Consider the following 72,089-nt stretch of genomic DNA (forward strand, 5'->3'; position numbering starts at 1 on the left):
TCAGCCTCCAAAGAGCTTTCAATCTAGTAGTATAGAAGTCTTGCATGAGATTTTGTATTTATGAATTATGTGAATTAGAATCAAATACATTAGAACAGGTTTTCTTAATCTGGAACCTTCAAATTTACTTTATAAAAATATTTTCATATATTTCAGTATAATTGGTTCCCTTGGTAATTTTATATATTTTATTTTATGCATTTAAAAACATTATTCCGAGAAGGGGGTTCATAGGCTTCACCAGACTGCTGAAGGGGTCTATAAAACAAAAATGACGAAGAGTCCCTGCATTAGAAGACTATGAAGATTCATAGAGGAAATGGCATTTCACACCTAACCAAAAAATTTTTTCCCCATCCTTCCTTCAAGAAACATTTAAGAATCAGGTGTTAATTCAATTTTAATTTCACTTGTGTTTTTGTATTCCCAGGATCTACCACAGTGCTGGACACATAGTAGGAGGTTAATAAATGCTCATTGATTCCATGAGTATCCATATCATAGTGAAATTGTTTCTTCCCTCTGCTTCTATAAGACTTACAGGTAGAAAAAGTGTTTATTAAATGTGCTAAATACTGGGGATACAAAAATGATAAAGCAAGATAGTCCCTGCACTTAAGGAGCTTAAGTTTAATGGAAGAAGACCCTGTAAAATTTGGAAGGATAGGGATAAAAAGGATATTATGGAGGCAATATGATATGGAGATGGTGGGAAAATGGTGTAGAGGCCTGGTTTAGGACAAGATGAAATGAAAGCTCACGTATTAGAACACAGATTTCCAGGGAGCAGAGTCCAAGATTCCAGTAGGATATAGAAAGGAATAGATTTGGAAGTCTGTAGGTGGGGAAGATGATGCAAAAGCTCATCTATCCAAATCCAGCTTCCCAGGACTAGTCTGAGGCTTCATTGGAAAGAAGATGAAGATGGCAGGTGGAGGGCAGGCAATATAACATAGAGATAAGAAGTGATATGGAGCTCTAGATGTGAAATGAGACTAGAATACAGAGGGTGATATTGAAAATTCTGTTCTGATTGTTGTCCTTCTTCGACTTCGAAGAGGACCGAAATGACATCACCATTGTAAAGTGAAATTTCAGTCTGATCAGACCAGAATGCTCTACCACAGGTTGGGTGCAGATAGTCTGTGTGAATATTTGAGATAGATATCCCAAATTTGTGCATCCTGCGTTTACTTTGTGCTGTCTCAATTCTGCTTTGCTCAAAGAGCACAGCACCTTTTCTTATGTGGGCACGCCATGCTGAGTGGTCCTGTGCCAGTGTCTTCCATGTTGCACAGTCAAATCCAAAGTTCTTGAGAGAGACTTGAGAGTGTCTTTATATCATTTTTTCTGGTTACCATGTGATCGCCTGTCCCATGCAAGTTCTCCATAAAATAGTCTTTTTGGCAAGCGTACCTTTTGCATTTGAACAACATGGCCAGCCCATTGGAGTTACGCTCTTTGAAGCATAGTTTGAATACTTGGCAGTTCAGCTCAAGCAAGGACTTCAGTGTCTGGTACCTTATCCTGCCAGGTGATCCTCAGAATCTTCCTAAGACAGTTCAAATGGAAGCAATTCAGTTTCCTGGCATGGCGCTGGTAGACTCTGTGTTTCACAAGCATGTAAGAATGAGGTCAGCACAACGGCTCTGTAGACCTTCAATTTGGTAGTCAGTCTAATACCTCTTCTCTCCCAAACCTTTCTTCAGAGCCTCCCAAACACTGAACTAGCTCTGGCAATCCATGCATCAACCTCATTGTGTATATCCCTGGGAAGTTGTTTTGTTAATATGCTCTGGAATTCTTTTATGTTTAGCATTCCTTTTTGTGGAAGAAAAATGACCTGTCCCTATACACTGATTTATAATGTATATTCAGTATTTTTGTTACTTTATCCCTTTGAGGGAACTTGTGAGCTAATATCTAATTTGCTAAAATGAAATTACCCCAGAGAACTGGGGAATGTAAAGAATCAGTGGGTACGAGACAAGTGAACCTCCTACCACCAGAGGGCCACTTTCCTCTGAACTGAACCCAGTTCAAATGACATGTCTGGGTACTGGAAAGTGTGGAGTAAATGCCACAGGCCAAGGGCATCCAGCTAAGTGTGGTATGAAAGTTAGACCTGTATCATCATCCTCCATGTTGTTTCACTGGAGTCAATATCACTTCACCACCTTCCCAAGCAAGAAAACTTGAGAGTAATTTAAAATGTATTGTTCTACTTTATTCTGTAAAACTGGCTTTCCTGTCAATTTTCCTCTCAATTATCTCCTTAAATAATTGCAGCCTCTTCCTGTCTTATTTCTGTCTTCCAGTATTTCTCAGTTCTGGGCAGTCCTTGATGTTCCTATCAAAATTTTTTTTCTCTTCATATTGATTTTTCTATACTCCCAACTTTCTTAATATCTTGTAGTAGTTTATCATTTATATTTATCATTTAAGACCAAGATGTACACCCTGTTTGAGAGTATTTCACTAGGATGCTCTAAGACATTTCCCTTACCTTTTTTCCTATTGCAGTACAAAATCTTTTCTTTTTCCCAAATATACATAATCATTCCATCCCATTGTCACACCTCTTCCCAAGCTCCATATTTTTTCCTGTTACAACTTGATAAGCTTTTCTTCTTACCATTATAATCTTGAAGTTCTGGAAAAGGTATTTTAATTATCAAATTAATTAAATAATTTACATTATTATTATTATAGTAAAGTAAATAATTCTTAAATTAATGTGAAAATCTGAAATAGTTTGAGAAAGAAATTTATTAGGTCATTTGGTAGAGGAGAGTAAGCCAGTAAGCTCCCTCTCATCCAGGATCTGGAAAGTTGACATCATATAAGATTTAGACAAGGGTACTTACACCAACCACACATATACAGTTAATCAAAATTGCCTAGAGGACAACATGAAAGCAAGGTAGATTGAAAGAGATATGAATAACTGTAAACATCCAATAAAAATTGGGTGAGGCCAAAGCATCAGGGAATCCAAAACAAAAACTTAGGTGAACCCAAAATAAGAATGCTTTGGGTGGATCTAGGATCTAGAAGACCCCAAAATACCCTGTGGCCATCTCCAGCATTCCTAGACAGTTACTATGGCCTGAATACAGACAACTGTTAATCACATAGGGTTGGATTTACATAGTATAATAATTTTTCTGAACAATATAATATTTTTTCCTATAATTCTTTGGGACATCCAGCTTTCTAAACCTTCTGTTTTACAAATTATTTGATGCTAAGTACTGAACTTGCAGTTAGGAAGGTCTCCGAATCCCATTTCTGGCACTTGCTGGATGTATGACAAGGCAAAGTCATTTAACTTCTCTGAGCCTCAGTTTCCTCATGAACTGATAGCATTACCAGAAGTACCCACTTCATAGGGTTTATGCAAGGCTCCAACAGATAATCTAGGTATTGCAGTTTATAAACCTTGAAGTATTATGTAAATCTCAGCAAATATTATTTGTGCAAAATTCAAATACCCTTTATTTCTGTATTTAATATTTATCTATTCAACTCCATTAGCTTTTTTTAATTGAACATATAATGTAATTAGTAAAGGAAATTGTTTTTCTGGTTTTTTTTTTCTCATTTGTCTTGATACTGAAAAGGAAGGTGGGAAGAGAAAGCAGAAAATTCCTAAGTATGAGAAAACATGTGGAATAGTACTTGAAATGTAGAGAGAACCTTGAGTCACTGATAATAGGAGTGCTAAACAAAGACCTATGACTTTGTTGTCAGGTATATTTAAGAACCAAGGACAGAAAGTGAAGGTCAATAATTTGACTTAGCAATTTCATTTCTGACCCCAGATTGGTATGCATGCCAACTAGGAGCATGACAAGAAGTTTCCTACATGACATAAGATGTTTGCATTGTATAAGATGTGAGGGGAAATTTGTAATGCTAGCCCGCAAAGTTCCTTGATGGTTTTGTCAGGGGAATTCACTGAAATAGATTGAAGGGATCCAGAGTATGTGGACTAAAAGCGTTTGAACTTAACATTTCAAGTATGGAAGCACATCTGATAAGGTCTCCTTTTCTTTTAGGAACCATTAAGAATGAGAATATCATAATCTGAAGCCTTTCACCTCACTTGAATGACAGACCTCATCAGTTCTTGATCATATTGCAAGGAAACAATGTTACTTTCTGAAGTTCTTGGTTTCGTTCCTATATGATTGCTTTGTAGGTTTCTATTTTAAAGAAGTGTGCAGGCTAGCCAGGCTAACTCCTTCACTAGAAACTCTGTTCCTGACTTCACCATGTCCATCCCATCAGCCTTATCCTGCAAGGTCCCTTGTACCCTGCAGCCTACTCCTCTTTGATTGGTATAAATTTCCGTGAATGCCCCTAAATCCACTCTAGGGAGAAACACCATAAACCTAATGAATGTGGGAAAAGTTTTAGCAGTAGCTCAAATTTCATGAAGCATAACATTTTGCAGGAAAGAAATCTTGTAAGTGTGGTAAATAGGATAGCCTTGTATTATACTCAAACATTTTTCAGAATCAAGGAGAGATGCCATAAATATGAGTATGGAAAACACTTTATTATGACCTCTGTTCTTGCTAATAATTAGAGAATTCAAGCTATATAGAAACCTTGGGAATATGTAAAATGTAGGAAAGTTTCCTTAAAGAGGAAACTCTGTACCAAGAAATCCCTATTAAAGAGAAAAGCGGAATGTGGAAAGAGCTTCAAATGCAACCCAATAACATCCGAAAATCATGAACAAGAAAGTCCTTTTGAAGACAATGTATGGAAAAATTCTATTTGGACTTCGGATCTTAACAGACATCAAAGAATCCATTTGAGAGATATATTTATTAGTAAATATGATTTTATTAAATGAGAGAATGTCAACCGCTGTAGATAGAGTCCATAGGCTTTTGATTTTTCTAATTTCTTGCCCTTGAACCCTCTCAAAGAGGAAAAGGTGTCCCTAAAGCCATCTGCAAAGCCACCTTGCAGCAGAACATCGGAGTCTAAGGGAGCCTGAGGGGTGGCCAGCCAAGAAAGAAAGCCTGGGAAAGAGACGGGTGGTTTACAGTGTCGGATGTTGTAGAGATCAGGGATAAAGACTGAAAAAATATATATATTTATCAGATCCCTGATAACTTTGGAAACAACAGTTTCAGTTAAGCGAGGACATTACAAGTCGGGGGAGAAGCAGGTCAAGGACAAGAAATCGAATCCCTCTTCCATCTCTTACATCTTTGAAGGGCTAATGTATGTAAATAATTCTGCGAGCTATCCAACCGCTACACAGAGGTGAACTTTTATTATAATTACTGGCCAAAAATATTGAGGCCAAGTAACGGGTTCCCCGGGAGTCGATCCTTTATTCTACTTCTTCGGCGAATGGTAAAAGCAAACTAACATGACCCGACAATGGACGAGCCATCCCTGGGGTACGCCAGGCGTGCCGTCGCGCTCACCCTAAGGGAGAAGGAGCTAATGAATTCAGAACTTCCCCAGCTCAGGGAGAGCCGGGGCCGGCCGCCCGCCCGCCCAGCGCAGGACGGGGCCGGGCTGAGCAAGGACCAGACAGCCGCCCAGGCTGCTCCCCCAGCCCCCCCCCCGTTGTGTTTCCAGGCTCGCGCACACGTGGCCCTAGCAGGCAGGCAAGCTCCCGCGTTCCTTTTCCCACTTCCAAGATGGCGGCGGCGGCAGCGACCTGGGGGAGGCGGGGGCGGGATCTGGGCGGGGCCGCAGGCGCGTCACGTGCCAGCTTAGCAGCCTATGGGCTTTGTCCGCTGCGCCGACGGGCGCGGGAGGCGGAAGTGTTAATTGCTCGCCGGCTTCGTCGGCCGGAGCTCCTGCCGGTTACATAACAACGCCCGCACCGGCTGTAGCTGCTTTCCCTGCGACCGTACGTCGCCCCCAGGATGCTCTAGGAGCTCCCCCTTCCCGGCTCCCGGCTCCCCAACAAGGTGAGATCCGCGGAGATGGTGGGGATGGTGGGGGAGGGGGCCCAGCATGGAAAGGGGGGAGGGACGGAAGCGACTGGGGTGGGGGTTGGGATTGGGGATGGAGGGCTGCCTGGGGGAGGCGGCTGGAGGGAGGAAGGAGAAGAGGGGGCTTGGGGAATTTGCGGGGAAGTGGCAGCGGGCTCCGGAGAGGGGCTGGAGGATGGGGGGGTACATCTCGGGGCGGGGGGCCCAGGAAGTCCGGGTTGTAAAATAGGCATGGAGGCTGAGGGTCCTGACTTAAGGGGAGTTCCACTGTCCCCTGAGAGAGGTGGGGGGGCCTCTTCCTCCAGGTCGGTGACAGCCTTTCACACCTCACAAAGCACTGTGCTTGACCCCCTGCTGCGCTTGTCCTTTGGGATTTGTATTGTAGTTACGTATTAGACATAAACTCATTTAGAGACAGAAATTGCCCCCATCCAAACTTAGATGATTAGCTCAGCGTTCTGCACACTGTAGGAACTTAATAAACGTTCGTTGAATTGAACTGATTAAATGGTAGATGATTGGGGGGTTGGGGGCGGGGAGAGGCTAAGGCGAGAAGCGATGGGAAGGTGGCTAGAGGTAATTCTTAGCTCCGGAGCCCTGGAATCCGGTCCCGAGTTGGATCCCTTGGGCTGAAAGGGCTGAAATGCAAGCCAAGGGTGCTAGTAAGCTAGGGTGGGTGTTCATGTTTCTTCGGAATCCTGAAAGTTGGGGTCTGCTTTGGAGAAAGTAAACTAATGGTGTGTTAGAGTGAATTTAGGGGCCAGTTAAAAGTTCACGTTGGTAGCCACCCCAAGAATTTAATCTTGTTTTACTGTCTTTCTATTGAATAGAGAATGCACTTCTGTAATTGGGATGATACAGGAGAGGTGGCATATTGTACAACTAAATTAAAACTTTTTAGTAAAATACATGAATAGAATTAAAGACCTGATTACTAGAACAGATCTGACCCTTTTTTGCACAGGTAAGATTACATCATGTTTTGGAAAAGAAAGATCCCTTATTAAAACTACAGCCTGAGATCCTGTTATTGAAGCAGTTTGTGAAACTTAAAACTAGGTGGAATTCAAACCTTGTAGACCGTAGTGCTGCTTTTAGTCTTCTACCTGCCATGGATCTGTTTCACCAGGTATTCTGTAAACATTGCAGAATGAAGTGTTTTCTGGTAATGCACAGACCATAATGACAGTTTGTGAAAAGAACAAGGAAACACTCTCTTATCTAGCTCAGTATATATTTCTGCTTTTGGAAATAGAAAACCTTAGTCTTCACATCTAATTAAAAAATATTTATTGATGCCTTTTGTTTTTACATAGTAATTTCTCAAAATACTCACCTTTTTCCCACCCCTTTCCAATTGAACTTTTCCATGTAACAAGAAAAGCCAATTATGCAAAAACACCCTATACTGTAGTAAGCAAGATTTGTTAACCTTTTGCCTTATTAACTTGGTTTACTCCTTTCCCCTTTCTTAATGTTTCTTTATTCTCTCAGACTTTTTTTAGTTACTCAGTTTGTCTTCTTTTTAGTGATCTTTTAAATTAACATTGTTACAGTTACTGTATATGTTGTTCTTTTCCTCCTTGATTTTGAGATTTGCTGGAAGGGGTTGCTTGATTCCTAGAATTCAAGGTACTTAGTAGTGAAAGTTGTTAACTTTATTTTTAACTGTATTTCTAAGGGAATAGAGGGAGGCCTGAAATTCATCAGAAGTTTTCTTTGTCAGTGCTTTGTCAGATTCTCAAGGAGGCATGTGGTAGACTGCAAAAGAGCGTTGAAATTTATGTCTCAAATCAGAGTGTCATGGAAAAATATTAGGAGTCATACCACCATTCTAGGTCTGGCCCTAAAGAAATATTTGATGTTGGGATTTTACCTCTGTCAACCTGAGTTTCCTCACCTGAAAAATAAAGGGGTTGAACTAGACCAAGAGTGGGGAACCAGTGGCCTTGAAGCTGAAGGATCCCCACCCCTGAACTAGACTGTTTGGAGGGAGTTATGTTCTCAGGCATAGAATTTCCTTGTCTTTAAGAAAATAAGAACTTTGTTCCATTATAAACATGAAAACAAACCGTCGTATCTATATATTTGTTTCCTCTGCCAAGTTCTTAGGCAGTATTTTTTTATGAATTTCTTGTTCTCTTGGTTTTTACCAGATTTAATAAAGTAAGTTCACTCAGTGTAATGATATTTAATCTAATATTTGCAAAGAGAAAGTGGAATGCCTGATGATATTGCAAATTTAAAATGTATCAATTAAGAAAGGTTCATTTATTCCTAGTGGTATAGACGTAATTAAGCCTCTCTGCTTTGATTGTTAACACACTGGGCAGAGAAACAAATGTGACTCCTAAGACTCAGCCTGTAGAAATAACACAACTAAGGGACATTGTTTCTGATAGAAGGATGTGAGTACTAAAAGTGTTGAGGCTTTTGAAGGGCATTCATTCAAAAGGAAATTGAAAGGAAACTGTACATAAAGGAAAAATAAAAATGTTTTAATCACATTGAACTCACTTTGAGAATACAGAGCCAACAATAGCTAACATTTGTGTGACATTTTACATGTATTCAGTGTTTACCCGCATAGCTGGTTAGTGGTAGAGGCTGAACTGAGCTTTAAATCTGTTAATTTCAAGTCTAGAAACTGTAGTGTATGCCTTTGAAGTCATGCAATAAATCCATTAAAGCCCATTATGGGATTATGGAAGCTAATTGCAGTTCTAATTATTAGAAGCCATGAAACTGATATATCAATGCCCCTTTTTATTATAGTCCTTTACAGAGATTTCTTTATGACAACTCTGTGAGGTAACTGTTGTGAGCATCATAACACTCATTTTTATAAATGAAATTAAATTTCAGAAAGGCCAAGTGAATTGTACAGAGTCACTCAGTAAGTGTCAAAGCTGGCACTCAAACTAGTGCTTCTGATTCAAAATTCAAGGCATTTCCCACTATACCAGCCTCTGTCTGTTCTATCCAGATGAACAGATCTGTCTCCAACAAAATAGGATTTAGAGCTGGAAGGAAATTTAAAACATCTATTCTAACCTCCTTCATTTTACAGATGTAAAAATTGAGGCAGAAGGGTTAAGGGACTTGCCCAAGGTTGTTACAGATAGTAAGCAGCAAAGCTAGGACTTGAACTCAGGTCCTCTGACTTCACATCTATCTAATACTTTCCTCACTGCATTATTCTGCCAAAAAATTACTCCTTTTTGTTACTTTTTTTCCTATACATTGGTTGTACTCTGCTCTGGGGTGTTGTGTTTGCTGGAATGAAAGCAGAAAAAAATGATGTTCTCTAAGAAAAGTAGTCCAAATGGTCCCCCACTTTATTGACCTTCGGATATCTCAACAAGGGTCTCAGACAAAGACAAACCGTCCCAAGTGCTGCCCTGGCTAGCGTCATTTTTCAGTAACATCATTACTATATGATGACCATATCTTGCTGTCTTGAAATTTTGCAATAACAGGATTAGTTTCCAAGATGCAAGTCAGATGTTTAGAGACAGTTTGAGTGAATGCTTGAGCATCAGTCTATTAAGAGTTCCTATATTGCTTACTTTTGTTTCTATTGTTGTCCATGAAACTAGCTGCCCTCCAGTGTTGTTTTGACCAAACAGCATGTTTTTATGAAGTCAATTTAAAGCAGTTTACCTTTAAACCTTTATAGGCAGGTAACAAGATCAGAGTAAGATATAGTTTTAGTGTCTCTCCTACATGGTTATAATTCTGAGGCCAAGGGCTTACACCTTAGATGTTGGGAGAGATTCATAGTGCTCTGCAAATAGCAAGTGTTTAATAAAGTGTTATTGAGTATATCTCTAGAATTTGTCCATTTTTTAAAAAACCCAGGTGATATATTTTGGGTCTTTGCCCATTGTAACGACATAAGTTTGGCACAGTGTTTATTTTAGACACACTCCCACACAGAACATAGTAAATAGCTGTTCATGGTGACATCTTTGGCTATAATATATAAAAGCTGCTTAGCAACAGTATGTTTATGACTGACTAGGTGTGAAAAATTCTCATGTGTAGTGAGAATTTACTATGGTAAAATATAGTTATGCTTAAATTAGGATTTGACTGGACTGCGAAGCATTGTACTGTTCTTACTAAGTGCCTAGTTTCATCTGTAGTAACCATGTCAGCCTTACTGCATCTTTATATATCTCATGATGAATCTGTGCATGGAGTAGTGAAAACAGTTCATGTGACATTGACCCCCCAAATTTCTCGTACAGTTTGGTGACCATGGTGTCTGTTTCCCAAACCATTTTTCTTTTGCTGCTACCTTTGTGCACAGGGTAATATGCAACCAATAGTTATTATGTTTGTATTAGGATAATTTTATCTTAGGTTCTGGAGACAGAACCTTGAGCAGAGTTTGGAAGGAGGAAAGCCACATGATCCATAGTGGCTGAGAACTTGGAGTGTTAGCATATAAAACGTATATAGCTAATGGGAAATAAGTTTCTCAAGAATTAGAGGAGTGCCTTAAGTCACTAAAGGGGTGGGGAAGGTAATGGCAGGGATTAGTGGGGAGCCATGAGGGTTTCTGAGCATGTTAGAACTGAAGAGGACCTCAAGTATCATCTAGTCAGATCCTCCCGTGTTCCAGGTGAGAGTTCAGAGACCCAGAGAAGTCATTTACCTGTAGTCACATAGCTTGGAAGGAACAAGATTAGTATAGAGCTCAGTTCTTGTTACCCTAAATTGAGTCTTCTTTTCAGTAAGCCACTCTTCCTCCCAGTGAAGCAGTCATACTGGTAGTGATATATTTACAAGAATTACTTGTGTAGCAGCTTGATACACAGGTTTGGAAATGGGAGAAATTTGGGCACGAAAGCCATTTAGGAAGCTGCTATTTGTATAGCTAAAGGAGATGAGGGCCTGAACTCAGTGCTTACCATAGATTACACATACATAGCAGGCACATGCTAGTTGACTGACTGGCTGAACTGGCTTGATTGTAATAGAAGTAGAAGAGAAAAAAATGCAAGAGATATTTCAGAGGTAGAATACGACTGTATAGAAGTGGATGATCAAAGAGTAACCTGAGTACCTGAGAGTAAGACCTGATTTTGAGAAGGAGATAATTTCAGTTTTGAGGTGCCAACTGGAGGCAGCTGCAAATACTTGTCTGAAGCTTTTTACAGTTAAACACTGGAGGAGAGTGAGGAAGAGATAGAGAGAATGAGAATTGAAGCTTTGGGAGTAGATGGTGTCATCAATAAAGTGTTCAGAGGAGGGAGTCAGTGACCACCCCTTGAGGCATATCCACATTTGTGGGGTAGGAGAGTCAAGGAGACTCAGAGGGATTGGAGAGGAAAAAGAAGAAAAGTAACCTTGCCCTAGTTACAGAAGGCATGGGAGAAAGAGGGTGTCATGAAGGAAGGAGCTGAAATAAAAAAGGAATGGTGTCAAATGCTGCAGAGAGTTCAGAATAAGAGCCATTGAAACTTTGGAAAGCATCATTTCAGTAATACACACCAAGTTAAGGCAGTGAGGGCAAGAGACTCTAGAGATCATTTGACTACTGCTTATTTTGCAGATGAGGGAACTGTAGTGAAGATTGGGAAAGGTGACTTGGCCAAAGTTCATCTTTTGTAGAACTGATGTTCAAATGCTGGTCCTCTGAATTTCAGTTCACCAGTCTTTCTAGCATACTAAGCTACCTATTAAACAAATAAAAAAGTTAGTCTTTCGCTCATTCTATTATATATGCATATATATATATATATATACATGTATGTATGTATGTATGTATGTGTGATCCTCAACACTAAAAATCAAATTTTCTCCCTTTTTATGTAATTAGGAACAATTAGTGCTTTGTGTTCCAGGAACTGGGGTTGTTTGGTAAAGCATTAAGAATGGAAAACATTAACTATCATGAACATACTTGTCAGAAATACAGTTTTCACTTTGTGAAAGATTTGACAGGTGCTTTTCTCTGTTGTCCTCTGAAAAGAATTCTTTTCACTGAGGGTCTGAACAGTACACGGTCACTACTTCATACCAGTGGCATTTAGTTTGGCTTTAATTGGTCAGTAGTTACTTACTCTCTTCAGATTACCATGTTAGTCCAAATATAAACCATACTTTTCCTTCTTTACATCTATTTCTTGGCATATAATCTTGTTTTTTCAGGTCATACTTTTCTGTATTTTTTTTCTTTTTCATTGAGAGCTTATTTTAGTGATGTGGTCTTTATTAGTGGTGACCTGTCCTCTGTATGTTAACTTCATTTTGAGAAAGAAACTTAACAAATCACCTACAAGTAAGATACAGTGTTAGTTCCTAGTAGTATAGAGATGGAAAACAACAATCTATTGTCTTGTGCATTTAGATTTCAATTTTCTTTTGTGCTATGATCAAAATGGCTTTATTCTAGCCAAATTGATGTTTCTTTGATTGAAGGATGCATTTTTCTCTATGTATAAAATTTTTTTTTTGTATTTGTATGATCTTAGACAGATTGTGGCCTCAGAGCATTGGTTTTTTATCCCTAAAATGACAGACTTGAACTAGGTGATATCTAAAGTTTTCTCTTTAAATTTAAAATCTAAAACTTTTGTGAGTTTAAAATTTGGGAATTTTCCTCAATGGCATCACATTCATCCACTTTTAAATAGTTAAGCGAAGAACCACTAAGGGCGTCGCAAGTCTGTTTATAGTACAGTCGTATTCACTTTGCCTTTTTAGGAATTTAGCTTTTGAATGTGGAACTCACATCTAGTGTTTAATCACAGTATCATGTTCAAATAGAGATAATGGCATTAATTTAGGGATCTTATTTCCTGGGGAAAGTCTTTAGGGATAGCCCACACAGAATTGCCTTGGTTACTGTTGTTCTTTTGTATCTGTGTTTGTGGTTGTTCATTCATGTCTGACTCTTCTTGACCAATCGTCTTGGGCCATAGCACACCAATACTGGCTCTGGACTTTTCTTTGGCAAGGATACTGGAGTGGTTTGCCGTTTCCTTCTCCAATGAATTAAGATTTAACAGGGTTAAGTGGCTTACCAGGGGTCACACAGCTAGCGTCTGAGGCTGGATTTGAACTCAGTTATTCCTTACATCCAGTAAGCCACCTAGCTGCTAGATAGAAATAATAACTAAACCTATATTGATGCTTAGACCCACTCCTTGCTGCCTGCCTTTCTCTACTGAGACCAGCCATGGTACTTTGTTTCTTTTTTAAATTTTCTGGTCTCTGCAGAGACCCATTTTGTTTTTAAACAAAAAATAAAAACACAAATTTAATTTTAAAACACACCCAAATTAGTTAGCATATTAATCAATTTCACCAATAAATGCCTTGTTCCCCATTCGTAGCCCTTCCATCCCAGATCCATTTTAAAGTTTTATGGTATGTCCAGAAATACGTCTACCACTTTTAACATTGTTTTGAACAGCCCTCCTGTAACATGTTCTCATCTGAGGGCTGCACCTGCGTGAGCCCCTCTGCAGATGGAAGTAGATTGTTCCTTTGTTGCATGTGTTGATACTTAAAGTGTCTAGGATGCTTTCTTCCCTGAAGCACCAAGAGGGCAATGGAGCAGATACAGAGGGAGCTGGGCATTTGTTAAGTCAAGTGATTTGTCCAAAACCACACAGCTGGGATTTGAGCCCTGTTTTTTCCGTTCCAGGTCCAGCATTCTTCATTCCATAACACTTCTCACAACTCATGAAGGTATTCCTTAGAAAGAAATAGAGATAAACTGGTATAATTTGAAATGTAACACTGATGTTAAGTCACATGTTAGGGTCTTAAGCAGACCAGTTTTTCAGGAAAAGTTTGGCCTCTATTTGGTCCAATATTGGTCCAATTCTACTTTTAATTTGAGAAGTAATTGCTGGTTTATGGAGAAGTTTTAAAAGGCGTTTATACAGATGTATACTCCTGGGTTGTTTTTTTTTTTAAAGAACACTTTTAATCTAAAGGTTTACCGAAAGATCAGATGCTAATTTGTAGCATGTATTTCTACTAAACATTTATGTAGCTCTAAGGGAGCATAAACTGTAACTGAATGTGATTTAAAATAAACACAGATGAGCATAGCCAAGTTTGAGAAGGAAGAAGGAGGAAGATGAAGATATCTTTTCCCTACTCGGTTCTTTGACCGCTGACAAGTGGATGTCAAGGAGTTAGAGTTTTCTGTAACATGAGTCTACTATTGCCTGACTTCTTCCATTTAAACCAACAACTAGCTGCAGGTTTAATTTCACTCTTTATATAGTAGCCAGGCTCATAAGCAACACTGTAGTAGGATGCCTAAGGTTATTTAAACAACTGATCCAAGATGGAAAAAGACCAGAATAACTATTTAGATGGCACTTTATAACTCCCAAATACTTTTTTTTCCACAAAAGAAAGTATCATTATCTCCATTTTACAGATATGGAAACTCTAGCCTGAAACAGTGACTAGGGTTTGTTTTCTTATTTATTGTACCTTGCAGAAAATCCACTTGTCCTGGGTACTAACCAAGAATATGGGAGACATTTATTTTACTTTTTTGCTTTTCAGGCATTTAATTGGAAGGAGGTGCTTTTTTTTTTTTTTTTTTTTTTGGTAAGAAGTCTTGATTGAATTAAACTAATTTTGGATAAGATCTTCTTGTACTCTGAGAACAGCCACAGTAGAACAGTCCAGCAGAGATCCCATGTCCAGCTGCCAAATGTTAGATGTCCTTCACTAATAGGACATTATTCTGTCAGGAGTTTGTGTACTTGGCCCACTCCATCAACTTGCCAGTTTTTCTGAATCCAAGCACTAACTTCTTTTAACTTGATCCAAAGAGCTCTCACCCCTGCTTTTCTTCCCTCTCCCCTCACCCAACCCCCCCATTTGGGTCAGCCCAGTGAGGGAGGTCAGGCCAACACAGTGCTCTGATTCCCCCCAGGAAGGTTCCATCACATTGGGATAGTATATGAAGGGTATCCCCTTCCCCATACGCCCCCCAGGGCTAAGAAGATATTGGTTGGTTGTTCTCATGGTATATAATTTGAGGAATATTGAAATGTCCCACCCCCCACCCCTGCTCCTTGCCTAGAAGTATCTTGGGCATTAAGACAAGATGGTACAGGAGAACTTGCCATTAACTACTCATTTCTTTGAGGCAGCATAATATTGTAAAAAGAATAGTGGAAATGGGTTCTAATCTGTGCTATCTCAGCCTATGACCTTACCAACATAGCTAGGTCAGCAAGAAGCACTGTGGAATCAGTAGGGCAAGGTCTGGGGTATGGGGAGAGAGCACAGTGCTATTAAAGGCCAAAATTTTGGAGACTAACCATGTTGGTAATTTTGCTAGCCTCTAAGATTACATGTAGCTTAGAATCCCTGCTTTTGCCTCTGACTTTACAATTTCATTTCAAGTCTTTAGATGTTTGGCTTTGTGAGAAATTCAGCTATTAAAAGGCCTGCCCTCAGGGTTTATGATCATTTGAATCTCATTTTGGACTCTGCCTCCTCCTTTAGGTGAGGGAATCTCCCCTTCAGTCTTGGTGATTGCTTGCTTAATCATTACCACGGATCCTCCTTCCTATGGGGGATGCAGTATTTGATCTTGGGCAAGTAATTTCCTTTCTTAGCCTTGATTTCCTTATCTTTAAAATAAAGAGAATAAACAAATGATTTCTAGGGTTTCTTCCCCCTTTAACATGCTATAATTCTTTGGTTCTTTCATTCAATTTCAACACGTTTTCATATGAAAGCCAATGCTTTCAGTTTCCTATCAATAGGAACGCTGTCAGAATTTGCCATGATAAAGTGGTTACACATATAAAGATCTTCAGAGCTACTTCACTTTTTTTGGGTTCTGGATCACTGCCTGTGGCAGTCATTAAGGGTGAGCCTATAGACTCTTCCTTAGATCCATGTTCTTAAATGCATAAAATAAAAATACATAAGATTACAAAGGAAGCCCTTTGTATTTAAATACAATTTATCAATCTGTTTTAGAAAAACCATTTTATAGACCCAGGTTAACAAGCCTTGTACTAGAGGGTTTTTTTCAAAAGGTTTGGCAATATAACAAACTTAAATCCAGTGCCTTATAAGATAATGTGGACATTATCTCTTTTTGTCTTATGATAGGGATTCCTAAGAATGTCCAGAACCTTAGTGATCATCTACTCCAACTCTCTCATATTTTAGTGTACTATAGCACTTGGATATCTTTTTTTTCTATTACATTTTATTATTTTTCCAGTAACATGTAAAAATAATTTTTAACATTGATTTTTTAAAATTTTTGAGTTCTAAATTATCTCTCTCCCTTCTTCCTCCCTTGCACATTGATAAGGCAAGCAATTTGATATAAATTAGATGTGTGCAGTCCTGAACAACATTTCCATATTAGTCATGTTGCAAAAGAAAACACATATGCAGAAAAAAAAAATCAAGAAAAATAAAGTTTAAAAAAGGTATGTTTCGATCGGCATTCAGATTCCATAGGTTCTTTCTCTGGGGATGAATAGCATTTTTCATCATGAGTCCTTTGGAATTGTCTTGGATCATTTTTTGCTGAGAACAGCTAAGTCATTCATATTTGATCGTCTCATTTTCCATTATTGCTATTACTGTGTACAATGTTCTCCTGGTTCTGCTCAGTTCACTTTGCATCAGTTCATGTAAGTCTTCCCAGGTTTTTCTGAAACCATCCTGCTCATCAGGATGTAAATGTAGAATTCCATTACAATCATATATCACAACTTGTTCAGCATTTCCCAGGTGATGGGTGTCCCTTCAATTTCCAATTCTTTGCCATCACAACAAGAGCTGCTATATTTTTTTCTTTTAAATCTCATTGTGATACAGACCTACTAATGGTATTGCTGGGTCAAAGAGTATGCATGGTTTTAAAGCTCTTTGGGCATAGTTCCAAATTGCTGTCCAAAATGTCGAACTAGTTCACAACTCTACTAGCAGTGCATTAGTGTTCCAGTTTTTCCACATCCCATTCAGCTTCTGTCATTATCCTTTACTGTAGTATTAGTCAGTCTGATACGTGTCAGGTGGTACTACGGAGTCCTTTTACTTTCCATTTTTCTCCGCAGTAGTGATTCAGAATATATTTTCATATGACTATAGATATCTTTGATTTCTTTGTCTGAAAACTGCCTGTTCATATCCTTTGAGATTTATCAACTGGGGAATCACTCATAGAAATGAGACCTTTATCAGAGAAACTTGCTGCAAAGATTTTTTCACAATTCCTGTTTCTTTTCTAATTTTAGTTGCATTGGTTTGATTTGTGCAAAACCTTTTAACTTTTATGTAACCAAAATTGGCCATTTAACCTCCTGTGAACCTCTCTGTCTCTTGTTTAGTCATGAATGTTTTCCCCTAGCTGTAGATCTGACAGGTAATTTCTTTCATGCTCTACTAATTTACTTATGGTGTCACCCTTTATGTCTAAATCATGTACCCATTTCAAGCTTATCTTGGTATATGCTATGAGATATTGGTCTAGACCTAGTTTATGCCAGACTTTCAAACATGAAAGTATTTTTTGACGAAGCAATACTATTAAAACTATTAAAAACAAAAAGATATCTGGCCTTAGGATTTTCCCCACTTTGATCTTGAAGACCTGAGTTCAAATCTTGCCTCTGACACATATTGGCAGTGTAACCTGGACTTAATCTCTTAGTTCTTGCGTTCTTCACCCTGTATTACTATAATTGTTTGGATTTGCATTGGTAGAGAGTGTTATTTCATGAGGAATTCCCTATACTTACAAAATTCTAGGTATAAAACTTTACTGTCCCCCACCTCTTTTTTTTTAGTCCACAGCTCTGGCACTGCAAGCATTGTTATCCCCGTTTTACAGGCAAGGAAACTGAGACTCAGAGAAATAACTCATCCAAGTGGTTAGCCCAAGATCATATAGTGAATTAGTGGCAGAGCTGAGATTTGACCTGAGGCTCAAGTTCTTCCAATTCTGTCTTTGGCTTTTCTTTTTGGAATGCTGCCTTATGGACTCACATTCTTCAAATCTGACCATTAATGTCTGATGCTATTTATTGAGAAAACCAGCCTGCCTCTATTATCCTTTGGCAGACATCAACTCTTCTGCCCTCTTCCATCTGATAGGAGTAGTCCACAGTAACATAGGTTTCCCCCTCTCCCATTGACTCTATCTCGGTTTATCTCCCCCCACCAAAGAAACACCCATTAGTTGTAAGGGGAGGGAACATTTATTTTTAATGATTCACTCTGCTATGTATTACACTGACTAAATAAGTGGTTTCAGGGGTCCCACAACTAGGTTAGTAGGGACATTGGATAGCTAGTTTTATTGCTAAAAAGGTACTGAGGAATCATCAGCTTAGTTGTCCGATGTCAGATCAGCACCTGAAGCCGATCTTCTAAGTCCAATGTCTAACTTTGTGCTTGTAAGCAAGACACTTAAGCCAATACTATTTTTCCATTACTAAGATTGTCCTATCCCGGACTGAAGGAAAAGATTTTTGGGGGAATATGCCCTGTGAATTGTTAACATGCTATCCAAATATGAACTGTTAATAACGATAGTTTTACTGTACCTGACTGCTACCATTTGTATGAAGTATTTGGAAGCTGTTGCAAAACTCTTCCATGGATAATGATGTCCTGTTCCCATTTTATTTATTTGACTTCTGTTTTAATTTTGTGTGTGCTATTATTTGTTTTGGTGGGACTCAGATTTTAAATTGTGTTTATTGCAGATTAATATACTCTTTAAGCGTACTGGAATGAAATTTAAGAGTAAGGCTATTTGGGAGAAAGCTAGTAGGTGTTCATCATCTTAAATTACTCATGTTTTCTACTATACTAAATAAAATTTTGGATGATGTATAAAATGACACTAGGATAGTGTACTTGTTAATATACAGAACCTGTGAAAAAGCTATCTTTGGATAATATTTATAGCTAGATAATTATTATTCTGGTGCAGATAATAACCGTAACAGAAAAAAAATGTCATTTTCTTTCTTTCCTTAATGTTACCCCCTCCTATGGTGAATTCTAATCCCATGATTATTATTTTACAGATATTACTTTTTTAGTTTGGGGGTTGGGTTTTTTTGGATTATCACCTTCCCTGGGGAATGAGAGAAAAGTTTAGAATTCACTGGTAAGGATTCCTTTATCTTATATGGCAGAGAGCTTCAATTTGAATTACAGCTCTGCCAGGTACTGCGTTTATGACCTTGGCATATCCCTTAATTTCTCTGGGCTAACAATTAGATGGCACAGAACAGATTTTCCTCATCTGTAAAATGAGGAGGTTGGATTAGATAATCTTTGAAGTCATTTCCAGCTCCAAATCTATGATCCTTTGACCTTATTTACATAGTACTTTGTTTTTACAAGTGGAATTTATTTTTATTATCATAGAAGAATCTCTATGATATCCCTGACAGTTGCTTGTTTAGTTGCTGATGGAACATTCTTCAAGATGAGAAACTCACCATCTTTGTGGGAAAGCAGGCATGTTAATGTACTGCTGTTGGAGCTATGAATTGATCCAGTCTTTCTGAAAAGCATTTTGGAATTATGCTCCAAAAGTCACTAAACAGTATATATTCCCTTTGACCCAACAATACCTCTATGACACATATACCCTAAAGAGATTAAAGAGAGAGGAAAAGGACCCATCCATATTCAAAAATTTACAGTATCTCTTTTTGTTGTACTAAGGAACTGGGAACTGAGGAGGTCCTCATCAATTGGGGAATAGATGAACAAATTATAGTATAATGAATGTAATGGCATGCTACAATATTGTGCTTTGAGAAACGATGAAAGGATCAATTTCAGAGAAAACTGGGAAGACTTTTATGAACTGATACAGCAAAGTGAGCAGGATCAGAATAGTTTATACTATAATCACATTGTAAAGACAGTTTTGAAAGACTTAAGAACTCTGGAATGCCACCAACCATGACTCCAGAGGATCATTGATGAAGTAGTGCTTCCTGTCTCCAGTCAAAGAAGGGATGTTCATTCATCCTTCGTTGCCAAAGAAGACCATGCCATCAGAGAAATGATGACATGACTTGCACTTGACTTTGTTTTTTGAGTGAGGGAGGGCTGTGCAGGTCACCAGCCTCACTTCTCTTCCAGAGCCATCTGAATTCAGTGACCAGATATTCATCAGGATGACTGGAGATGACCCAGAATGAAGCAGTTGGGGTTAAGTGACTTGCCCAAGGTCACACAGTTAGTGAGTGTCAAGTGTCTGAGGTGAGATTTATATTCAGGTCCTCCTGACTCCTACACTAGTACTCTGTCCAAAGAAGGGATAAGTTATAGTAAAAAGAAAAGTAAGCTGTACATAATGGAGATCAGCATTTTCATGTGTAACATTTTTTCTCTTCTACTCTGAATATGGAAATGGCCATTTCATTTTATATTAAATTTGCAATAGTTAATAAACATTAAGTGCCTCCTATTTACCAGGTACTATGCTAAGTGCTGGGGTTGCAGATATGAAAAAGAAAGATAGTCTCTGACCTCAAGGAGCTTATAATCTGATGGAGGAAGAAAACACACAAAAAGGGGTGGGAGCAGAGTTGGGAAAATCCTGGGCATGGGGGCATCATGGAGAGTTCAAAGAAAACCAAAATGTGTGCAAGAAATCAAAGAGATCTAAAATGAGTGTAGCTAGGTGGGAAATGTAGGGATTGGGGCGAGGAGGAGATTCTTTATAGTGGGATTTTATGCTGAAATTATCGTTGTGGAGAATATTACTTGGGGGAGTGGAGGTGCTTGTGTTTTTTTCTCTCTTTTATTTTCCTTTTGTCTTTTCTTCTAAGCTTCCCTTCTTCCTTTTCTCTGTTTTTTGCTAAATTCCAGTCCAGTTGTCTTCAACTTTGTACTTGGACTTTACCAAGATTGCTGCTTAACAGCACATTTGCTTCCTTCAACCTCTTTTGAGGCTGAAGAGGAGAAAAGAGGGTTCAAGAGATATGTCCTAAATTATCACCTGTGCAAAGATCACTTCCAGATATCTCTCCCTGCCCTCATCTCTCCACAATCTTCCCCATGTCTGATTGTCTCTTACTTGACTGTCTTATGGGCCGCTTAAGTTTAATATGACCAAAACTGGGCTCATCTTTCCTTGAAACCCATTCTTTCTCATATCTGTCAGGGGCACTCCCGTTCTAGCCAACTATATTCAGAACCTTTCAGCGATCTTTGATTCTTGCTTTTCTTTTACTTCATAACTAGTCATTTTCCAAGTCCTGTCAGACTTCTCTCAGGCATATTTTTGGAATCTTTCCTTTTCTCTCTTCCCCTGGCCTAGTAGAGCCTCCTTATCATCACCTGTGTAGACTGTTGCCATAGCTTTCACATTCTGTTCCAATCTATCTTTCACACTGGTGCAAAACTAATGTACTTTATCCATGATCTGGTCATTTCACTAGATAGATAAGAAACTCTTAAAAATTTGTTTTTTTGGAATTTAATTTGCTTTTCAGTGAACAAAAATCTATTTTTTTCTTCCTCACTTCTCTGTCCATGATGGGGGGAGAAAGAAAAACCAAACCTTTGTAATAAATATGTATAGTCAAGCAAAACAAATTCCCACATCATTCACATCCAAAAAATATGTCTCATTCTGTACCTTGAGACATTCACTTTTTGTCAGGAGGTGAGTGGTAGACTTCTAGATGAAGAATTTATTAAGTGTTTACTGTGTGTCAGGAACTGTGCTGAGGGTACACATCCTCAAGAAGCTTATATTCTAGGAGGGGGAAGAAAGAGAATTAGAAGGAGGGGAAAGATGAACGGGCAAGACTTCTGGAGAGGAGGTGATGGAATCCAGAGTGTGAGTTGAGCTGGGTGTTAAATGAACATGGATGGGGACCCCATAAAATGGTTGACCAGACTGAGACCATGCTTCAGGGAGGTTTCTCCGGGGTAGGAAGGTGGCTTTTGAGGTGAAGTTTGGAGAAGAATCCAGCTGGCATTCCCAAAAGGCTTTAGTGACTTTCTTTTGCCTCCCAAGTGAAGTTTAGATTCTTTTGCCGGGCATTTAAGGCCCTCTCTGCTTTGCAAGCCTAATTTGACCCTTGCACATACTCCCCACTTCAAACTATACTGTTTGTCCTTTGCACATGTTCTGTGCTTTCCTGCCTCTGGGAATTCTCTTATGCTGTTTCTTATGTGTGATAGCCCTTCCCTCCTTCCTCTTGATTGAATTCCTACTTACACTTGAAAGTTCTATTCATGCCATCTTTTCCATGATCCTTTCCTTGATCTAATGTACTTGTCGTGTGTTTTGTATTGTACTTATTTCTATAAATAAATTTCATGAAGCAGGGACTCATTTCTTATTTAAACTCCAGTACTTGGTATTCTTTATAAAGCAGATGTTGTTTAAACGTTTGAACTGAATGGCTAGGATTTCAAGAGGTGTTAAAAAAGGCAGAGGGGATTTTAAGTGTGAGCAAAAGCTGGAAAGCAAAAGGGGGAGTGTTAAGGAAATTTGACCAAATCTGAAGATATATGTAGGGGTCTAGAAAGAGAGTGAGGTTAAAAAAAAAAAAAGAGTTTGGGGCCTGTCTTCAGCCATGCTTAACATATCTGCCACTGATTCAGGAGTTCTATCAGTGACTTTTAAGTCAAAAAAGTCAAGGCAACAAATATTCATTTATTAACCACTTACTATGTGCCAGGCCCTGTGTTAAGTACTGAAAATACAAATACAAGCAAAAAGAGAGTCCCTGCCCTTCTTGAGCTTATATTCTAAGGAGGGAAGACAGCATTGTAAAAGATGGAACTGAAAAGGGAAGGGGCGAAAATATTCATGAAAGGTATGGAAAAGTCGGGTAGTCAAGAATGCATCTGCAAAGAGGGATAAAGAAGTAAGCAGGGCTGGCCTAGAACTTTCTCACAGTGGAAATTCTGGGAATAACTTGACAATTGGAAGAGGGTGTCCCAGGAGCAGAGCAGAGGGATCTTTCAGGATGAGAAGCCTGCTGGGATATGGCAGAGAAGTCCAAAAAGTCAGGAACAGAACTGGGAGAGGAGAAGAAATGAGAATGGTTAAGAACTAGTCACCCAGGCACAAAAGGATAATAGATTTAGTATTGAAAGGGACTTTATAGAGCAGGTAATCCAACTCCTTGATTTCATAGGTGAGGAACCTGAGACCAAGGGCCTAAAGACAGGTGATTTATACAGAGTCCCACAGAGTGAGTGAGGGGTGGAATTTGAATACAAGTCCTCTGGCTCAAAATCTACCACTCTTCCCCATTTCTCAGGCCTCTAAAAAGCATGTACAAGATTCAAAGCAAGTCATTCTTCTCTCTCCCTGTATGTGGATACCTTCTGCCCAGCAGCCTTAGGACTGAATCTCTCTAGTCCTTCAAAACAATCAGATTCTTCTAAAAATTTTTTTATAACATTTTATTTTTCTCAGTTACATATAAAGACAATTTTTAATATTCATTAAGAATAATTTTGAGATCCAAATTTTCTCCCTCCCTTCCTTACTTCTCCATAGTAATTTGATATAGGTTATACATGTACAATCATGTAAAACATTTACATATTAGTCATGTTGCGAAAGAAGACAGACCTAAAAGAAAAAACAATATGAAAAAAGTGAAAAACAGTATGCTTTGATCTGCATTCAGATTCTATCAGTTCTTTCTCTAGAAGTGGATAGCATTTTTCATCATGAGTCTTGGGAATTGGCTTGGTTCATTGTATTGCTGAGACTACCTAAGTCATTGAAAGCTGATTGGTGTACAGTATTGCTGTTACTTTGTACAACGTTCTCCTGATTCTGCTAACTAGACTTTGTATCAGTTTGTGTAAGTCTTTCCAGGCTTTTCTGAAATCATCCTGTTCATCATTTCTTATAGCACAATAATATTTCATTATAATCATATACCACAACTTGTTCAGCCATTCCCCAATTAATGGATATCCCCTCAATTTCTATTTCTTTGCCACCACAAAAGGAGCTGCTATAAATATTTCTTGTACAAGTAGGTCCTTCCCTCCCTCCCTCCTTTTTTATCTCTTTGGGATATAAACCTAGGAGTAGTATTTTTGGATCAAAGGGTATGCCCAGTTTTATAGGCCTTTGGGTATAGGTCCAAATGCTCTCCAGGATGGTTGGATCAGTTCACAGCTCCACCAACAGTGCATTAGTATCTCAGTTTTCCCACATCCCCTCTAGTATCCATCATTTTCCTTTTCTGTCATATTACTTAGTGTGATAGGTGAGAAGTGGTACCTCAGAGTTGTTTTAATTTGCATTTCTCTAATCAATAATGATTTAGAGCAATTTTTCTTATCTCTATAGATAGTTTTGATTTCTTCATCTGAAAAGTACCTGTTCATATCTTTTGAACAATCATAGTTTCTCATGAAAGTCTTGAGCCTAACCCCAAGGTGATTCCTCTCTCCCTTTCCAGTAAACATATTGTCTGTTTATTTCTCTTCCCCTATGATAGATTCTTTTCCAGACTTCTTAACCTTGAAACTGACTTAAGCCCTTATCTTAGAGTTGTTGTTTTTTTTTTTAATCCCTGCTCCCTCCTTTGCTCAGTGGGATTTTGAACTCTACTTGCTGAACTCTCCTCTAATGAGCTCATAGAATCATAAATGGCTAAAGATGGATTCTGCTTTGTAGATATCATAAAGATAAGGACATGAGCCCAAAGAGCTGAACTGCCCAGAGCCATACATTGAGTTATATTAACAGAGCTGGAATTAGAACCCTGGTCTCTTAGTTCCTAATTCAGTACTCTGTGTACAAGACCCTCTGGCTCTCTTTCCACACATCCCATCCTATCTGTTTTCCCCATTGCCCTGATAATTTTCATTGTGTAATAACTAGTCATTAGAATTTCATGAGCGTTTTTTACCAAGTTTGGAATTGTTAACAGACTGGTCACTTAAAATCTACTGCCTTTTTTGTCTTGTTGACTAGCCCTTGGTAAAATGTGGCAGTTTCCTATTTTTAAATGTTCAAAGACTGTTGTCTAAATAAAGAACTGGTCTCTGGAAATGTAGAGTCTTTTAATAGGGATGAGAAAGATGATCCACAAATAACTTTTTTTTAAGCCTACTCTTTTTCTTGCGTATTGAATATGAAATAATTACTGTTTCCTTAGGTCAAAAAAACTTGTCCCCAAGGATGCAGTAAAATTTTTATTCATAAAGGCCAGAAAACAGGACATGCTCACCTGTCACCAACATTTAGTGCATATCTAACCATCTCATATCTAGTGCTCTCTATTGCCTTTAGGATCAAATATAAGCTTTAACATGACCCCAGCCAACCTTTCCAGCTTTATTATACATTACTTCTCTTGCCACATAGTTTGCTCCAGTCAAACTGACCTTCGGACTGTTGACTGTTCCAGTGCTGCTCCTCTGACCTTCTCCATTACTTTGCAGTGGCCTCTTTCTGTGCTTGGATTTCATTCTTCCTCAAGTCTTTCTTTTAGAATTCCTTGTTTCTTCAATTCACTTTAAATACCACCTTCTACTGAAGCCTTTCTTAATAGCCCTCTGGTAGTGACCTCTCCAAAATCACCAGGTGTTTCTTCTCTATGTGTGTGTTCTCTCCCATGATAGAATGTAAGTTTCTTGAGGACAGAGACTTTCATTTTCATCTTTGTATCTCTAACTCCTAACACAATGCTTGGGACATAGAGAGGCACTCTAAAAATGTTTGTTGAGTGATTTAGATAAAATCAAAGGCTTCAAAGGAAGCTAAGGAGTCATCTGGCCAAACTTCTATCCAGATCCTAAATCTGTAGACTGTATCTGTAGATTCTGGTTGAGAGACAGACATCTATGATGAGCCTAGGTACTATCTGTGGTGGTAAGATGTACTTTTTAATAATAATGACAGTAATACTAATAGCATTATATAGCATTTTAAGTTTCGCACAGTACCATTTTATGTTGTCTCACTTGATCCTTACAATAACCCAATGAAGTAGGTGCTATTATAATACTAATTTTACAGATGTGTAAATAGGTTGAGGGAGATTAATAACTTTTCCAGGATCATGCAGCTAGTAAGTATCCGAGACTAGATTGAAACTCAGGTCTTCTAAGTCCAACACTCTTAACTGTCTTTTAAACTATTAGTAAACATTCATTAAGTGCTACTATGTGCCAGACACTGCACTAAGCCCTGGGGTATACCGAAAAAGGCAAGAGACAGCCCCTGCCTTCAAGGAGCTTACGATAAAATGGGGGAGACCTGCAAACAAATACATCCAAAACAAGCTATATACATGTATTCATGAAAACTTAGTGTCCACAAGGAAGGAGTTTACAGTCATGCTGTCCTCTGTCACAGTGAAACTGCATTTAGAAAATTGTGTTCAGTTCTTTTGGCTAATTCTGCTTTTTAAAGCATTCTTCTCCTCATTGGCTTTTTGGAGCTTTTTTGCCATTCGGATTAGTCTATTTTTAAAGATGTTATTTTCTTCAGCATTTTTTGGGGTCTCCTTTAGCAAGCTGTTGACTCGATTTTCATAATTTTCTTGCATCACTCATTTCTCTTCCCAATTTTTCCTCCACCTGTCTTACTTGATTTTCTAAATCCTTTTTGAGCTCTTCCATGGCCTGAGACCATTGCATATTTTTTTGGAGGTTTTGGATGTAGAAGCCTTGACTTTGATGTCTTCATCTGATGGTATGCTTTGTTCTTCCTTATCCTAAAGGATAGAAGAAGTATGTTTTTGCCAAGAAAGCAACTTTCTTTAGCCTTACTTTTTTTCCCTTTTTTGGGCATTTTCCCACTCAGTTACTTAACTTTTGAATATACTTTAGGGACCTGTAAGTTCTCAGTTCCTCCAAGGTGACACAATCAAGAGAGAGGGCTGTGCCCCTCTCCTGACCTGCACTCTGGTCTGGGAACAGCCACAAGCTTTTCTGCTCAGGATCTGCAAATAGGATTCCCTCTCCAAAGCCACCACCAGCTCCACCAATCCAGCGCTCCTCCTCACCCCAGGATAGCCATTCAGAACTGAGACAGATCAGCTGCTCAATTCCCCCAGGGTCTTTAGGCGGAGGATTCCAAAAATGGCTGCCGCTGCGTTGGGGCTGGGACTGGACCTTGCTTCCCTCTCACCCAGGTGAATGAGCTTTCTCACTGACCTTTGAAGCTGTCTTTGGCATTTGTGTGTTGAGAAATCTGGGAACCACAGCTGCTGCCCGTGATTCCATGCCCTGAAGCCTGCTCCAGTCCTGTCCCTGCTGCATTGCCAAGACTGGGCTGTGCTCCACTTTGAGCCCAGTGCGATAGACCTTTCCTATTGGCTTTCCAGGCTGTCTTGGGCTGGAAATCTCTTTCACCCTGTCGTTTTATGGCTTCTGCTGCTCTAGAATTTGTTTAGAGTCATTTTTGCAGGTATTTTGTGGGCTATGGGGGTAGAGCTAGAACAGATCTGGCCTTCTCTTCCACCATTTTGACTCCGCCCAGTGTTTAATTCTTGAGTGCCACTTTTTAGGGATAGGGAGAGATCCAGTGAGAGAACTTTAAACCGTGCCATATGTGGATTGACTGAAGGAATTAGGAATGTTTGGTCTAGAGAGTAATGGCTTAGAGGAGTTGCATGATTACTGTCCAATTCAACAAATTCATCACCTATAAAGTGCAAGACAAAATAATAATTAATACAGTGATGAATAATAAGAACAGTCCATGAGGAGAATTCAGTTCAACAAAAGGAAGGACTGTCCAACTAGGATTGTCCAAAAATGAATTCACTACCTTAGGTGATGATCAGTGCCCTATCCATGGTAATATTTAAGTGAAAACTGGATGACTGCTTTTCAGGAATGATGTTAAAGGTCAGGGTCCATTGATCTCTGTGATCCTTTGCAATTATCAAATTCTGTGATATCTTCTCTGGTAATAGTGCTTGAAAAGACGATCTGTTAGGACTGAATCTGAGCTAGATAGAAGTATTCCTTGAGACCCTTCACTACTCCTGGTCAAAGCACGCTTGTTCTTAACAAGATTGTCCAGCAGAGTCCTACATCAAAAGAGATGGCCTCAGTCCAGTGCCATTTATATGAAACCTTTGGTATTTCCATCCCTGTAAAGAATTCACATTATTGTTTATAGATGGCATTATTGTTTACAAATCAGTCTCCCAGAAATCGGCTGACCAATTGGCAAGTTTGATCATTCCTGTTGAAATTAATAAAAGCTTGAACATTTATTAGGCACCTACTGTGTGGAGAGCATTGTACATACTTAAGAGGAGTATAACATACACTGAGGTCTAATGAGGGAAATTATTTTCATTTTGGGTATATGGTGAGGAGGCTGTCAGAGAAGATTTTCTGAAAGAGATGACATTGAAATTGGCATTTGCTAATTTATTAAAGGTTGAGTAGTTTATTAGAAGGTGGAGAAAATGGTCCTCAGAGGAAAAGAGCAATTCTAGGTATAGGAAGTAGTGTGAGCAAAGCCTTGGTGGCAGTAGGACTCTGTTATGGGGAAGAGCAACTATGCCAGCAGAACAGAGTGACCAGACTCGGTTGGAGAGGTGCCAGCCCACCTCTTGTTGCAAAATAATGCACAAGATATATCAAGACCAAAAGAAATGTGTAGCTCTCTCCTGCTGGTCCCAGACCCACCAGTTTCAGTTTCCTCTAAGTTGATGACTAAAGAAATATACCACCAGTAAAGGATAAAAGTTCCTGGGATTAATGTGTACAACCTGCTGAGAGATCCATGTCTGCAGAATAGTGCACTGGTGCTGTGGTTAGAATTGGAAACTACTGGAACATGACGAATTCAAGAAGGCCTCCAGCTCAGCAGATCTTTGACCTTCCTGTATTGCCTTTCCAAGATAAAAATGAGCTCAGGTTTTGGCCTCTTTTTCCTTTTCTCCAGGCTTCCTTCCTTAGATATTTTCCCCTTTGCGGAGAGCAAAACTAAATCTTACCTTCTTTCCCTTCCCCCACCAAATTCCAGTTTTCATTTTTTAAGTATGCTAGTGCAGCATGATACATTATAGAGTGCAGGACTTGAAGTCAAAAAACCTGGGTTGAAATCCTATACCTGTTACTTACCAGCTGTATAATCTTGGGCAAGTCACAGAATGGCCCCCAACGTTTGTTTTTTTCATTTTCCATAAAATGAGGCTGAAAAAATTTGCAGTCTAATAGAGTTTGTTATGAGGAAAGTATTTTGGAAATAACAATAACCTGTATAAATTCATTGTTTCAGCGAGATTTTATTAAGTAATCTACTATATGCCAGGCACTCATCAAGGCTGTGGAGATAAAAGTCAAAAGATAGTCTCTGCCCTTAAGAAGCCCATGTTCTACCAAGGAAAAAATGTACACAGATAAATATAAAATATATACCAAGTACCTTGAGGAGAGGGGAGGAAGGCCCCTAACTAGTAGGGCTCAAGAATGGTCTAGTACAGGAGATGGCACTTGAGTGAGGGATTCTAAGATATGGAAGTGAGAAAGGTGTGCATTTCAAGCATGGAGGATATTCTATTCAAAAGCTATATGAGATGGAAATACTGCATTTGGCAAGTCAGTTAGTAAACATTCTTAACAGTAAGTTATTCTTGATAAGATTGTCCAACAGAGTTCTAAGTAGGGAGAGAGCCCCAATCTGATATTTATTTTAAACCTTAGGTATATCCATCCCTCAAAGACATCCTGTTATTCCTTACAAATGTCATTCTTGTTTACGGGTCAAGTTTCCCAGGAACTGGCTGATTAATTGGCAGAGTGTGACCATTCCTATTGTAATTAATAAAAACGTTGTTTCTTTGACTTGAATGTTTATTAAACACCTATATGTGGAGAGCCTTGTACATACATAAGAGGAGTATAAAGTACATGAGATATGATGAAGGATGCTGTGGCAGGCACTGTGCTAAGTGCTGGACATACAAAAAAATGTCAAAGTCCCTGCCCTAAAAGATTTCACAATCTAATGGGGGAGACACCATACAAACAAGCTGTGTCCAAGATAATCAACAGAGGGAAGACATTAGAATTAAGGGGGATCAGATTAGGCTTCTTGTAGAAGATAGGATTTTAGCTGGGACTTGAAGGGAGCCAGAAAGGAGAGGTGAGGGGGAGAGTATTCCAGGTGTAGGGGTCAGCCAGGGAAAATGCCCAGAACTGAGGGATGGAGTGTCTTGTTCAACTAATAGCAAGGAGTCCAATGTCAGGCATTAAAGTGTAAGAAGATCCGAAAGATGGAGCTGGGTTCTAGGTTATGAAGGGCTTTCAACACCGAACAGATGATTTTGTATTTGATCTTGGAGATAATAGGGAGCCATTGGAGTTTGAGTAAGGAATGGCATGATCTGACCTACACTTTAAGAAAAATTTCTTTGGCAGCAGAATGGAGGATGGACTGGAGTTAGGGAGAGGTGTGACTGGGAGGTCACTGGGGCCTGCACTGGAGTGGTGGCAGTGGGAGAGGAAAGAAAGGGGTGTGTTCAGGAGCTGTTGCAAAGGTGAAATTGACAGCCCTTGGCAACAGTTTGGATATGGGGCATGAGAGATCGGGAGTAATAGTAACATTACTATAAGTGATACTCAGAAGCAGGTGTCATCTAGACATTGTTTCAAATGTTAACTTCGAGGAGATCTTTCCATTACTTCTGAAGGCAGCCCATTTTGCTTTTGGACAGTTCTACTTCTCAAAAAGCTTTTCCTTATATTAAGGCTAAGTTTGCCTTATTTGCAACTTTTGTGTGTTGCATTTTTCATGACACAATTGTAATCTTTTTCATCTTTATTGTGCTCATCTGGACTCTGTCTAGTTTATCAGTATCCCTCTAACTATGTTGTGCACAACTAACCATGGTACTCCAGATGTGCTGTGGACAATGAACTTATCACTTTCCATTCTATGGAGTGGTATGTCCCAGGAATCTGACCTGTACTGTTCTGTCATACTGTTATCAGTGATTTGGACAAAAGCATGGATGGTATGCTAACTGAACTTGCATGTGACAAATTAGGAGGGATAGTTAAGGCTGCAGATGATGGTCAGGATTGAAAACAGCTTCATCAGGTAATGACTCTAATGAGATAAATTTAATAAGCATACTTTCAAGTCTTATACTTTGGGTTCAAAAGGTCAACTTCACAAGTACAAGATATGGGTGTGCAGCCAGGTGGTGAAGGAGATTGGAAGGTTTTAATAGACTGAAAGACCAATGAGAAGCAACAGTGGCTGTGATTTTAGGCTGCATTAAGAGAAGGATAATGGCCAGGAAAAGGGACTCTGACCAGCCTGGGTCCAGTTTTGTTTCTTTTATAACTGACCTAGTAGATCACTTGTGGGCTTTGAGGACCAGAACAAGGCCAGAAGATTTATGGTGAGGACCCCTGGCAGCAGAGTGGTGATGAAGAATAACTGCTGACTTCTCTAAATAGCTTTCTGAAAGCTTAGCCTTAAGTGCTTTTGTGCTCTTTTAGACTGTAATAACGCCAAGACATAATAACTTGAGTAGCTTCTAGAGGGAGTTTATTTGAATAGTGGCAGTTTCTTTTCATCTTCAGGAAACTTTATAAATTACCAAATCAGTTATTCAGGGGTTTGTGAGTTATAAACACATCAATAATGGGAACCTGAAGGGAAAAGACAAGGGTTTAGGCTAGTGTTTTGATCTGATGGAAAAGAATCGTATCAACCTGGTCAGAGGTGACGAGATTAATCAATAGAGGGAGAAAAGGCATCCTCGTAATATTGACATATGAGGGTGGGCCAGGTTTTAGGGATGAGGAAACCTATTTCTCACAACTTGGAGTCACAAGACCTAACCTCAAGTTACAAATCACTTAACTTTCTGGGGTGTGTGTGTGGGCTCACTTTCCTTTTTTGTAAATTGTAGGAGTAAGACAAATTACCTTGTATTTACTTTGAATATATTTTCTATTCACTTGCATGCATACATGTTGCTTTCTCTATTGGAATGGAAGCTTCTTCTGGGTGGGGACTGCTAGAGTTTTTTGTGTTTGTATTCCCAGTACCTAGTATGTCCATCGTGTAGTCATTGCTTAACCAAAGCTTGTTGATTGATTGACTGGATGGTCTCTGAGGTCTCTTTCCACTCCAGTTCTTTTATCCTGTGTTTTGGAAATTGTTATGGACTTGTTGACCTAAGAATCGTTTATTAAAAGAAAATTGGATCAAAAACTCAGTTTCCAAATGCTTTCCATAGCAAAGTGGAACATAAATTTTGGTTAGGTATGTGATAAACAGATTTTTTTTGTTTTTGATGGCCTGAAATAACTTTGCATTGAGGGGTGTGGCTTAATCGGAAATACACTTGACTGAGCTGAAAGTCCTGGCTCTCTTTTATTATTTGTGACTTTCTCAGCAATAGTACCCCACCCTACTCCTTCTCTGAGATATAGCACAAGATGAAAATGGGGGATGGAAAGTTATCTAGATTGGTTGAAATGGACATTCTGTGAAGTAGAAGTTGTCTGAGAAAAGACTGGACAGCTAGAGCTGAAGCAGGTTGAGGAGGGCCTTAAATGCAAGGGTCAAGAATTTTTACTTTATCCCATAAGTAATGAGGAATAGATAAAGGTTTCTGAGAGAATGTTTTCTGTAGGTCTCCCACCTGTAGCCTTCCTGACCACTATTTTCTTGCCTTGTCCTATCTCTTAAAAGGGAAGCAAGATCTACATTCTATCTTTGGTTAAAACAACACAGTTTCCTGCTTTATGTAACACACTAGGGGTGGCTGCTTCATGACTGACCTAGATTATGTGGACTTCACTGATTGAAAACATATGATGTTAACTTGGGGAAGTAGTCTAACTTGGGAGAGTGGTATTTGTTTTCCATGGAAAATTTTGTTTGAGGGCCCTCATCTCTTAGTTGTCAGGGTTGAGATCTTGGGACTTACTGGACTGAAATCAATCTCTTAAAATATAAAATCAGCTCTAATTCACTTGGAAATCCTGCAAGTGCCGTCCCTCTTTCCTGCCTGGGGCTGTTGTGCTGACTTTGAAGTTGTTTGTCTGAGCTGTGGAGAGCTGAGTCTGTTTCTCTTCCCAGCAGTCACTGTGTTGTTGGGGGCCTGGAAAGGATTTCCGTGCTCTTCAGAACTTGATAGGCTTCTCAGCTTCCGCGGTTGCTGCTTCTTCTTGTTGTCTCTTAACCTTTTTGTAAAATACAACAAGATTAGAGGTGAATCTGGAGGACACTCATCTGTCCTTACTTATTCTACAGCAGAGGAAGTTCCAGGAGAACCATCTTGATACTAGTGAAGAAAAGCCACACCCTCAAAATGAGAACCTTGTGAAAGAAAAATATGTTTATAAGTATATACTTAAAAGAGCATTCATTGTACTTACAGTTAAAAAAAAACCTGGTTTTGAATCTGAACTTTACCATATTTTATGTGTGTGTGTATACAAATATAATCAAGTCAATAAATACTTATTAAGTGCTTAACTATGTGTCAGGCACTCTGCATGTGTATGTATGTATATGTATAATATATGTATAACAGATTTTAGGACACACTGAGGTTTTAGATAAACCAGTGTTAGGGGGATGGGATGTAGTCTTTATTCACACCAATATGCCATCTAGAAATATGAGCTAAAGCTAGCCAAGGCTTTTATTTGGGCTAAGTAAAATCACTAGGAAAGATGAGATGACTGTGACCATGGTTCCCAGCCCCTATAATAGTGAGAAAGAACACAGAACTAGGCTTTAAGAGGCAGGAAATCTGGATTCCAGTCTCACTACTAATTGGCTTTGTGACTTTAACCAATTTCTGTCCAAAGCCTCAGTTTGCTCATCTATAAAATGGAGATGATATACATCTATTTCTCAGGGTAATCAAAAGGGGTAAATAAGTATGAAGCTGTTTAAAAAGTCTTAAAGAAAACAAGAGGTAGGGAAGAGTTAAGTAACGGTATTATGGACTAAGTACTCCCTTCCTAATGTATTGTCCTTTAATTCCAGGCGTGAATGACAGAGGAGGTGCCCTCCAGTGCACTTAGTGAGGTCAACCTACGTCTTCTTTGCCACGATGACATAGACACAGTGAAGCAGCTCTGTGGTGACTGGTTCCCAATTGAGTAAGTAAAATCTGAATTTATAATCCCATTCTTCGGGTCTATAAATTAGAAGGAATTTGGGAGGCACACAACACTAGAACAGTGCCAGGCCTAGAGGCCTGTGTGGGCTACCCGAGTCTTTTTACCTCACCTCCGAGGTCTTCGGTTGGCCAAAACCGGATGCTCATATGAGAGAAAGGACGTTCCAGAGTCGAACAAGGGTTGAGCTTTATTTCAGGGTCTCGGTTACAAGTGCAGGGGGGTCTTCCTTAGGAGGAAGAGGGGGAGATTTCCTAAGGAGGCTAGGATCTTAAGGGATTGGAAGTAGAAGTACAAGCGGGGAGAGAGGGGGAGGGGAGAGAGGAAAGAAGAAAAGCGGAGCCTACTGTCCTCTTGGCTCCTCACGTGCTAAGAGAGCTTTCAGGCTTCGTCAATCCTACTTAACCTTCAGCCGCATAGTTTGCATCTGAATACCGTGCTGTTAGGTAACTAGGTGTGCCCAGATCCGGGACAATCTCGAGGGCGGGGAGATCTCTCTCCCATCACTTTTCTCACGGGAAGAGGCGGAATTACTCGAGATAGCTCGGTTCACCTCGATTCCCTGCCGTTTCCTGGGGGGGTCTCGTGAGAGCTCTAAGATTTAGAAGCTCCCACCTTTAGCCGCCCGAGACTGTCCACATGGAATTGAGCTTCCAATCCCAACAGAACAGGCCTTGATTAAAGAGCATAGATTGTCAGGACCCGTAGGGACCTTAGAGATCACCTAGTTCGGAAGTTCTTGGCCTGTTTTGGGTCCTGGACTACTTGACAAGCTGGTGGACTGAGACCTATGCACCTCTTCTCAGAACAGTGTTTGAAAATGCTCAAAAATATATATATATACATATATATGTATATATAATTACAAAGGAAACCAATTACATTGAATTGTAGTTGTCAAAATATTTTTTTTAAAGCAAAAAAGTTCACAGGCTTAGAGCCCCTGATCTAGCCTAACCCCTCGTTTTTTCAGGAGGGGAAACTGAGTTCTGGAGAAGTGATTAACTCCTAATCACATAACTAGTTAGTGACAGAACTGAAACTTAAACACAGTTTTCCCAACTCCCAGTCCACTCTTCTTTTGACATATTTGTAAAGTACTTTAGCACAGTGCTTGACACATGCTTAATAAATGTTTATCTTCCCCTTTGTATATTGTATCCCTTAAAAATTTCCTAAGAGAAATACCCACCCCACCCCCAATTATACTTCTAGGACCCCTGACTAAAGCCAAGAGGTGCCAATTCTTTGGGAGTCAGGAAAGGCTTTGTGGAAGAGAGGAGGTCAGTGAACTGAGTCTTGGAGGTTGAGAATATCTGTGGGGGAAGCCTAGGCATTCCAGGTGTGGCAAATGGTGTACATCAAAGGTCTGAAAAGTTTGAGCTGCACCCAGAGGAATGTGTCATATAGGCTAGTTTGTTTGTAGCATAGTTGTGCAATGCCAGGTTGAAGACATTTAAACATCTTTTGAATCATCTCTTTCCAGTAACTCTCTGAAACCTTTCCTTGACTGTGACTCACTCTTGATGGGGTACTCTACCCACATTTCTAAGATAGCTCACACTCCCATCTACCTAGAAGGGGCATGTAACCAGTGCCAGCTAATGACTACATTTTGCTGCCAAGCTGTTTCTCTAATTCTTCAATGTTGGACTGTCTTTATGTGGTCCTTTTACAAAGACCTCTAAAGATGCAGTATCATTCATCTGGATGAGGGACAGGTTGCTTCTTATTTCTCATTCCCACTCCCTGAGCCCCCTGTGGTGCTGATGCTACAACTCCAGGACACAGATGAGTGGAACGAGGTCACACAAGTGAGTGCGACTTGAACTCAGGTCCTCTGAGTCCAGGTCCAAGACTTTGCCCCTTTTAGTGCTGCCTGCAACTAAATCTTAACCTCTTATTGGGGAAGATTCAGAGACCAGTGGATATAGTCAGATATCTGGCATTTGGGTCCCTGCCTGTTAACAGGGAATAACTTAACAAATTTGGGACAACTATTCAGCAGGAAATTTATCCAACAAAATCCAACATTTGTTAAGCTCTTGTCAAGGGCACGTTCTTTGAGGAAGGACAAAAAATATCAAAGCTTACAGTTTTATTTTAATCTGCCGTTCTCCTGTACCTTTGGTATAGAGACAAACTCATTAGAGATAATGACTGTCATGTACTTGGGTGTGGAGGGTGTGACAAGCACAGAAACTCTTGAACAGTCTTAATTACCTGATACCGCAATATGGGCCTTACTCAAAGGCAGGTGGTGATATAATGGAATGTTCCCCATTAAATTCAAGAAGAGTCATTTATTACGTGCCCACTGCATAGACAGCACCTTAACTAGTACCTGATATAGATGAGACACAATCCTTGGCATTATGGAGTTAGGGGAGATAGGGCACATATACATATGACTGTGAGGTAGATTAATAAATGAGAACTATATAAGAGATGTGAGTAAAGTGGTATGTAAGATTGGACAAGGTAGCATTTGAACTGGGACTTGAACAAGTAGGCCTTCAGTGGGCAAAGATACGGAAGGGGTAGTGTCCTGAGTATTAGGAATGTGGAGGCAGGAAAGCCGGTACATGTATAGGTGGAAGATGGTGAATAGTGCAGTTTGGAGGACCAAAGTAGTATGAGCTAAAACTTGGAAAGCTAGTGTGCTGCCCATGTGCAGGGAGACCAACTGAATACCTCACCAGGGAGTTTGACTTGTATTCAGTGGGCAGGAAGGAGGCTGAAGAGTTTTGACTTGAGATGACACAATCAGAGCTGTGCCAGATTAGTCTGGCAACTTTGTGAAGGATGATTTGGAGAGGACCAGAGAGGCTAGAAATGAAAATGAACACAGTCAGTGAACCCAGAATTATGTCCACAGCAAAACTTAGTATATGCAGTGTGGAAACATTTAAAACCTCCTTCTTAGTAAGATTGAATATATTAAAAAATAATATATCTCTAAAGCGCTTTTTAAAATCCTTGGAGAAGTCTCTTCAAAAGCTGGGTGATAGAGTCAGTCGTCAGAAAACTGCACCTCTTTGTGTTGGGCACTGTGCCAAACCCTGGGGATATAAATATATGGAAAAAGATAGGCCTTGCCCTCAGGGAGCTTATAATCTAAAGGGAGAAGAGAACACACAAAAGAAAGCTGAAACAGTAAGGAGAGGAAGCAGCTAAGTGGTACAGTGGATAGAGTGCCTGTGGAATAAGGAAGACCTGAGTTCAAATGTGGCCTCGGATACTTAGTAACTGTGTGACCCTCAGTAACTGTTTGCTTCAGTTTCCTTATTTGTAAAATGAGCTGGAGAAGGAAATGGCAAACCACTCTAGTATCTTTGCCAAGTAAACCACAGGTGGGGTCACAGTGTCAGACCCAACTGAAACGACTTAACAACAACAAAAGCAGTGCCTAAGACATGGATTATTGCATTAAAAAACACCTGTGAACCACATCTATTCTGTTACACAATTAGCTGAAAGAATAGAAGATTCTGCTATGCTGATTGTTTATTATTCAAAATGTATTTGATTTAATAGAGTAAAATGCCACCTTAAAAAGACTCTTCAACTGGATATCATCTGTGCATATGGAAAAATTGCTCAAAGCTCCAGGAAAGCTGCTATGATAAGAGAGAAGCTTATTCAGTGGAGCCACCATCCGCCCTGCCTTTTTCATTAATATCACGGAAGCCATGACTAAGGGAGGGCAAAGGTGTTTACCACTATTAGTCATGGAGGAGATATAGCTCAAAGTCCAAATGGAAGAGAGAGATTGCCTATAGATGTTGAGTTCTTCCAGATGCACCTGTTTGTAGTCATTGTGCTAGTTGCACAATGCTAAAACACCGCAGAACCTCCCACACCCGATTTGTAATTGTTCAAAAGAATTTGGCCTGGCTGTATAGTCAAAGGAGTAAAGAGTGCCTGTGGCCCAGATTATGATGTGCAGCTCAGTAGGCAGCCTTTAGAGTTTGTGTATCAGTGTGGTAGAGGTGGTGGTGGTAGTTGGGGGGAGCGGGTGGGTGGGGGCACATGTTGTTTGTGTTGTGTGTGTTATGTGTGGGTATGTCTTGTACAGATAGTGCGAACAGACAGTGAATTAGGCCCAGATTTAAACAGGAGGAAGAAATGGGTTAGATTATTGCTTTCAGGAAATTGCTTAGCTTTTTTAATGGTACCAAACTGCTCCAAGAAACAAAGGCCCACCTTTTAAAAAAACACCTTGTTAATATATTTACTAATATAATCCATCTCATCTGTGCTCTCCTTCATAGTCATCCTTTATAACCAAGAATAAAAGAGAAAAAGGGGGAAAAAGCACTTCAGCAAAACTAACCCATACCTCAACTGAGTTTGACAGTGTGTGCACTATACAGCACCTGTAGTCCCCACCTCTTCAAAGAGTGGCGTGTTTTTCATTTCTTCTCCAGGGCAGAGCTTGGCCATTGTAGCAGCGGGGTTGTTGTTCTTTTGTTTGTATTGTTGTAGTCGTTGTATATATTGTTTTCCTGATATTTTCTTCCTTCTGTACCAGTTCATAAAAGTCTTCCTTTGCTTCTCTGAGTCTTTCATGAACAGTTTCTTGCTGTTCAGTAATATTCCATTACATTCATGTAGCATTGGTTTTGGACTGCTAAATCATGTTATATTGTAGTATCCAGGAAATAAAAATGAGTCTCAGAGAATGCATGGAAAAACGCAGTGGGGGTGAGCAGTCTGTGATATATAACATAAAAAACTTCAGAGAAAAACTGGAATAAGGAAGTCACCAAAAAAAAATGTATAATGAAAAAAATGAACTGGGCATGTATGAAAAGTGAGGAATAGAGGCGGAGCCAAGATGGCAGAGTAATAGCACACACTTTCTAGAGCACTGCCCTCAAGCCCAGCTCGGTGCTGCCAAATACTTGTAAAAAATGGCTCTACACAAATTCTGGAATTGCAGAACCCACAGAATGATGGAGTGAACCAAATCTCCAGCCCAAGACAGCCTGGAAGGTTGCTGGGAAATGTCTGTTGAGCCATGCAGAGGGCAGGGTGCAGGCCAGTGTGACCCATGCTGGCATAGACAGGACCTGAGCAGGTGTTGGAGAGACTGAATCTCTTGCATCTGTGGCAGTTTCCAGACTTCAGAAACCCAAAGCATCGAGGACAAATTGGAAGGTCAGTGGAAAAAGCCTGTGGGACCAGTGTGGGAGAGTGGAGTGATCCAGCCCCAGGGCAGCAGAGAGGGAAGGGGGTGGAAGAGCCTGCAGTAGCCACAGCAGCAGCAGGGGCTGAGACAGGGACTGTTTCTGGAGCTCTACAGATTGTGGGGGAATTGAGCAGTTGATAATTCAGCCCCCACCACCACTGGAAGCAGAGATCTACCTTGACAAAGAGCTCAAAAGTCAAGTAAATGGCTGGGGAAATGAGCAAAAACCAAAAAAAGAATCAAATTTTGAATCTTACTTTGGTGACAAGGAAGACCAAAACATGTAAACAAAACAACAAAGTCAAAGCTCCTCCATCCAAAGCCTCCAAGAAAAATATGAATTGGTCTCAGGCCATGGAAGAGCTCACTAAGGATTTTGAAAATTGAGTAAGAGAAGTAAAGCAAAAATTGGGAAGAGAAATGAGAGTAATGCAAGAAAATTATGAAAAATGAGTCAACTGCTTGCTAAAGGAGACCCAAAAAAAATGCTGAAGAAAATAACACTAAAAAAATAGACTAACCCAAGTGACAAAAGAAATCCAAAAAGCCAATGAAGAGAAGGCGGCCCTAAAAAGCAGAATTGGCCAGATGGAAAAGGAGATCCAGAAGCTTACTGAAGTAAATGATTCCTTAAAGATTAGAATGGAACAGATGGAAGCTAATGACGTCATGAGAAACGAAGAAATTTCAAAACAAAACCAAAGAAATGAAAAAATAGTAAATAGTGTGAGATATCTCTTTGGAAAAACAACTGACCTGGAAAATAGATCCAGAAGAGACATTTTAAAAATTATAGGACCACCTGAAAGCCATGGTCAAAAAAGAGCCTAGACATCATCTTTCAAGAAATTATCAAGGAAAACTGCCCTGATAGTCTAGAACCAGAGGGCAAAATAAATATTGAAAGAATCCATCAATTGCCTCCTGAAAGAGATTCCAAAAGGAAAACTCCTACGAATATTGTAGCCAAATGCCAGAGCTCCCAGGTCAAGGAGAAAATATAGCAAGCAGCCAGAAAGAAACAATTTGAGTATTGTGGAAATACAATCAGGAGAACACAAGATCTAGCAGCTTCTACATTAAGGGATCACAGGGCTTGGAATATGATATTCCAGAATTCAAAGGACCAAGGATTAAAACCAAGAATCACCTATCCAGCAAAACTGAGTATAATACTTCAGAGGAAAACATGGTCATTCATTGAAGTAGAGGACTTTGAAGCATTCTTGGTGAAAAGACTAGAGCTGAATAGAAAATGTGACTTTCAAATACAAGAATCAAGAGAAGCATGAAAAGGTAAACAGGAAAGAGAAATCATAAAGGACTTACTAAAGTTGAACTGTTTACATTCCTACATGAAAAGATAATATTTATAACTCTTGAGACTTTTCTCAGGACTAGGGTAGTTGGAGGGATTATATACATATAGACAGGGTGAGTTGAATAGGAAGGGATAATATCTAAAAAAATAAAATTAAGTTGTGAGAGAGGAATGTATTGGGAGGAGAAAGGGAAAAATAGAATGGGGCAAATAATCTTTCACATAGAAGAGGCAAGAAAAAGCTTTTTAAATGGAAGGGAAGAGAGGGGAGGTGAGAAGGAAAAAGTGAACCTTACTCTCATCACATTTGGCTAAAGGAGGGAATAGCATGCATACTCAATTTGCTATGAAAATCTGTCTTACACTACAGGGAAGTAGGGGGAAGGGGATAAGTGGGATGGGAGGATGATAGAAGGGAGGGCAAGTGGGAGGAGGGAGTAATTAGAATTAAATACTTTTGAGGAGGGAGAGGGTCAAAAGAGAATAGAATAAATGGGGGACAGGATAGGATGGAGGGAAATACAGTTTGTCTGACTTTAGACATGACTTTTATGGAAGTCTTTTGCATAACTACACATGTATAATTGAATTGCTTGCCTTCTCAGTGGAGATGGGTGGGGAGGGAGGAAGGGAGAGAAGTTGGAACTCAAAATTTTAAAAATGAATGTTAAAAATTGTTTTTACATGCAACTAGGAAATAAGATATACAGGCAATGGGGTATAGACATCTATCTTGGCCTCCAAGAAAATAGAGGGAATGGGGATAAGAGAAGGGAGGGGTGTGATAGAAGGGAGGGCAAATTGGGGGAAAGGGGTAATCAGAATGCATGCTATCTAGGGGCGGGCAGAGGGGAGAGATGGGGAGAAAATTTGGAACTCAAAATCTTGGGGAAATGAATGTTGAAAACTAAAAATAAATAAGAATTTTTTTTAAAAAGTGAGGAATAACTGTTAGTGAACAGTCCCAGAGCTCTACCAGTGCCCTTGTTAGCTCACGTTGGGTAGACTCCTTCTGGAAGAGAACATGTACAAGAGTCTGACCCAGCATGGGCAGGTGTGGATGTGTGGCAGAAGGGAATAGCCATTTCAGTGAGATCACAAATCCATTTGAATGTTTTGAGTATGGCCTCAATAACATAGAGTAGAAAGGAAGGACTGCAACAGATATTGAACTGGTATTCAGAGAGATTTAGAAACATTATTGACTGGGCAACTGATTAAATGTGAGATGTTTAGGTATGGAATAAGTGAAAGGCACAGAAAAATGTTTAATCGTTTAATTCAGCAAGATTGATAAATCAGCATAATCCTTATTTAAAAACAGGAGGGAGAAATAGTAGCATATTTCCCCAGTGAACATACTATATATTGTCTTAAAATGCACTAGTTAGTGAGGAAGCATTTATTACACTGCTGAGTCTGCTGTGTGCCAGGCACTGTGCTAAGCACTGAGGAGACAAAGGCAAAAGATTAGCCCCAGCCCTTGAGGAGCTGACAGTCTAATGAGGGGCACAGCATGCAAACTATGTACAAAAAAGAAATATTCAAGAAGAATTGAAAATCATCTCAGAGGAAAGGCACTAACATTAAAGAGGGCTTCAGAAAGGCTTCTTGTATAAGATGGAATTTTAGCTGGTACTTGAAGGAAGCTAGGGAAGTCAGAAGTCACAGAATAAGGAGGGAGAAAATTCCAGGCCTTTGAAAATTCTCAAAGTAGGGAGATGGTGTCTTGTATGAGGCATAGCAAGGATTGCACTGGATTGCAGAGAAGATGGGGAGTATAAAGTGTAAAAATACTGGAAAAGTTTGGGGGGGAGTGGGGCAGTTTATGAAGGACTCTGAAAGTTTAATAGACAATTTTATAATTGATTCTTGAGATATCAGTTATAATATTGACTGGTGGTGGTGACCTGTGCTTTAGGAAGATAACTTTGGCAGCTGAGTGGAAGATGGACTGGAGAGGGGAGAGCCTTGTGGCAGGCAGATGCACCAGCAAGTTATTGCAGTAGTCCAGGGGGGAGGTGCAGACCTGCCAGTACTGCTAATCTCCTTGATGGGTTCTCTCTCTAGGTACCCTGACTCATGGTATCGTGACATCACTTCAAATAAGAAATTTTTTTCCCTTGCTGCAACTTACAGAGGAGCCATTGTGGGTATGATAGTTGCTGAAATAAAAAGTAGGACAAAAGTACATAAAGAGGTAAGTAGAAGAGTATTTTTGACTCTTCAGAAAATCCATTTTTCTGTTTTGTCCAGTAGTGAGGGAGTATGGAATTGGGACAGGAGAATGTCTTCCATTCTCTCAGTAGTATTAACAATTTGTCATAAGCTGGTATGGTTAGAAGTATTTCATCACCTGCTGGCCACCCTAGTGGTAAAGAGTCTTGGCACTTTGCTGTATTGCCAACCCATATTTGAAGGCTTTGTAAGTTTGCTAGTAGCTATCAAAGTTAGAGCTTTTGTGGCAGAAAGGTTACAGAACTGAGTTTACACACACACACACTTTAAAGACAGAAATATCAAGAAGGAAAAATGTTGATTTTTTTTCCCCCTTTCTCCCTTTGTATGGACAGGGTCATGAGAGATTTCAGCAGAATCATTGTCTGCTTTTTTGGTTGTTGCACTTGGCTTCCTGTGGTCTGAGGAATCAGATTAGAATTTGCAGAGTTTGAGATAATTTTTTTTTTTCTGTTTTTAGACTCAGTAGATTTTGAGTGTGTGTGTGTGTGTGTGTGTGTCTGTGTGTGTGTGTCTGTGTGTGTGTGTGTCTGTGTGTGTGTGTGTGTTGATGCCAGGGTCTTAATGGTCATATTATACTACAAACACTACTCAGTGCTATTTTCAAGACATGACATTTTTTTGTGATTTTCCCTCTTTCATTACTCTTTCTCATCCTGCCCACCATATTAGCCTGTCTCCATCCTCTGACATATTGAATCTCAGATCCTAGGTCCTCCAGGAAGATTTTTTTTGTTGTCCTTTTTTTCTTTAAATTTTCATTTTAAAATTCAGTTTTCATTCTGACCTGAACAGACTAAAATGTTCCTAATTCATTTCATGCCCTTCATTATTTACTTTTGTAATTATTGTATTTCTTTGTTGATTATTTGTTTATATTGTTTTCTTTTTAAATAATTCACATCTTGAACCATTATTTGTTCTTTACTATAGGTAGGAGTTGGTTCAGAGATGTACTATTAATATCTTAAATTCACATGGTGTTTTATGGTATATGAAATGTTTCCTTATAGCGGCAAGGAATCATGCTTTGCAAGCATCATTATTTCTATTATACGTATGGGAAACTGAGACTCAGTGAGGTTGAGTAATTTGTAAGGGCCAGAGCCAAGGGTCTCCCTACTACAAATCCAAAATCTCTCCACCACACCTTGTAACCTACGTAATCCCTTTAGGCACCCAAGCAGTACTTGTGTGTTGTTGGTTTAGACTTTGAAATGAAATTGCTTCTGTGCAAGACCAGGAATTTAAATTGTAAGACTTTGAAAAAATATAATTATCAGTGTAGCATTCTGGTCCCTCCAGATGGCCTGCTCATGAGTTTGAATGCAGAATAGGTGTGAATCACAAGATAGATTCATAAACTAATCTAGTGTCTGTCTGAATTATTTCCAACCAAGAACAAACAGCTAGTGTTTTCCTGTCCACATTTTTTCTGTTTAAAAAGGAAAGAGAAGAATTCCTCTTTTCCTAGCAAACACAAGGATTGCTCTAATGAATTGTCTTCTTGGTTGGCCCAGCCTAGTATCTGTTTTCTGACCCCAAGAGACATCTTGTGTGAGATCATAGTTGTTTTCCCTGACGTCATAGCACAGTGAAAGGCAGGGTAATGGAGTGGGAAGAGCACTTGGCCTGGAGTCAGGAGAGACACCACTCGTTCTTATTAGTACTTTCTAGTGACTCTAGAAGTCACTTGACCCCATGAGGCCAATGGAGATGATTCTGTTTGCGCAAGGACGGTGCTTTGTATACCGTAAGACACCAAAGAAATGTGAATTAGTGTTGCTGTAGCCATGCTTGTTATTGTAGAGCTCTTTACAATTTACAAGGCACTTTATACAGGTCCTTTAAGGTGGGTAGTGAAAATATTAATATAACCATTTTACAGATGAGAAAACTGAAGTTTTGCCCAGGGTTTCACAGATAGTATCAGAGCCAGCTTTCGAATCTAAGTCTCTTCTTATTCCATATCCAGTTCCCATTATTTGAATATCTGCCTCCAGGATTAACCTAACTTTTTCTTTTTCAATTCTCTACAGGACGGAGATATTCTAGCTTCACACTTCTCTGTTGATACACAGGTTGCGTACATCTTAAGTCTAGGAGTGGTAAAAGAATTCAGAAAGCATGGAATAGGTAAGGCTGGTCAGAGTGCCCCCTCTGGGTGAGTGGGGGATGTGCTCAGACCTCAGTCAACTTTTTGTTGCATTGAGTTCAGAACATGAATGTGGAAATGACAAATTCAGAAATTGAGTGTCAGCACGAGGAACCACATTTGGCCAATGCTCATCTTTCTCTTGAGCTTTAAGGTTTACAAAGCACTTTCATGACAATAATCCTGTAAGAAGGTAGAGAGTATAAGTATTCTTATTTTACAAACAAGGGAAATCAAGCTCAGAGAAGGGACATTATTTGCCAAGGCTAATAAGAGGCTTGAATCCAAGCCTCTCAAGTCTTAATTGTCTTTCCACTACATCCCACTGGATCTCCCAGAGGAGAAGGAATAGAAGTTTATGTGGTGTTTTGTTTAATTGTTACATAGAATGTTAAGAGCAAGAAGGGACCTTAGAGATTGGCAAAGATATCACAGGGTCCTAGATCTAGATTGGAAGAGACCTCAGAAGCCATGTAGTGCAACACTCTCATTTTACAAATGAGGAAACTGAGGCCCAGGAAGGCCGAGTAACCTGCCAAAAGTCACACAGGTAGTGTCAGAGATAGGACTTGAACCTGTGTCTTCTGACATCAGATCAATGCTCTTTTCATCATAGCCTGTTGCCTTTGGAAGTGAACCGGTCAAGATCATCCAGAGGCCTATTGGGAGAATTAACATTGGGCCCCAGAGTCAATGCCTTATTTTTCTTGTTTTTTCTCCAATGTTTTATGCCCTTTTAAAAAGTCTTATTAATGCCTTTTGTTTTTCCATCCCATTCATTTCTGAATATATTCTAGTTATTCTACCCCTCTGCCTGTCCCCAAGTAAACTTTTATTTATAACAAAGAAACAACACGTTAACAAAACCAGGCAATATGTTAACCAGGTCTGCCAGCGTGGGCCACATTCCACACCTGGCGGCACCTTCTGCACCTCCAGTGAAATGGTGCAGGTTTTGGAACCTAACCTTGGACATTGTGATTGTGTAACATTTACTTTCATTTTATTGCTCTTTCTTTTTCCACTGTTCAGTCACTGTGTATTTTTTCCCTGGTTCCTCTTACTTCACTCTGCATCATGATGTGTCTTCTCAGGTTTCTTTGGATTTTTCAAATTCGTTATTTCATAAGCTAGAACAGTATTTTACACCATTTATGTTCCCACAACTCGTTTAGTCTTTCCCCAGTGAATGGAAACTTTGATTTCCAGTTTGTTATTACCACAAAAAGTTGCTGCTCCATGCACTTTGGTATACACAGCACCTTTCTGTCTGTCTTTGAGCATCTTGGTATACATGTCTATTAGTAGAATCTCCAACTCAAAGCGTATGAACATTTTAGTCACTTTTTTAACATAATTATAAATTGCTTTCCAAAATAGTTGAGTCATTTCACAGCTCCACCAGCAATGCATGCATTAACACACCTGTAGCCTTTCAGTACTATTTCACCAAAGTGCTGCACAGTTAGGAGTTTGATGAAACATCTAAATTAATATACTGTAATAAAATTGCTACACCTTATAGCCAGGATATCCTATTTGGATTTATTGTTTCCATAAAGCCAGTATTTTGTACATGCTTTATTTGTAGCCAACAACAGAGGATTTTTGAGAGTTTTAAGGCAATAGTACTTGGTGGGGACATAATATTATTATGGTTATTCCTTCTGCTATTTGAATGCTATATAATATGCTATTAGTTAAGTTTAAAATGAAAAATATTTTTTAAAACATCATGTTTTAATCTCATTAAATATTTTATGAATGATTTTATTTCAAAGAAAAAGAAAAGTAATGGAAGCCTCTAAAGTGAAACAGATTGGAATGTGGAGTCTGCTGTTATGAGGTCTTCTGGTAGATTTCCTTACTCTATCCTTTTCCAACTCCTTCCAAATCTGACTTTAGCAGGCACCATTCTGGTTTAATATTCAAATCCCAGACTGAAATTTTAATGTGATTTCTCCCCCTCCCACCCCTGCCCCAGCATGATGCTGGCAGTACTGGGAATAAACTTCATGTATTTAAAAAGTTACCTCAGTTAATTGTCAGATAGTAAAGCTGCCACATAGCCTTGCTTACCCATAAAAGGAATTAGTCATCTACCTGGAAAAGTTTAGCAATGCTTCACAATTCAAAAAATGAAACGCTTTAGCTGCATAACAAGTTTCAAGTGACTTTGACCTGTATTACATTTTGCTTTATGGTTTTTTATGTTTTGGGGCCTCTGTGGTAGACAAACAACTTCTTTGTACACGTAGAAGCATTCTGCACTGACTGGTCACCAGATTTTATTTCGTGTGACATGAATAACAACTGACTTAAAAATAATTTTTTGACTTATTTTGAAGCATGCTAATAACAGTTTGCTTTTGTGCCCATATTTTACATACCAATAACTGCATGCTGACCAAAGGAGAGATTTTGTTTTAATTACCTCTGAAGCTTTTCTGAAAATTGATCATCAAACAAAAACTTATCACATTGTGCTCTTAAATATTACTAGTTTATGTTCAACCTAGAGGCCAATGGGCTACCTGAGTCTTCTTACCTTTTTTTGTCCAGGTCTTCGGTGATCAGCCAGATAAACGTATTGAGAGAAGAGACTTTCCAGAGTCAAACAAGGGTTTGGCTTTATTCAGGGTCTTAGTTACATATCCATATGCAGGGCGAGTTCTTCCCCAGGAGAAAGGAACCCTCCTCCTCCCAAGGGGCAAGGATCATACAGCAAGAGGACCGAGCGGAAGAGGGGAGGGGACCCCGCAGCAAGAAGAAGGCCTTCAGGCTTTTCTGTCCCTACTTAAGCTCTCCCAGCCGCATAGTTTGCATGTGAATACCGTGCATGCTCTCAGCCCCTAGCTAATTAACAACAGGTGTGCTCAGACTACGGACCAATCTCAAGGGTGGGATGCTCTCCCCAGCAAGTTTCCCCCTGAGAAGAGGTGGAAAGACACAAGATAGCTCATGTTTCATGCCTCAATCCCCAGCTGTTCCCTGGGGGGCCTCGTGAGAACTCTGAGGTTTAGAAGTCCTCACTTTTACCTGCCCAAGACTGTTCATGTGAAAACTGAGCTTACACCCCCAACAAGTTTAAATTTTTTTTGTAAATTAAAAAAATCTTTCCAATTCTGTTTGATAACGGTTTGCTGGAAGAACATAGCTTACCTTTTACTGGACAGTGTTAAATCATGGTTTTAACATTATAACTGAATAGACCATTTCATTAGATTCTATAGAAATGATCATTCCTTTGAAGAAGACAAGGAATCACCACTTTCAGAGTTTTGAAAATAAGTTTTAAAATTTAACATAACTTGTTTATTTGAAGTAGAAGAAATAGTTTAGTATTAATAATTGGGAGGCAAGAAGTTCAAAAGCATTAAGTTTATATTTGCACAGAGTAACAATACCTTTAAACTAAAAAAAAAATCAGGGAAATCTTTTTGATATCAGTCATCACCTAATGAAAATCTGTTTAGCAACCAGATAAAGTTTAGAAATGTGTGACTTTCAGTATGCATGTTCTTGGTTCGTGGTCATTTGGATCCAAATTCTTATTTAAAAAAAGACAAATTCAATTTGCAGTTAATTTCTAAAATCAGAGGAATAAGATGTCTGCTTTAGAGGGGAATAGACATTGATGAGGAACATTATATTGAACTCTGTTATATATTAAATGTTCAGTGGTTTTTTTGTTGCTAAGTAATTAAATTTCACCTCATTGGTTTAAAAAAATTATATCAAGGTATAAAAATGCTAGGCTTCCAGGCCTTACATAGGCAGTTTTTCTAAAATAAATCCTCCCGAAGCAAGACAACCACTGAATCCTGTGTGATACTTAAGATTTTTCATAATCATATGTTGAAACACTAATATTTACAATCTCCCTGTTCGTTCAAGTTTGACTAGAAGTAGCTTAGATGACTGAAAGTACTTTTCAGTTCTAAAGTTCTTTGATTCTCTGAGTATGGCAAAGCTGTCAGTCCACAGTGTTAAGCTCCTTCTTTGAGAATTGTACTTTGCTTGATACCAAGAGCTATGATATAATCCCATTCCCATCCTCCTGTTAGGCCTCAGTTGAGAAGAGGCATATGTGAGACTTTTTTTTCCAAGTGTGGCTTGAAAAATTAATCTTGTTACTTGAGAGTCCCACGTCACACATTGAAAAGAAAACTAACAATTCAGAACAGTAAAAATTAAGTGCCAAGTAAGTACAAATGAGAAATGTGATTGAGAGAAATCTCTCTGGGCAGGGATTATCAGGTCTCTTCAGTCAATAAACATTTGTTAAGTACCTCCTACCAGCCAGGTGTCATGCGCTGGAGATAACAAAGAAAAGCAGAAGATAGTATTTGCTGTCAAGGAGCCCAAGGTCTAATGGAAACAATCTGCAAATAACTATGTACAGACTAGTTCTATTTGGGATAAATTGGAGACAAATCAACAGAGGGAAGGCATGTAGGAGGATTGGGAAAGACTCCTTGTAGTAGATGGGATTTTAGCTGGGATTTGAAGGCATCCAGGAAAACCAAGAGGCACAGATAAGGAGGGAGAGAATTCCAGGCATGGGCCACAGCCAGTGAAAATGCTTGGAGTCACAAGTTGAATTGTTGTGTGTGAGGAACAGCAGGTAGGCCAGTGTCACTGAATAGATGAGTACAGAGGGGTGACTAAGGTATAAAGAGACTGGGAAGGTGTGGTTAGTTATGAAGGACTTTCAACATCAGACAAAGGATTTTTGTATTTGATCCTGGAGGTGACTGATAGCTAACATTTATGTAGCACTACAGTGTGCTAAGCACTTTATAATTATTATCTCATTTGATTTTCACAAAAACCCTGGGAGGTAGGTGCTGTTATTAGCCTCATTTTACAGATGAGGAAGTTGAGGCAAACAAGTTTAGTGACTTACCTTGGGTCACATAGGTAGGAAGTATCTGAGGCCAGGGAGTGGAGAATAGTGGAGCTCATGCAGGGATAAGAGGACAAAGCATTCAAGGTCTTTGTGAGGATGAAGAACAGGGTTTAAGGTTGCAAGAGAGAGAGAGAGAGGTGGAACAATAACAGATTGTGATCAGAAGGTGAATTTTAGGGTTCATGAAGTTAGAAGTGGTATGTTTGTGGGCTATGACAAAGATCAAGGGTATGATCATCTTTCTAGCTGATGTGAAATGAAGAAGTAAGCTATGGGAAATGAGTAGATTGAGCAACTGAGAGGTCAGGGTGTTTGAGGGAGCATCAGTGTGCATATTCAAGTCCCCCTAGTATGAGAGCAGCATTTGGGGAGGAAAGACTGTGAGACAGGCACTGAGCTCAATGAGGAAAAAAGCTGAAGTGTCTTAGAGGTCATGATGGGGATTAAACGGTTCTCTTCCTTCCTCTCAGCCTCACTTTGCTCTCCTCCTCCTTTCACTCATAGCTGGAGGCTGTTGCTTCCAGGAAGTCTTTTCAGATTAAGCCCACTCATTATCTGTTCCATCAGTAAAACTACCCTCTCATTCTTCCCTCTCCCTAAATCAATAAATATATTCAGTGTGAGAAACTATGCTAGGTCCTACTGTCACACACACACACCCTTTTTATAACCAAGAGGTTTATCTGTATTTGGGGTACATATTAATATGTTTATTCAATTGTAAACTTTTAGGATGAGGATTGTAACTTGTCTTTAATAGGTTCCTTAAGCCCCCGTTACAATGCCCTAGACAAGTCTTATGATATTGGCCTCGAGTATGGTAGGTCAGTTAACACATTCAGCAGGCCATCTCAGTTCTAGACATGAAACTTAAAGCTATGACTATGCTACCTTCAATATTATTTTTAAGTATATAAATGGTAAATGGACAAAAAATATCTGAAAACTTAAGATTTTCACACTTTCCCCTCCAAACATCTCCTATATGCATAAAGCATCTTTTCTTTCTACTTCTGTCTGTTTTTCAAAGAGAGTTGGCAGCAGAAAGAAGTTAATTATTTTCTCACATCTATGAATTTCCACAACTGCAGTGAAGCCATCGAGATAATTGTTTTTTCACAGACCAAAATAGAGAATGAGCAACCCTTTTAAAAATATACCACTATGTTTTGTTCTTAGCATGAGGTAGATGGCATAGTGGATAGAGAATTGGCCTTGAAAATTATTGTTTAACTAGAAAGACAATGGATAGCTAGCTAGCATAGCAGATAGTCAGGTCCTGGAGTTAGGAAGACTCATCTTCCTGAGTTCAAATCTGGCTTCAGACACTTATTAGGCTGGGTGACTCTGGGCAAATCATTTAACTCTGATTTCCTCAGTTTTCTTATCTGTAAAATGAGCTGGAGAAGGAAATGGCAAATTACTCCAGAATCTTTGCCAAGAAAATCCCAAATGGGGTCACAAAGACACTGAAATAACTCAACAGCAACAAAGAGAGACAGTGCTAATGCATGTAAAACAGTCAGCAAATAGGTGCTGAATTGTGTAGAACTTGCTGCAGTAGGAATTCAGAAAAGAGAGAGATATGGGTGCATGAAGGTGGTCACAGAAGTATTCCATCATGTAAGACAGTACCTGGATAATCTTTGGTACTTAATAGGTGCTTATTGATTGATTAATTATGACAGTAGTGAGTGAGCCCAGAGGCAGAAGATTTAGGCCTCTGATTCTTGTGACAATGGTCATTAATATAATAGGAATTGCATATTTTATGAATTAATTATGGTTTATTTTTAATGAGGTTCTTGAATTTCACAAGTAGATGTCAATTTCGTATTCTTTCTTCAAGTGGGGTCCAGTCCCGGTATTTCCTACAGCCAGATAGTTTTCCCCCCTCCAATACAGGCTCCATCTTACCCTAGTAAACTATTATCTATAATTATATTTTCTAAATCTATCTTCTCTAGCCGTAGACTGAGCCAATAACTGTTATTTATTTAGACTCACTTGACACTGACCCAAGTTAGTTTGTTGCTATAGAGAACATAATAAATTTAGAAAGTCTGGACTAATTTTAGACAAGTTAAAACTCAGTAGAATTTTCATTTCAGCCAAGTTCATGCTTCTGAAATAATTGGATTGTTTGTTATAGAAACAAGCTTCAGACTTCAGGAATTTTAGTGCATGGTGGACACTGTGATGTTAATACTTTATACCCAAATCCACAGAGGGTTCCAACCAACGAATCTATTTTCCTTCAGCAGACACTCCTGAAGTATTGTGTTCCAGGCATTGCTCTGGGGATTGAGGGTACTGAGGCAGAAATGAAACAGCCCCTGCCCTCAAAGAACTTACACTGTGTGGCAGGCAGCAACGTGGTGGGAATGCCCTTCTTCCTCACTTTGGCCCCTTGGTTTACATGGCTTCCTTTAGCTCTCAGCCCAAATGCCACCTTCTGCAAGAGGCTTGTCTTCTTTTTCCTGATCTTTCTCACTGACAGTGCTTTTGTCCCATTTGATTGCCTTCCATTCCCATTGTATATCATTTCTGTACACATGGTTGTTTGTATATTGTATCTCCCGTTAGATTGCGAGCCCCTTAAAGGCAGAGACCAGAGAGCATGTTTTTGCCTTTCTTTGTAACCCAGCACAGGGTCTGCCACAATTGTAATGGTGTAACAAATACTTGAAGATGAGGAGGAGGAGGAAGATGAAGTACTTACTGTATAAAGAGCATGGTAATAGATTTCAGAGGGAATTTACAAGGAATCTAGCAGGAGTGAGATTTGATTTGTTTATAGAGTGCATTACTACTGTCTCACTTTTACTGTATACAATGATACCTTCCACATCGAGGGGGTTAGGGTCACAGCACCCCGCAATCTGGAAAGTCTGAATAAAATTCTTTGACTCTCCCTTTGTAGCAGAGAAGAAGTCTGGATTATTATGGTATTAAAAGATAAAATACGTTGCTATTGTACAATACTATACGTATACTTCATGCATTTCTGAGTTTCTAAACTTTTTTGTGTTATGCTGGCTTCTGCAAAACTCCCCAAAAGTTCCCGTTTAATTTCTTTGGCCACCCCAAGATATATCAAAACCATACTGGGGAAAGTATTGATGTGGAGGGATAACTGTATAGCATTTAAAATTCACGAAATGCTCTTTTCACAACCACCCTCTGAGGTAAATAGTATAAGTGTATGACGAGGAAATTAAACCTGAGATGAATAGCATGATCATCTCAAGTTACACGGTTAAAAGTAAATAAGCCACCATTTGAACCCTTTGAGTCTAAATCCATTGTTTTTCCTCTGTGCCTATGGGCTTTGTAGAATATTATAGCAGTATAAGATGAGACTGTAAGAAGTACAAGAGAGGAGTAGAATGTGCCATGAGATCAGATGAGTGGGATTACTTGGGAAGGGCTTCAGGGAAGAGTTGACTGATAACTGAGCTGGGCTTGAAGAATGGAGAGGATTGAGGGTGCTTTCTATGGTTATTCTTTTGGTCCATTTGTATATAACAACTTCTCTTTGTCTTTGCTAGGTTCCCTTTTACTTGAAAGCCTGAAGGATCACATATCTACTACGGCTCAAGACCACTGCAAAGCCATCTACTTGCACGTCCTCACCACTAACAATACAGCAATAAATTTCTATGAAAATAGAGATTTTAAGCAACACCACTATCTACCCTATTATTACTCCATAAGAGGAGTCCTCAAAGATGGCTTCACCTATGTACTCTACATCAATGGGGGGCATCCTCCTTGGACAATTCTATATCCTTTGCTTTTGTTCACAAAGATTTTGCTTGTTATCTCTCGTCATGCAAACTGAAAACTAGAGGCTGAGGTAGAAGGGTAGCAGTCTCTTTCAAATCACCCTCAGCAAACCAGCAGTGAGGTAGCTACAGTAAATTAGCACTGGGAGTCTTGGGACATCATGACTTAGAGCCTACAAAGTACAGTGACTCCAGAGTCAGAGGACTTGAGTTCAGATCTTGCCTCTGACACTGTCTTTGTGACCTTGGGCAAGTGACTTAACTTTCCTGGGCCTCATTTATCTGATTTTTAATATGAAGGAATTAGACTAGATAGTCTAAAAAGAAAGGCCCTTCCTCCTCCAGGTCTGTGATCTTGGGACTAGCTACACATGTTGAAGAGGCAGCAAAGTGTGAAAGCACACTGTATTTGAAGTTTAAAAACAAACAAACAAAACCTGGATTCAGATCCTGTGCTTATCGTTTCTAACTTGGGACACTCTAAACCTCAATTTCTTCAACCAGAAAAATGGGGATAATAGTTGCCCTGCCTACCTTACAAACTTGTTAGGAAAATTAAGTGAGAATGTCTGTGAACTTGCTTTCTAAAGCACTGTAGAAATGTGATCTCTTTAAAAAACAAGAACCAAAAGCCAGAATCTCCACAGGCTCCTTCCTGCCACCTAGCATTTCCAAGATTCCAGTTAAGATTCAGAGATAGATTTTAATCTTCTGAGTCCTAAATAAGAATAATTTTTCTGCTATCTAAACAAGACCTACACTTAGATTTAAACTGATTCCTCTTCCTTTATGGACAGGACATAAGTTGAAAGTACTCTTTCCTCGCTCACTCCAGGTCCCCTTCTTAGGAAGCTGGTAGAGAGGTTTCCCAGTAGTAACACTATTTAGTTTGTTTTGGATGAGGTCACATGAATGAGCCAGGGGTTAGTTGCCCACGCTCATCAGTCAACAAGTACTTTTATTAACTGTCATCTGTGTGTGAGGTACTGTCCTAGGCATGAGGGATGCAAAGACAAAAGCTAGTATAGTCCCTTCCCTCGAGAAACTTACGTTCAACTTAAAGGACAAGAACTTACCAAACCTTTCTGCTATCCCAAAAAAACTAACCAAAAGATTGATTCTACAGTTTATGCTAGGAGTAGACATACTCATAATGGATGACACCCTCTGAACTGTGGCATACATATATGTCTTAGAATTGGTCAGTAGACATTGTGTCTACTCTGTGCCAGTTTTACTGTGTGAGGCAGCCGAGATACAAAGACAAAAGTGAAATATCCCTTACCCTCAGAGAACTTGAAGTCTACTTAAATGATGAGAGTTTACCAAGTCATTCTGCTGTTCAAGAAAACTAACCAAAAAGTTGATTCCCTGCAGCCTATTCTAGAAATGAACTTCTTTATGACTGTTAGTATTCTTTGGACTGGAGTGTGTGTGTGTGTGTGTGTGTGTGTGTGTGTGTGTTAGAATCAGTCAACAAGTATATATTTAGTACCTCCTGTATGCAAGCCTTGTGCATTGGAGTAGATGAGCCCTTTCATCTCTAAAACCCAGTGACCCTGTGTCTGTGGGTTCTTTGATCTGTATGTAATTCTTGGGATCTCTCCAGGCTATTGTGTCACCTGAGGCTCTGCCCCCTCTCTCCCGGTCCATGCCCTACCAGCTGTCTGTCTGTTGGCATGTGTATACCCTAGACATATTTTCTGATTTGGTGAAAAGATTCTGTGCCCAAGCACTGGTTCTCTTATTCCTTTGTGACTACAGAAGCTCTTGGATATATAGCTCAAGTTAAATGGAGAGTTTAAAAGGGAGGATTTAAAAGGTTTAAAGGGAGGATTTTGTGCTGTCCATAATCCTCTGCATTGGCTATTGAAGTTGTGTATTGTTATTTGAGGGGAGGGGGAAGATAGGAGGATTTGTTTTGTTTTGAAGATCACTTGGAGAGGTTATTACTTAACTGAGTCCCACTGACTACATTCAGCACATCGGGTCTGCATTAGCCAACCTGAGCCCGTGTTCAATTCCTCAGCGGATTTATCGCCAGGCTCAGAATCTTCTTTGCAGCCTTCTGCCATGGTCAAGCATTTCTGCCAAGAGTGGCATTGAGTACAGCAGAGCCATGTGATTTGGTCAGAAGGCCCTTCCCAGAAGCCACCAAGAGGTGTCGGTTATCTTCACCTGAGAGCCTCACCTCTACACCACTCTAAACCAGCTCCGTGGGACGGGCTCTAAAGGTGGAACTGCCGTCTCCTGGGCTGCCAACTCAATCTGCTGTTCAGCGAGCCCTGGAGAGCCTGGGGTCAACAGACTGGGATGATGATGGAGAGGCACATGGAGAGTTAGTTGACTTTGTGTTCTTGCCTTTGTCTTTATGGATATGTTGGAAATCAAGGGTTTGAGGGGGGAGTAGAAAACAAATGAGGATCAAGTCATTACAAGACTTCAGGAATTAATGACTTCATCTTTGGGTATTTACCCTACTGATACAAATGGTTTAGTCAGTGACACTTCATGAAAATGTTGTGAGAAAATACATTTCCTTACCGGATGGCCAGCCTAGTGATGAACTTCTCTAAACTTTTGATTCTCAAATAACAGGTAGCGTCTGTTGCCAGGTCCGCCCTCAAAATCAGAACTGCCTTAGCTTGAGCTCTGTTGGCATAATTTTCAAAGGTCTCAGGTCACTTCTGTGCAACATCTAAGGTGGACTTTAGTGGACACCTAACTTGCAAGTCATTTTTTAAAAGTACCTAATAAGCAAGAGGCAGTCAAGTGTAGTGGATAAGGACTGGCCTTTGTAGTGGGGAAGACTCAGCCTGCCTGTGACATATGCTGGCTGTGTGGCCGTGAGTAAGTCACTTACCTAACCTTCAGAGAGTAAATTACAGACAAGTTTCTCTCCATATTGGTGTAGGAAGTTTCTGTGCCAGAAGTTCCTGTACATGGATGAATTCTTGGCCAGGTCCAGATCAGAAAGACCCCATAAAGAAAAAACTTAAATAACACATAATAATATATTAAATTATTAAATAATACATAATAATATATTAAGTATGAAATTTAAATAATTTTTTGAAAAGCTTAAATAATATATAATATATTAAAATAAATTAAAAATAATTTATTAAATAATAATGAGGCCTTGTTAAATTCAACTATGATGGTGGAAGAGAACTGAACATTAAGCTCCTACTTTGGTTGTTCAATCATTTCAGTTGCATCTGACTCTGTTCCCCCAAAGATACTGGAGTAGCTTGCCATTTCTTTCTCACTTTATAGATGAGGAGACTGAGGCAAATGGGAACAAGTGACTTGCTGCAGGTCACACAGTTAGTAAATGTGTGAGGCCAGAGTTGGACTCAGGAATTCTAGGCCTGACTCTCTATCCACTCTAGCACCTAGGTGATCACAAGCTCCTGCTACTCACTAACACCCCCATAAACTCTCTTCCTGCTTTATAGAATTGGGGTAGTGATGATATACCATATACATCTCAGTTGTAAGGGAAGCATTTTGTAAAGTGCCGTGGGAATGTGTGCTATTATTGGTATTATTGATGTGGTTAAATGCAGGACAATAGTGATGATAACGATGACCTATTCAGGACACTGCTGGGGCCTTGAAGAGATGGTGGAGACAAGACATAAGGAAATAATTATAAGAGAAGCTAGAATAGAATTCTGTTCATAAGAGAAATACAAAGTGAAATAGAAGCAGATGAGAGAGAAATCTAGTCAGAGGATCTCAGGGAAAGGCTCAGCAGAAACACTGGCCTGTGGGGGGGTATGCTAGGACATGGTCACTGAGAAGTCACCACACTCCTGAAAGCTGCCTTTCAAGCCACAGTGTACAGAACTGGTAGGACTATGAGCTGTATTTTCTCCCCAGATGACGCTTCTTAGAAAACCCCAGTGTGCTGTGTCCTCTTTGCCATGAAATGGATGGAGAGCAGTGAGGATACAGATGAATAAAACATCCGAGGTCCCTTAGAGCTTGAGCTCTATGGTCTTATCATCTTTATTTGAATTGGAAAAAAAATTAAAAACCTTTTTACCTTAGCAGGTATTTATTATAGGCTAAATTTTTGACCATTCTTCTAGCACATATATGCTGATTGTTTTTTCTTCAGAGTTCTGATTTTTGGAATCTGGGGAGAGGTTCTGTATTTGGATACAGTCTACATGCAGTAACTTTCTCAGTGATTTAGGTTTTTCTTAAACCCTGAATCAGGGTTTGCTTTGGTTTCTTTTTTAGGTAGTTAGTTAATGTGATTACTGTTTCTCAGATGCATAATCATTGAGGAGACCTGAACAGAGTAGGGAAGCTAAGTTTGCTGGCAGCAGGACTGAGACAGAAGTGAACCTGATCATTGGAAAGTTCTGTCTGAAAAAGTCAATATACACTTACTATATGTCATGGTCCTTTGTTAGGTATACAGTAGAAACAGGTTTTTTGATGACAGCTTCAGCTTTTGTTGGCTTACATTCTGTTGGGGATATGACCTTCTGCTTGTTTCTTCCAGTGGTATCTCTGGTACCAGGTAGTTTTGAGGGTATGGGGTCTCTACCTACATGGCCTAGTGAGTAGAGAAGCCAAGGCTTAAACTTACCAAGTACTTTCTTCACAGTAACCCTGTAAGAGATGTAACACCTTGTAATACCCCTGTTTTATATATGAGAAAACATGGAGGGGCCTAGAAACCATCTCTCTAGTCTGACTGCCTTATTTTGTAAATGACCCACTCAGGGTCACTTAGATCACAAGGGGCAGAGTGTGACTCCTTTGACACAGTTCCCTGGCCCGCTCCCCCACCCCCCACCCCCCCAGTTCCCAATCCACATTCTTTCTGATGCACTTTAATTCCTGGGTAAGCCAAAATAGCTATTCAGTCCCATATAGTAAGTTGATATTCTGCTACTATATGTTGTATCACTGTGCTCAGTACTAGGACTGGGAAGTGGAAGGACAGTACTGCTTAAGCCTTCATCATCATCTTTTCTCTGGTTTTGAACAGGTGTTTTGTACCTTTCTGCTCCTGAAGCCATTTCCTTCTGCGCTGATGCTGCTAACCCTGGCTTCCATGAATGCTCTGGATCTCGCTAGCAAGTCTGCCCTCTGTGGACTAGATGGGGATGTGACCTGACTTATTGTGGTACCCCCTTGCCCTCCTCTCCTGGGAACAGGAGAATGCGAGTGAACTTTCTCCTTTCCTACCCAGTGTCTTTGCTGGGAACCATAGGACCTCATAGCTGAAGAGAGGAAGGCCTCCCCCACCTGCTGCACCCTCCCACCCAACCCTACCTCCACCCTCATCCCCCCTGCTGCCTGTCATGAATTGTCCATGTGACCTGCACTCCTTCATTCTGGGTAAACTAGCTTGGCCTTGAGGAGAATGTAACTTCAGAACAATAGAGCGAATGGTTGAAGGAAGATCAAAGGCCCTCCAGGAACATGAAATAACCAAGGCCGGGTCATAGCTGAGGCTCAGCCCAGGAGGCTAGGTCAAAAGCCACTCTTGCTCATCCTTTCAGGACTTTCAAGATATCCAGGCACAGAACCCTTGGCATTGTTCCCCAGAAAAAATTGTCATATCAGATGGCCCCACTTCTCCAGCAAAGTGGACTCCTGATGACCTTGGTGTAGGGTGACTTGATAGCAAAGTCTCATTCTCTGATTCCCACCTTGAAGATATACTCTCTTATTCCCTTCTGCCTGGGACTTTACTCAACACTGAAGAGAGATCACAATTCCTATTTCATAATGAAATACATTGTCTGCCTCAGCTGAACTGGACCTAGGGGTGGGAAGGATGAGAGCTCTCAGTCCTCCTGAGATCAAGCCTAGGATTTTCCCTGTCTAGATTACCCCTTATCTGAGCCTCCTCAGCCATCAACTTCAACCAGAGCCACCATGATTTCTCTTTGTACAGGAAGTTATGAATATGGGTCCCAACTTCTGGTTCCTCCAGTGCAGTCCCTGTAAGTGGCCCTGGTCCTACGGGGACAGAGCCATGTGCCTTGTAGCTTTCAGCCCTAATGGAGAGGGTTTTTTCTTCCTCTGGATTCACTGAGGGGAGGAGATGACAGTAGCTCAGCTGTTTCAGTTCTGTGAAATGTGCTTGCAGCATGAGATCTGCCCTTACCATCACATTCAGTTATCTCCTACCCCCTAACAAGCCCTGTATTTTCTGAGGTACAGTGTAGTTCCAGCCTCCTAGAATACCCAGTACCCAGTGTTACAAGCAGCCATTCTTATGAACTTCTAAACCTGGGTTAGGGAGGGGGAGAAAAACACAAACCTCCTTCCCTGCCTCACATGAATCTTCTCCAAATTCCTTTTAGACTTTTTTTTAACCTGTAGGACCTTTCCAGGATCCTAGGGCAATCAACCACCATATCCTTCTAGTCTTAGTGATGGCTCCGCCCGCCCTGGTAGCCTCCTGGGGAGGTACGGTGATTAGAGAAACCTTGAAGTTAAGGGGGAGCCCCTTGGGCTGGACAAGCATTTACTGTTTTGTGCATTCCTCATCAGTGAATGGGAGGCTTATCGGTTTGTATTCCTCTCACTCTCTTGTCCCCCCGGGGGTGGGCAAGCATCATAAAGTATTTGATTTTAAAAGAAATTAAGGGCAATGGTGACACCATTGGCACAAGTGGGGTTAATTTCTTTACTAAATAAGTTTTGATAGCTTGGATGCTGGCCAGTGCTGAGACCCCAGTGTGGTCTTATATTTAATGATAAAATAAAGATGTTCATCTGATTTTGTTTTCTGTGCTGAGGGGTGGGCAGTTCTCTGGATCTGAAGCATCTGGACATGCAGTGTTCAAGCTAAAGATAGCTTGCCATGGCCCCTCAGCACTCCCTTTCTCCCATAATCACTGTAGCGTCCAACTTGGTGTTGAATGGATTATAGTGTTTTGTCTTATTAGAAAAACCACGGAATAAACCTTAATCAAATCTATCTGACCGTCATCTTATAAATCCTATGGTTTTACCTTTTGCTGCCTCATCACTCTTGGGAATTTGCACTAGTGGGGGGTGGGGTGGCAGTGGGGAGACATAGTCACCTTGTAGGATATAGAGATGGCAGGGGCTCAGAGATCATCTAGCCCAGTCCAGCCATTTACAGATTTGGAAACCATGGCTCAAGGAAGTGTTTGAACCCAGACCCTCCAAGTCTAAGCCCAGCTCTTTCCAGGACATTATTGCTACCTCTCTACACCATAATCCTGGTGATCAAAACCAACCCCCTTCATTTTACAGATGAGGAAACAGAAATCAGAGGCCCCCGTATTCAAGTTGCATAGCTAATTAGTGACAGTTATGGGACATGAACCCAAATCTTGAAATTCCTAAATCCACTGCCCTCTCCATAGTACTGCACTGTTTCTTACTGGACCATATGAATTTATTATGTAATATAAATAAATAAAAATATATAAAGCCATTACTGGTTGCCTAAAATCACTGTGGCAATGATATTGTATTCAGCTAAGCAGGGAAAGGCAGGAAGATCTTCAAGATTCTATCTAGTTCTTCCTGCTCCTTCAGTTGCCAATAAAGCTCAGGCCCTGTAGAGGCAAAGTAACTTCCCCTAGGTGTCTTAGAGTAAACTGCAGATTGAGAATTTGAACTCAAATCCAGTTCTCTTTCCAGTACGCCCTGAAGAGATGGATGATGGAGACGCCATCTGATTCTTAAACAGTCTCGTTAAAGCTTCAAGGGGAAAAGATCTTTGGCCATTTCTAGAAATTCAGCCCCTCTTCTTCCTCGGAGTCCACCAGCAGTGGTATAGTCAAGTGATTGACCTCGTAGTCCATGAGCTGTTTTTAAAAAATCTCGTTAACTTTTAATATAATCGATTTCCTTTGCAATCCTGTGCTTATTGTTTTATGTCTAAAAACATTATGAGAAGGGGTCCATGAGTTTCACTGAACTGTTGAAGGACTAGTCCATGACACACAAATGACTAAGAACTCTTGCCCTAGTCATTGTTCCTCTTGGAAAGTTTAGTGTCATTGCTGAGCTGCAGCAGAGGGGATGGTTCTGTTTTCTCAGGGATGCATTGCCCCAGGAAAGTTTTCCCTAATATTCTGCATGATTCACTGAGCCAGGGCTGGAAGCCAGCAAGTTTCTTCGAATAAGTAGTACGCATGTGTATGTGAGCAAATATGTAAAATAACTTTTGTCTCTAAAGCACTCTGTTTTCTTCAGAATGTATACTGTATTAGCCTGAATATAAAGCACCTCCAAATACACAACTTGTCCTAAAACGATGGGGCAGCTAGGTAGCGCAGCAGATAAGAATGCTGGGGCTGGGGTCAGGAAGACTCATCTTGCTGAGTTCAAATCTGGCCTCAGATACTTACTAGCTATGTCATCCTGGGTAAGTCATTTCACCGTTTGCCTCAGTTTCCTGATGTGTAAAATGAGCTGGAGTAGAAAATAGCAAACCATTGTGGCATCTTTGCAAAAAACAAAAATACAAATGGGGTCGTGAAGATCAGACACAACAAACTAAAATGATTTTTAAAAGGAAAAATGTATACCATTTATGATAAAATCAATTCTAGACTTTACTCAAGCCTGATATGAATCAGTTTATGAGAAAATTTGGGGGTCTCCTCAGACCTGGTGGTGTTACCTCACTCAATCTTCCTGATGACTGATGCTATTAGGTAAGTATGACAAGTACTAGCTAGCACCGTTCTCATTTTAGAAATGAGGGTGCAGAGAAAGGTTTTCCCAAGGATACCCACCCAGTAAGCAAATGACAAGAGCCTCCTCTTGACTCCCAATTTTATTCCACATGGCCACGCTATATAGTAGCCAGTGGCCTCAGTTGGACCCTGGCTGAAACGTGCATCTGCCATTGTGGTCATAAGAGAACCTTGAGTAGAATAGGGGGAAGTAGATATAGTGTCTTTGGGTTTGGGGAATTAAGAAGTTAGATAATTTTTTAGGAGACTACATACTTTAGTAGGCCTGGGATGATGATTACAGGAGAATAAAGTAGGATAGTGAGAATGTCAATATCCCTAATAGCTTGCAGTACCCTTGGATTCACAAATACCCGTAAATTCACCCTGAATTCAAATCTGAGTTTTGTGTTCTTGGACAAGTCAGCTTCATCTTTAAGGTAGAATTGTAATATACTGTCTATATCACAGAGCTACTGTAAAGGTGGTGAGAATTATTTGTAACCAGAAAGTGGAAAAAATTGTGAATTCCTTCAGAGTGATCCTTCCAAGAAAAGGAAGAAACTAGTGAAAGAACACTTAGAAGTTGCCTTAGATGAGTTCATATCACTATATCCAAATCACTACATGCAGGTAAAACAACATCCTTCCCAGGATAATGAAAAATAGCTAGATAGACAAACAAAGCAATTATTGTGTCTACTATGTGTCAGGTACTGAGCTAAGTGCATCAGTCAGTCCCTAAGGGAACTTACCTTCTAATGGGAAAAGGCATCAACATAAAGATGCTGGAATGGGAGGGGGGAGGGGAAGGAAAAAAGAATAATTGGGGAAGGATAATGTGGGGAAGGAAGTGGAGTCCAGGCAAGAGTAAGGTGAGACATGGCAGGGTTCCTCCCCAAAATGGGAAGGGATTCAGTAATGAGGGAAAGTAGGGTTCCTGGGCATAGATTTCCCAGGGTGGCAATGTAGCAGGTAAGGAGGAGGTGATTGATGAGCCACTGACAGTGATGGAAAAAGTGACATAAGAGTAAAGGAAAGAAAATATGCAGATTTTCAAAAAGAAATACTGGAAAACTTAAGGCCAGTAGACTTGACTTTGAATGTTGGCAAGATTCTGGAATGTTATTAAAGGGATGGTTATTCAACATCTAGAAAGGCATCACAGTTTTGCCTGAAATTTTCCATGCTATGTTTTTGCAGGTCATGCCCAAGTAACCTCATTTCATTATTCTACAAGGTTATTAGAATGAAAGATCTGGAAGTGAATGATAAGCACTTATGTGCTCATCATGTGCCAGACACGGCAATCAGTACTAGAAATACAAATACAGAGTACAAATACAAAAATGAGATAGTCTCTGTTCCCCAGGAGTTCACATTCTAATAGGGAGAGATAGTGCAAATAGAGGTGCCCAGGAAAGGGAATTTAGACCTGGAAAGTCACAGGGGATGGTGAGCTGATACTGTTCTTACTCGTCCTTCATTCTCAAAGATGGCCATAACATCAGAAAAGTGATGCCATGACATGTAAGAGAATTGGATTTAAGTGAGGGAGGTGTCTGCAAAGTCACCAGCCTCACTTTCTCCTCCAGAGCCATCTGGGTCTAGTGGCCAGATATAGATCAGGATGACTGGAGCTGGCAGCCAATAGATAAATGGTAGATATAGCATAATACCTAGATTTGTTTAAACTGCTGTTTGTTCTTATTTCAAACTAGTTTCCCAATATGTTACTTCTTACCTCCTTTTCTCAGTAAGCCATCTTTTAATAACAAATATTTTGTGAGAGGAAGCAGTTCATCAAAATCAACTGCTAGACTGACCAGATCTGACAGCAGATACAGCGTTCTACGCCCATAGTTTCATACATTTTCAATGCAGGGAGGGAAATACATTTCCTCGTCTCTTTCTTCTCTAGGGTCTAACTATTTCATTATAATTATGCAGCATTCAATTTCATTTTATTCTTTCCATTTATATTGTCACATATATTTTTTCCTAATTCTGTTTACTTCACTTTCTATCAGTCTCCATAAGCTTTCCTGTGTTTGTCTGGATTCTTCATCATGAACAGCAGACGTGCTTTTGTCATTGGATGAACACACCAGCCAATGTTATTTCCTTACCTCTGCCACAAATAAAGTGAGCAGTCTATGCTGATGATACAACAGCTGGGTTGAATGAGCATATTCAGCATGATAAATCATGAAATGACATCTTCTCACTTTTTTAGTTTAGGACATTTTTTTTAGTTCAGTTATTTGGTTCTAATTCTGGTCTGTGTGGTCCTGTTCAGAAACTAGAATTATGGGAAGTCCCACCTAGCTACAAAAATGAAGGCTTCCTTTTATCTGGTTATTTAGTTCTTCCCATCTTTTTCTCTCAATTAAGTAGCAAAATAAACTCCCCTTTCCTCTGCTCTACTTCAACTTTTATTAGTTTTTAAAATTTATTTTCTGAGGCTTTCTAAAAAAGATTTCTTTCTCTTATTTTCTTCATTACTTATCTTCACTTTTGGTCTATTCTAGATTTTTATTCTTTGATTTATAGCCCTTAGACTTTCTTTAGTCTCTATATTCCTTATGGAATTAAAGCTTCTAAGGTATCATTATTGCCTTATAAATCTTGGCTCTAGGTCACTTTTTTTGTTGTTGTTGTGGCTCACTCTTAGAAATACCAGTTCCTGCAGGTGACAGAAAGGATATTGCTCCATGGCAAGAACTTTCCTGTATCCCTAATTATGTGGTTTATTATTAAACTTTGCCCTCCTCATGGTCATTTTCCCCCATTTGTCTTGAAATATTCTCCCACCCTTCTGAATGTCAGTTACCCCAGGAATTCTATTTCCCATCCTCCTGAGGTAAAGTGAGTGATCTCTCTATGCACCACATCCCTACAGATTATAGTCATTATAAGATCTACATCTTCCTTTATAGACTATCTCTTCTCATATGGGAACATTCATTGGTGGTGTGCCTCCCCCCATTCTCCCTTTCTCGCAATCCTTCCCTATGTCTCCTTACCCATCTTCCTGTAGGAAGATTACAAAATTTATTTTCCCTTCATTATTAGCTTTTGACTTGATTAGGGTACATCATATATTCCCTCTCTTATCTTCTTCCTCCCATCCCCCTTTTCAGGTGTCCTCCCAATCTCTAATTTTTTCCCACAAAACACATTGATTCATTTGTAGGTCTGGCATCACAAGATTGAGTGCATGATGTTTTAGATCTGTTTCTTCACCATAAGTTATTTGACCTCTTTTATCCTTGTCTCCTGTGTGCATTTAGAAAGAAATCTCTTAATCTTGTAAATCTCTGTTGTGATTTTATCGTTGTTATATTTGTTTGTCTTTCTTGCATATCTGTTGTTTGATGTGTTTGAAAAATCAGGTCTGGTTTTCTTCTTTAGGAATGTTTTGAATGCCTCTTATTTCATTGATGATCAGTCTCTAGATTATGGGGTATGTCTCCTTAGGGTGCATCTTGAGCTCCTTTACTTTCTGGAACACGTTATCCCCTTGCCTACTGCAGTTTCTGGTGAGTGTAAAATAGCTTTAGGTTATTGAAATTTCCTTTCTGTCACATTTGTAAGTCTTTATCCTAGCTGATTGCAAAATTTGTTTTTAGTCATTGGAATTGTTCAATTTAACCACTATGTGTCTTGGCATTTGAAGCATAAGTTTTATTTTGTGGTGGTTTTTTCTTGGAGGCAATCTGTGAATTTTTTTGATTGACACTTTATTTTGTGAATTCAAAAGTTCTGGGAAGTTTTCTTGTATCACTTCTGGCAATATAATAAAAGTTTTTTGACTTGTGTTTTTCTGAGAGACCTATAATTCTTAAATTGTTTCTACACATCCTATTTTCCAGATCAATATGTCTTGCTTGTACCGAGGGTATGTTTTCTTTTAGTTATTGGTTTTTGCCTCTTTTCTTCTAGATTGTCCTTCACTTCTGTGTATTTGCATTCCCTCTCAGTTGCTCTTTAACTTATTTGGTGAGACTTACCACCATGGTATCAAGTTTTTCTGTATTTCTGCTGTGCAGGACATAATCTCTGCTTTCACAATAGTTATTTCTCTTCGAAGCAATTCAGGAATATCCTGTTGTGATTTTGTACTCTTGGGAATCCTCTGCTACCTCAAATGTTGATTAATTTCCTTTGTCTTGCAATATTTATTCATAGATGTCTAGACTTTTTTGGGCTGCTTTAGAGGTCATATTCATTTCTGTTATTAATATCTTTCCTATAATTTTATGTACTTAGACTCAAAGTCTTTAACTGAGTTTTCTTCCTCCTGAGATTTTTGATAGTTTCATTTTCCCCCCTCCTCCTTTATATTGCTTTCTCTCTTGTTTGCTGTCTGACTCCTTTGATTTTGGTATCCCTTGGGTCTAGACTTTAGAAAAGGACTGGGGAACCTGTGACCTCAAGGCCACATGTGGCCCTCTAGCTCCTCAAGTGAGGCCTTTTGAGTGAATCCTAACTTCACAGAACAAATCCCCTTAATAAAAGGATTTGTTCGGTAAAAACTTGGCACCCGAGGACCTAGAAGGCCACAGGTGACCTCAAGGTCTCAGGTTCCCTACCCATGCTCTAGACCTAAAAGTTGTCTGAGTCTTCTCCCATACTGGCCAATTCATATTTTACTGGCCTCAGTTTCTGCCCCAAGTGACTTGGAGTGGAGGGAGTAACTGGCTCCAGCTGGGTGCTGGGCTTTTCCCCTCAGGTTTAATGGAGTGCCACATAGACACACACACACACACACACACACACACACACACACACACATATCCTACCCCAGTTATCTTTCATCCTCAGTTTTCTAGCCAAACTGTGTTGCAGCAGAGAGGACACAACTGTTCTAGCCAGGACAGACTTCTGCCTCTTGATTTTTCCATGGTACTGGGAGAAGGGAACTGGTAAAGTGGAGTTCTGTTGAGTCTGTGGATCAGCTTATACAGTCATACTACTGGAATGTGGTGGGCAGTAAAGGAAAGAGCATTGAATGAGTGAGTCAGAGGTTAGGGATTGACCTTCTCTGGTGTTAGTCTATCAGGCTATTACTTCATTAAGATTCTTAGTGTCCTAGATGGTGGAGGTAGTGGAATTGCTTTCTCTCTTATGCATAATTTTTATTTTGGAGAGGTTGAAAAGGGTGTGAGAATAAGAGAAAACATATAATTCCTCCTCTTGTTGGTCATGTCCAGTTATTATTTATTAATCTTTCAATGTGCTGATATCCTCATCTGTCCAATAGGATGCCAATTATGAAGATCTAACAAAATGGTGGCTTGTCTTTGTAAGTGCTTTGGAAGGTTTGTTAGTTATTTTTAATGTCTCATTTTCTAGGGCTTTCAGTGATTTTTAGGCTTATGTTCCTGTTAAGTTTTGGTACAAGTATTCTTTGGACTGCAAATACTAATTTGGGATCTTTTGACTAGAACATGATGCTAATAAAGTCAAGGTCATGGATTCAGTCCTTGCCTAGGTGAAGTAGCATTGCCCAGAGAGAAACTGTTTGGAAAGAGAAAAATTCCTCTCTCACAGACAGACTAAGCCTTCTGGGGAATATTTGCAATTTGTCACAAAAGCTACCATAGAAGAATATGGGGATGGCTCAACAAAACCCATCCCTGCAATTGAAGAGAAAACTTAAAAGCCCCTTGCTGGAGTACAGTAATGCATGCAATATTATTTTTGTATTTTGTATTTAGTTTTATCCAAGTGTGTTGGTCCTAAGAATCAAAACAGTTTGGAACTTCATCAACCATTTACCAAAGGTTTGGTCTGAAGAAACAAACAGAATCGGTTTCCCCCTTAACCAAAATTTCTTCCAAATAACAAACAGAATAGGGTTCTCCCTTGCCAAAGGTTTGTTGAAGAACAAACAGAATGGGGTTCACCTTAGCAAAGTTTTGAACAAGAAGCAGACTCAGGCTGTACATGTGCTATAATGTGCTGATTTATTTTCATTAAGCCAGAGAATCATGTATTGCATGGGAGTCAGAAAATAATTCTACACTCAGAGTAAACAAGCTGAAGGAGACTCTTTATACAGTTAGAGCAATTCCAACTCAGGATATCTGTCAATCGAAATTATAGTCTCCGTAGCTGTTAACCATAATATGAGAAAGGAATTTCTTAATAGAATAGGTTATAAATACGATAAGAGAACGTCAAGGTGTCAGTTGAAATTATAGATCCAGGATATCTGTACTTCTTTTATCATTAACTTGACAATATAACATAAAAAACATAAGAAAAGTCCCATTATTCAAGATAATGTCCAGTTCAAGGCTCCTTGTCCTTGGTAGTCATAAAGAGAAGAATGCTCCTGGTCAGTCTTGCAGTTGCTGACGCGGGAAGGGGGCATTTTGGGTTCACTCAGAGGGCAAATTGGCAAAAGCATGTTTGTTATGCCAGAGCAGGCAAGGTATGATGATAGATTAAGCTCAGAGTGGGCTTTTCTCAGGTGAAGGGGGGCTCACAATGGTTCACAAGTTGTATTTAATTTAGTGGTGATAACACTGTTGTTGATCTAAATATCTTGGAAGCGAATTAAAATCCCCTTAGTGATCCTGACTTGGGTTTTGATAGAGCCTTGTGGAGGCTCCATACCGTGAAGCAGTTAGACTAGATTATCTCTGAGGATTCTATCCAGCTCTAACATTCTATGTGGTAAGGTTCTTTACAATTAGGATGGTTTGTTCTAAGGAGCAGCTCTCAAATGCTGGTGAATAATTCACATTGGTATGTGAGAAAGATGTAAGCAGATTATTTTTCAGGTTTGCTCAATGTGTCACCAGGGACACAGGGGTCCAGGTGCCAAAGGGCAATGAGTGTTCACTTGCTGTAGGTGCAGTTTAGGAAGTACTGAAGTGAATTGGCCTCGTCATTAGAGAGGCAAGTTACCCTGCTCCACCAAATGACTCATATTTGTTTAGGGTTTCTGGGAGTACTGGATGCCAAGCTTGGATATAACTCAGCTTGGCTCCCAGCATCCTCATTATTCTGATCAAAGGAATGACATGTCAGAGTTGGACTAGAATCCAGGTAGTCTGACTTCAATTGCAATAACTGTTCTATTATACCACATTACTTCTACTTATCCTGTTCCTGTTCATGTCTGACAAAGGTGAGTAAGAAGAGAGCAGTCTCAGGATAGGTGTAAGGATGCTCTATAGTGTTTCATGGGCATAGAAGTATGGCTTCCATACAAACAAACTCTACAGAGTTCAGGGATTGTGCAGTCAACCTTAAACCTAAGATGAGGACATAGTCATGGTCTATCACTATACTGTAATCTGCTAGGGGATTCTTGCTCATTAAAGGAATTTTAGTGTCATTGGATATTAGTAGATATGGTAGTGTATACCAAATGCAATCTGCATTTGGTAACCACGTCACTTACCAAACCTTTGAAACTTGCAAAAGGTCTTCCTCTTACTGGTAATTAATGCTTATTGGGCACTTGGGCTCTTTACTCCTAGGACTCCAGTTTGTATGGGGAAAATGGAAAGGGTAATGGAAAGCAAGCCAGAGAAACAAACTTTGCCAGCTGTCCTTTTTGTCCTAACTTTAAATGAAAGAATAAATGGAAAGTTGGCCTCAGAGACAGGAAGACTTGAATTAACTCTTTCCCCTGACATGTACTCATTGTTGGCTCCGGGTAAGGAACAGTGAGTCAGGCAACTCCCCAAGTTACTGGATTACTGGGACCTTGCTCTATCTGCAAGTGGCAAGAGTTTCCACTTCAGGGAACTTCCCACACCAGTAAAATCATGATTCTGAACCAATCCCTTTATTTTTTAAACTTTTTTTTTTTCAGTTGACCAACATCTGCCTTTCCTCTCCCCATTCTGCCTGTTTGCTTATTGAAAAAGAAAAAAGTCTTGTATAGTCAAGCAAAACATATTCTCACATCGATTATATTCATGTTGTGTGTATACACATACATATACATATACGAACACACACATATGTATGTAAAACACATATACACATATGTGTATTCACAAATAAAAATGTGTGTATGTATGTGTCCCAATCTGTACTGAATCCTTTACTCCTCAAGAGATGTATAGTATGTTTCATCATGGATCTTCTGGAATCAAATACTATCCAAGTATCCCCTGCATTGTTTTACCACTGAGGAGGACGTTTATTTGGTGGTTTAAAAGGGATTTGATTTGATACTTTCATTCCTGGAAGATATGTTTCTTTTTGAAAATTGACATTTCCGTATCACAGGATTTTATTCAAAAATGTTTTTTTCCCTAAATTTATTTATTTGTTTGTTTTCAATTTTCAACAATCACTTCCATAAGTTTTAAATTTTCTCCCTTTCCCTTCCCTCTCCTTCCCCCAAACGGCATGTAATCTTATATGAGCTCTACATATACATTCTTATAAAACACATTTTCACATTAGTCATGTTGAATAGAAAAATTAAAATGAATGGGAGAAAGCATGAGTTAAACAAAAGCAAGCATAGCAAAAGGGAAAATAGTCTGCTTCATTTTGCGTTCCGAATCCATAGTTCTTTCTCTGGATGTGGATGGCACTTTGAATCATGAGTCCTTTGAAAATGTTTTAGATCCTTGCATTGCTGTTAAAGGCCAATTCTATCAAAAACAGTCTTCGCACACTGTGGCTATTACTGAGTATAATGTTCTCCTAGTTCTGCTCATTTCACTCAGCATCAGTTCTTATAAGTCTATCCAGGTTTTTCTGAAGTCCTCCTGTTCGTCATTTCTTATAGCACAATAGTATTTCATTAAATTCCTATACCACAACTTGTTCAGTCATTCCCCAATTGAAGAGTATCACCTTGATTTTCAGTTTTTGACTACCACAGAAAGAGCTGCTATAAATGTTTTTGTACATGTGGGCCATTAAAAAATGTTTTGATCAAATACATGATATGTAATCATAAATTATATTAATAGAAATGTAATGAATCAATTGAGGGCTGTAGTTCCCTAGTGAGACCATATCTGTAGTATTGTGTCTAAGATGCCGCATGTCCAGAAGATGACCAGGACAAAGAAAAAACTCAATATCATATCTTACAGATTTAAAATATGTGTTGATACTCCCTCAGCTGTGTCTTGAACCCTCCCAAGCTGATTGTTCGACTGCTGGACAGGATCTTCTGGACAAGAAGCTAGATTCTATGGCCAATGGCTAGGAGGAAGGGAGGAAAGCCCCTTTTCCCCTTCTCCCTTCAAGAAGTAAACAGCTGGAACTAGTGTTTCTGATAAAGGCCTCACTTCTGAAATATGTAGAGAACTGAGTCAAATTTACAAGAATACTAGTTATCCCAGTTGATAAATGGTCAAAGGATACGAACAGACAGTTTTCAGAGGAAGAAATTAAAGTGATCTATAATCATATGAAAAAATGCTCTAAATCACCATTGATTAGAGAGATGCAAATCAAAACAACTCTGAGCTACCACATCACACCTGTCAGAGTGGCTAACATGACAAAACAGGAAGATGATAAATATTGGAGAAGATGTGGGAGAGTTGGAACACTAATCCATTGTTGGTGGAGATGTGAGCTGATCCAACCATTCTGGAGAGCAATTTGGAACTATGCCCAAAGGGCTACAGAAATGTGCGCATACCCTTTGATCCAGCAATATTGCTCTGAGGGCTGTATCCCAAAGAGATCATAAAAATGG

General features: G+C 39.6%; 1 protein-coding gene across 2 annotated transcripts; it reads left to right on the forward strand.

Annotated features, from left to right (window-relative positions):
- The first annotated feature begins 5,759 nt into the window (after positions 1 to 5,759).
- Positions 5,760 to 60,654, forward strand: NAA60 (N-alpha-acetyltransferase 60, NatF catalytic subunit). Of its 2 annotated transcripts, none has more exons than XM_072603071.1 (7): positions 5,760 to 5,948; positions 33,952 to 34,067; positions 42,671 to 42,800; positions 44,878 to 44,974; positions 53,457 to 53,691; positions 55,662 to 56,031; positions 58,708 to 60,654. In XM_072603071.1, the coding sequence occupies exons 2-6, from the start codon at positions 33,958 to 33,960 to the stop codon at positions 55,816 to 55,818; spliced, it is 729 nt and encodes a 242-aa protein (XP_072459172.1). In that variant the 5' UTR covers positions 5,760 to 5,948; positions 33,952 to 33,957; the 3' UTR covers positions 55,819 to 56,031; positions 58,708 to 60,654. The 2 variants fall into 2 exon arrangements, with proteins under 2 accessions (XP_072459172.1, XP_072459183.1); XM_072603082.1 differs by lacking the exon at positions 5,760 to 5,948 and adding an exon at positions 20,106 to 20,225.
- The last annotated feature ends 11,435 nt before the right edge of the window (positions 60,655 to 72,089 follow it).

This window comes from Notamacropus eugenii, chromosome 1 (genome assembly GCF_028372415.1).
Source record: "Notamacropus eugenii isolate mMacEug1 chromosome 1, mMacEug1.pri_v2, whole genome shotgun sequence".
Lineage (NCBI taxonomy): Eukaryota > Metazoa > Chordata > Mammalia > Diprotodontia > Macropodidae > Notamacropus > Notamacropus eugenii.

Excerpts from the sequence above, each read along its gene's own strand:
- NAA60 (XM_072603071.1), top strand. The coding sequence starts at position 33,958 with ATGACAGAGGAGGTGCCCTCCAGTGCACTTAGTGAGGTCAACCTACGT. Across the intron at positions 34,068-42,670 it reads GGTGACTGGTTCCCAATTGA|GTACCCTGACTCATGGTATC; the intron begins GTAAGTAAAATC and ends TTCTCTCTCTAG. Across the intron at positions 44,975-53,456 it reads ATTCAGAAAGCATGGAATAG|GTTCCCTTTTACTTGAAAGC; the intron begins GTAAGGCTGGTC and ends TGTCTTTGCTAG.